The 72,089-nt window shown below is 32.9% G+C and overlaps 5 protein-coding genes across 6 annotated transcripts; 4 read left to right on the top strand and 1 right to left on the bottom strand.

Annotated features, from left to right (window-relative positions):
- Positions 1 to 6,704: 6,704 nt before the first annotated feature.
- LOC131615033 (uncharacterized) lies at positions 6,705 to 7,158 on the bottom strand. Its single transcript, XM_058886551.1, has 2 exons — positions 6,991 to 7,158; positions 6,705 to 6,914 (listed from the first exon to the last, which is right to left on the bottom strand). The coding sequence occupies exons 1-2, from the start codon at positions 7,156 to 7,158 to the stop codon at positions 6,705 to 6,707; spliced, it is 378 nt and encodes a 125-aa protein (XP_058742534.1).
- A 9,079-nt stretch (positions 7,159 to 16,237) lies between these two features.
- On the top strand, positions 16,238 to 21,280 carry LOC131610596 (probable linoleate 9S-lipoxygenase 5). The gene is made up of 7 exons (XM_058882584.1): positions 16,238 to 16,535; positions 17,933 to 18,228; positions 18,326 to 18,569; positions 18,660 to 18,998; positions 19,340 to 19,838; positions 19,918 to 20,181; positions 20,258 to 21,280. Exons 1-7 carry the CDS (start codon positions 16,343 to 16,345, stop codon positions 21,009 to 21,011), a joined length of 2,589 nt encoding a protein of 862 aa, XP_058738567.1. The 5' UTR covers positions 16,238 to 16,342; the 3' UTR covers positions 21,012 to 21,280.
- A 2,293-nt stretch (positions 21,281 to 23,573) lies between these two features.
- LOC131610595 (DNA polymerase zeta catalytic subunit) lies at positions 23,574 to 38,376 on the top strand. 2 transcript variants are annotated; one of them, XM_058882583.1, is made up of 25 exons: positions 23,574 to 23,798; positions 23,929 to 24,011; positions 24,440 to 24,497; positions 24,820 to 24,869; positions 24,985 to 25,097; positions 25,266 to 25,308; positions 25,389 to 25,457; positions 26,016 to 26,129; positions 26,257 to 26,377; positions 26,473 to 26,564; positions 26,652 to 26,830; positions 26,914 to 27,061; positions 27,614 to 29,111; positions 30,064 to 30,285; positions 30,778 to 31,139; positions 31,814 to 31,956; positions 32,117 to 32,708; positions 33,119 to 33,265; positions 34,025 to 34,300; positions 34,404 to 34,511; positions 34,877 to 35,082; positions 35,826 to 36,129; positions 37,034 to 37,276; positions 37,370 to 37,645; positions 37,882 to 38,376. In XM_058882583.1, exons 1-25 carry the CDS (start codon positions 23,687 to 23,689, stop codon positions 38,053 to 38,055), a joined length of 5,733 nt encoding a protein of 1,910 aa, XP_058738566.1. In that variant the 5' UTR covers positions 23,574 to 23,686; the 3' UTR covers positions 38,056 to 38,376. The 2 variants fall into 2 exon arrangements, with proteins under 2 accessions (XP_058738566.1, XP_058738565.1); XM_058882582.1 differs by having other exon boundaries at positions 23,575 to 23,798; positions 37,034 to 37,645.
- Positions 38,377 to 48,646: 10,270 nt separating this feature from the next.
- On the top strand, positions 48,647 to 53,079 carry LOC131610594 (uncharacterized). Its single transcript, XM_058882581.1, has 5 exons — positions 48,647 to 49,374; positions 49,562 to 49,679; positions 50,132 to 50,484; positions 50,822 to 50,920; positions 51,079 to 53,079. The coding sequence occupies exons 1-5, from the start codon at positions 48,803 to 48,805 to the stop codon at positions 52,589 to 52,591; spliced, it is 2,655 nt and encodes an 884-aa protein (XP_058738564.1). The 5' UTR covers positions 48,647 to 48,802; the 3' UTR covers positions 52,592 to 53,079.
- Positions 53,080 to 59,907: 6,828 nt separating this feature from the next.
- Positions 59,908 to 68,843, top strand: LOC131610593 (sucrose nonfermenting 4-like protein). Its single transcript, XM_058882580.1, has 13 exons — positions 59,908 to 60,459; positions 60,558 to 60,645; positions 64,131 to 64,313; positions 65,867 to 65,974; positions 66,082 to 66,141; positions 66,233 to 66,322; positions 66,777 to 66,911; positions 67,300 to 67,444; positions 67,516 to 67,689; positions 67,800 to 67,863; positions 67,964 to 68,033; positions 68,144 to 68,261; positions 68,359 to 68,843. The coding sequence occupies exons 1-13, from the start codon at positions 60,332 to 60,334 to the stop codon at positions 68,448 to 68,450; spliced, it is 1,455 nt and encodes a 484-aa protein (XP_058738563.1). The 5' UTR covers positions 59,908 to 60,331; the 3' UTR covers positions 68,451 to 68,843.
- The last annotated feature ends 3,246 nt before the right edge of the window (positions 68,844 to 72,089 follow it).

Here is a 72,089-nt window from a genome sequence, read left to right as displayed (position 1 = left end):
TTTTTCTTAACCTTAAAAAAGCTTGTCGGGGTTTTGAATAATAACACTTATGTTGCTCCTTCTAGATCAAACGAGCAAACTTGCGTTTTTGTTGTTTCTTCTAGATGAAACGAGCAAACTAACGACATAAATCTCCTGATTCATATGAAACAATTAATTCTGATGAACATAAATTTGATGCACAAAGTAAAGAAAATGATTTACAACTAAGAAAAGAAACCATTTAATAGAAAGAGAATGATTATATCTGCAAATAATTATATTTTGAATTGACTCATAGATGAAATGTATGATTATTACAATAGTTGCAAAGTTGTAAAATAGGTTTGGGAGACACTAAAAATGAAGAATGATACTAAAGAGATTGAAATTGTTAAGATATTAGATATATAATCCAAATTTAGTAATCAAAACTCAAGTCCAATTAGAGTTTGTTAGCCTAGTTAGTACGTACAAGTTAGTTTTATATAAATAGATTTAGTTTGTACAATATAATTCATAATTCAATAATATCAATTTTTGTTTTCCTTATTCTCTATCTTTTCTTCCCTTACAAAAAATGTGTCACATACTAACCTGTTGTATTTCGAGCATTCATTAGACATAGATATTTTTCGCGCCTCTATCTGGTTACGCATAACAATGCCAACATATACATGATTAAACAAGTGCCTGAACTGGTTAGGCATAACAATGCTAACATATACTAGTACATGATTAAACAAGTGCTTGAACTAGTAGAAAAAATTACTTTAAAACTATAAATATATTTTCAAAAAAATATTCTTACACATAATTAAGCTAATATTGATTTTAGCTAATTAACAAAAAACACAAATATACATACATGTGAATAATGGTCATATATTTTAGTAAAAACAAGGGTGGCTTTGGAAGGTACAATGGGAGAGAGAGGTGACATAAACATTGGCCAGCATAGGGACATCACATTGCTTATTAAGAGTAAGTAAATATCATGGTACTATAATCAACTGCAATATGGTTGCAGAGATGGGTGATGGAATTTAGGGTATCATTTTAAAACCTACAACAATGGGCGATTGAATGGACGGTATCATGTAGCAGCGGCTAACGCTAACAAATTGCAACAATGTTGATTGTAATTAATTTCTCAAAAAAAGGTGATATCTAATTATTCTTTTAAAAAATAAATATTTTGAATTTTATTAGAATTTAATTTAGATTTTTTAAAATATAATAATTTATCTTACTATTAAATAAGGGTGTTCAAATCCAAACCAATTCAAATAAAAATCGCAAACCGATTCAAAAAATTAAAAACCGCAAAAAACCAAAATTTATTGAATGTGTTTGGATGCCATTTTGTGAGAACCGCACGATTCGGATCGGATTTCAGATTGATATTTCAAAACCAATCCAAACCAAATCGAACCGCATGTATATATATATTTTTACTTGTTTATTTTATATTAGTATGAGATGTTACATAAATTTATTTATTATTATATGATAATTATTTTTTAATATTATCTATTAGCTTACTTTAATCTTTTTAATTTTATTATTTCATTTATTTCAAGATCATTTTCATTTTATAATATTAATTGTTAATATATTATATGATATATTATATCAAATCAATAATTTATTAATATTTTTATAATATTAATAAAAATATAATTTGTAATTTGGATATCCAAAAACCGATCCAAATTAGACCGCATTAAATTGGATTGAATCGGATTAAATTTTTTTAAACATATCATCCAAAACCGAATCGAACCGCGAGTAAATTTATCTTTGGATCAGATGAGTTTTTACCTTAAAACCGATTCAAACCGAACTGCAAACACCCCTACTATTAAATGTATTCATTTTCTACTCTTCATAATTTTCATAATAGGGTAGAAATATGTGTTTGTGTCAAAAAGACAAGCATGGTGTGGCTTTTGCGACGGCAAAAATCAAATGGGTAATAAAAAAGTAAATTGCATTTAAATTAAATAACGATTATAAATGTTTTAGAAACAGTATAATATGAACCAAAGATGAATTTTATTATTTTTAATACATTTTTATAAAATAATTTTTTCTTAACATTGAAAAAATTACTAAAATTTATAAATCAGATTATTTTTAATAGGTTCATATTAGATATATCCAATATTATAAATATCACTTGAAGTAATGAATTTTGATTAATTTAAAAAAATAGATACAAGCAATTCAATGGAGATCAAGCTGCTAAGAGTAAAATAAAAAGGCTTAATACTCAATTTGGTCCTCTACCTATACACTAGGGTCCAATTTGGTCCTTTACCTTTTAAAAATTCCAAAGTGGTCCCATACGTTTCTAAAAAGTATGCACGTTGGTCTTTTCCGTTTGAAACGTTAAATATATTCCAACGTGGCTGTTACGTGTCATGTGTAGGGTAATAATATTGATGACCTGTCATTTTCACTAGCAAATAGTGTACCCTCATTATCCATGTTCCATTTTCGTTCAGCAAGGTTAGAAGGTTTCTGAAGAGAAGTGTGCGAAGACGGAGACTTGTGCGAAGACGAAGACTTGTGCGAAGACGAAGAGGAGTGTGCGAAGACGAAGAAGACGACTTATCATCACATTGAAGCGTAATATACGAAGGTCAGATTTCTTATTTCTTCAATCTTTTCTTCTTGTGTATATGTTAGGGTTTCTTTATCGTATGAAAATTAGGGTTTTTTTTCCTTTTTCATTTTTTCTGTTTTACTGGATTTTCTGGTTTACGTTTTGTTAGAAGTCATGCTAAAAATACGTATTTTCATCTATTAGGTTGAAATGGATGAAATATTGACCTTTAATGTGCACCATAGTGGTAACTTTCTGGACTCAGAAAAAACGGTTTATGAGGGGGGTATGTGTGATAAATTAGTAGTAGATGCTGATAGGTGGTCTTATTTTGAATTGTTGGGTCTTTTGAAAGATTTTGGTTATACTGGAGTTAGTAGCATATACTACAATGACCCAACATTTGGGATGAACCTTCTCATAGATGATAAGAGTGCCTTGGAGATAGCTGACCTCTTTAGGGTACATCTTAAAGTGGTAATTTATATAGAACACCCCTTATCCCAACCAGAATTTGTTGATAGTCCTTTACCTGAAGTTTCTAATATTGTTGAAGAAGCCACTGTTGAAGAACATTTGAATGGGGTTGATTAAGAAAACTATGATACAATTCAGGATATTGTTAATGAAGTACTTAATGAGGGTGAGGGAGATGTAGGAGTGAGTGCAGGTCAAGAAAACATGGACAATGAGGGTGAGGTTGATGGAGGGGTGAGTGCTGGTCAAGGAAACATGGACAATGAGGGTGAGGTTGATGGAGGGGTGAGTGCAGGTCAAGGAAACATGGACAATGAGAGTGAGGTTGATGGAAGGGTGAGTGCAGGTCAAGGAAACATGGACAATGAGGGTGAGGTTGATGGAGGGGTGAGTGCAGGTCAAGGAAACATGGACAATGAGGGTGTTGAGGTCCTGAATGCAAACGAAGAAGCCCTGAACAATCTGATTGATGAGGTTATGATTGCAAGTGAGGAGTTGTTGAATAATGAGGAGACTGAAGCAGATAATGCAGGTGTGGATGATTCTAATGATAGTGAGGATGAGACATATAATTGTGATAGTGCTATGGAGGTTGATTTTAGTGACTCTGATGCTAGTATGGATTATTCTGATGAGGATCTTGCCAATCTTATGGAAGGAGCAACAAGCAAAAATAAGAAGCCTATGGAAGGAGCCAGTGGTGGTGATGACAAAGAGTTGAACAATGATAGTGAGGAATTAGATAGTGGGTGTGATAGTGATTCTAAGGAGTCTGGTTGTGAGGATAGTGGTAACATAAGAAAGAAGAAGTATCCTATTTTCTGGTTATTAAAAGACATGTCTCAATATAAATGGGAATTGGGAACTTTTTTTAACTCAAAAAATGATTTTAAAGAAGCTATTAGAACCTATTCTGTTCAAACTAGTAGAGCTCTTAAGTTTGTAAAAAGTGACAAGCTGAGAGTGAAGGTTGAATGTAAAGAAGGCTGCAAATGGGAGGCTTATTGTGGGAAGCTGCCTAATGAGGAGACTTGGCAAATTAGAAAACTTGTTGATACACACAATTGTTCTAGAGAATTCAATGTACCACTGATGTCTACTAAATGGCTCAGCACAAGGTTACAAAATTCATTGAAATCTAATCCTAAGTTGAAAGTTAAAGACATTAAGGAAAAGGCTATAAATAATTTGAATGTGGGGGTTTGTAAGACAAAGGCAATTAGGGCCAGAAGTTTAGCTAGGGACATGGTTGATGGTTCATTTATAGGAGATTACACAAGGTTATATGATTACTGTCATGAAATACTGAGGACAAATCCTGGTTCTACTGTCAAGCTAAGTGTCACACCAGTTCAAGAGGGTGCTGAAGATACAAGGCCTTTTTTCAAGAGGTTATATGTATGCTATGCTGCTTGTAAGCAAAGTTTCAAGTTATGTAGGCCTATTATTGGTCTTGATGGTTTCTTTCTAAAAGGATTATGTGGAGGTCAGATCTTAGCAGCTATTGGGACTGATCCAAATGATCAGATGTTACCTATTGCATTTGCTGTTGTAGAAGGGGAAACAAAGGACAGTTGGTTATGGTTCTTGCAACTACTCATTGATGACCTAGGTGGCAGAGAAGAATGTAGAACCTACACATTCATTTCTGACCAGCAAAAGGTACCATTCTATTATTGATATACTCTTTTAATTTATATTCACATTTTTTTCTGATCTACTATGTTCTTTATGTTACAGGATCTACTTCCTTCCATGGATGAGTTGCTTCCTAATGTGGAACAAAGGTTCTGTGTTAGGCACTTATACAACAACTTTAGAAAAAAGTTCCCAGGAAAATTGTTAAAGGAGATAATCTGGAGAGCAGCTAGGGCAACTTACCCACAAGCATGGGAAAAGGAGATGAGAGGTATGAGGCAGATAAATGAAGAGGAATACAAGCATATGATGTAGACTCCACCTAGATTTTGGAGTAAGTCTTATTTTAGGACTACTTCAAAGTCTGATACTGTGTTGAACAACATGTCTGAAGCCTTCAACAGTGTCATTGTGGAATCTAGAGGTAAGCCAATTGTGACAATGTTAGAAGAAATTAGGGGCTACATAATGGAGAAATGGGCAACAAATAGGGTAAAATTCCCTAACTTAAGTGATGAAGATGTATTGTCAAACATAAAGAAAAAAGTGGAGAGAACAAGTTCCTACACAAATTCATGGATTGTTAGGTAGCTTTTGTTATTCATGGATTCCCTATCTTAAGTTTCTAATTATGTATTTTCTGTTGTATTCTTTTGTTATTCATTTTCTGTTGTATTTTCTGTACATAGGATGTCAGCTGAATTCATTTATGAGGTTAGGCACATTGAGAACCCAGGTGACATTTTTACTGTCAACCTAAAGGATGTCAACTGCATATGTAGGAAGTGGCAACTAACAGGGCTTCCTTGTGTGCATGCTATTGCTGCATTGAAGAGCAGAGGTTTACATGTTGAAGACTTCATTTCTGACATTTATAAAAAGGCTAGGTATATGTCTGTTTATGAGCCTATAATTTATCCAGTAAATGGAACAAATTTATGGGTCAGAATAGAGTTCCCAGATGTCCACCCACCAAAGTACAAGAAAATGCCTGGTAGGCCTAAGAAGAGGAGGAATCCTGAGGCTGGTGAAATTGATGGGACAAATAGGAAAATGAGGAAGACAGGTATGATAATGAGGTGCACAAGGTGTAGGCAAACTGGGCACAACAAATCTACCTGCAAGATGGCTCAACCACCACAAACATCACAACCAACACAAGGATCTCAACCAATACAAGCTTCAAGGACACAAGGATCTCAACCAATACAAACTTCAAAGACACAAGGGTCTCAACCAACACAAGGGTCTCAACCAAGACAAGCTTCAAGGACACAAGGATCTCACCCAACACCAGGATCTCAACCAAGGGCACCACCTACACTAGGGACTCATAAAAAGATGCCAACAGCTAGGCCACACAAGATACCATTTAGGAAACCAGCATATGTGGGTCCAACAACAAGGCTTAGTGCATCTCAAAATGCAGTTGGTCCTACCACTAGGAGGACCACTCCTACAAAAAGAAACAATACTAAGAAGGGCATTTAGTTTGTTAGGGTCTGTTTACTATATTTTGGGTTGATTTAATGTAATGTTTGACTAGTATATTTTGGTTCTGTCTAGTATAATTTGAACATATTTTGGGTTGTTTTAATGTCATGTTTTAAGAAATTGTGTTCTAACATATTTTGGGTTGTTTTAATGTCATGTTCTAAGAAATTGTGTTCTAATATATTTTGGGTTGTTCTAGTATACCAGTTTTAAGTATATGTTTTCCTGGTATTTCTGTTTTGAGTACCTCATAAACATCTTGCAAAATACTTCAGTCTAATAACATATTGCAAAATACATGTCTCAAAATACTGTCTCAAAATACATTTCAAAACACTAATAACATGACAATCATTTCTAGCAAGATACTATGTTTACAAGCAGCACATCTTGCAAAATACATGTTTCAAAACAATTCCAGACAAAACAGTTCCAAAATACATGACAATCATTTCTAGACCATCTTAATTACAAGAGCTAAAAACATGAAACATACAAAACAATTTCAAATGCTCTTCCATTTCTTTGTCTTCTCAATTAGCTCCTCCAATTCCAATGTTTTCAACTTTAAATCTTCTGTCTCTTTCCTGACAACATCCATCTCTTGGCTTAGCACCTGAATCTTCCATTCATGCTTCATCAAGGTTTCTTCCTTCTCATCTCTACATTCTTCATGGAACCATTCGAAAAAACCACACCCAGAATTGGAATTCCCCTGTGACGATATTGGGAACGATGGTTATGGTTACAAAAAAAAAGATACTTCAGAACAATAATAGAACTCGTAGTACCTTAAAATGCTTGCATCCCCAGAATAACTTTCCATAGTTGTTTACGGTTTTCGCACTACGCAGTATTGCTTCGTCTCCACACGCGCATAGAAGCTTCGCAAATCCTGTGTAAACTTGCGAATCAATCACATTTCTGGATGTTGAGGATGAAATGCGCCCATAACTCATGCTATCTTGTGCAATTTTGATGTCAATTTGTAACAAGATTGAGTTACAGGATTTTAGGTTAGAGGATTTGGGATTTTTTGAAAAATGCAGTACGAACCCAAATCATAATAGAGATGATGAACAGTGATTGATCCATCTCATGTGCCATGTCATCAAATGTTAACATCGTTTGAAGCATTTTAACGGAAAAGACCAACGTGAATACTTTTTGGAAACGTATGGGACCACTTTGGAACTTTTAAAAGGTAAAGGACCAAATTGGACCCTAGTGTATAGGTAGAGGACCAAATTGAGTATTAAGCAAAAAAAAAAAAACTAGGAAAACTAAGAGAAAAATAATTTATCCTTCTATCATTAGGATAGTTATATATTTCCTCAATTTCTTATTATCCCAACCTCTATAAATAATATTGTCTATAATAATTTTTTCTAGATATCCTTCTCATTGCCAAAGACTTTGTTATTCATAAGATTCCAAACCTTATATACAACTGCCAATTTGAGGATAGCCACTTTAACGGCCTTGCCTTTCTTTAGCACACCGAATTAGCCAATTAACTTCCTTATTCCATTCATCTGGTTCATGTCAGATTTGGATCCACTTCAATATCTCAATTCAAATCTTCCTCGCCCGAACAGAAACAACAATCCATATTTTTTATCGTTCTGAATCTATGCCTTTTATCTTTTGTCGATAATCTATCATGACAAACAAACCAAAGTATAAAAACAGCGCGAGGGCGCGCGGTATTGCCCATCATCAAATTCTTTTGAAACATAACATATATAAAATAAAAATAAGGATGAATAAAAATAATAAAATTAAGTTATATTTTTTGAAAAATGAAATATAATTTTTCAAAATAAATTTTTTATTATTTACTGTTATTATTACTTAAAAAAATAATTTTATTTTGTCTTTTTCTTGATTTTAATCCTCTATTTTAAAAATTACTATTTTAATCCACCTATTTTGTTTTTTTTTTAAATTAGTCTCTATTTTTCAACTAAATACTCAAAAGAGATCAAAATCATAGTTTTAAAAATAAAGACTAAAATAAAAAAAGACCAGAGTTACAATGAAGTTTTTTTTCTTAAAAACATATGTATTTAATGTATTGACTTTTTTTCTATAAATATATTTTTTATTTGAAATCTTTTTAAAAATATACTTGGAAGACTCGATACGATTGCAAGACTTTATCTATAATTATCTATAACTATATATCTATAACTATATATCTATAATCTATAACTATATATAAAGGGGATATAGAGTTTTGGGCTGGCCTATTTTTATTCCAATTATACCCTCTAAGATCACTTTAATTACTTAAAACAAAAAAAATAGTTTTAATTTTGGGGTGGTTAATATAAAACATGTAAACCTCAACTTCCACTTCCTTTTTGAAATCCACTTCTTTATCTCTTACGGTTACTTAAATTCACACTAATGCATCAAACTATCATATCTATTTATTTTTTTCTTAACATCTCTTCCTCTCTTTTCTTTATCTTCTAATATGTATTTTCCTTTTCTTTTTAATTCTCAATTTTCTTTTACAGAAACCTGGTAAAACATGATGAAAAGGTCAGGTTGGAATCAAACATCCAATTAATATTTTTTTTCAATTTTTTCATTCACTCCCTCTCTGAGATCCTTCAAAATTAAGGTTTATATTCAAATTATTTTAATTGGTTTTTTACAAATATATTTCCATTCATTGATTTTGATTGATAAATTTTATTATTGTTAAATTTTGTTTTGTTTTGTTGTTTCCATCTTCCAGTGTTTGATTATGCGTGAATAGTGTTGCTGATATTTGTTTGGGGTAATTATAAAAACAAAGTATAATATGTAAATAGTTTAGGGGATAAACAATTTATGTGAGATTTCATTCTTAAAATGTAAACAATTAATCCCACAATATATGCATGTTATTTTACCGAATATGTGTTATAGTAGATTTCACATTGCAAGTTAAATAAAAATATAAACAATGAAAAACAATTATAACCTTTTAATCTTATGGATATCGATATCTTCTCAATCTTTATATGGTTTTATCACCAATTATTAATTTTGTGGTTTCTTTTTACTACTAAGTTATATTGTTAATACCATATTAATTAATTATACTTTTTAATCAAAATTTGATAGTTACAAAAATAAATAATATATCTCTCACCTATTTTCTCTTCTTATAGTCATGGCCTCACTATAATGGCAATTTTTTTTTCAAGTAAAAAAATACACATCAATAACAGTAAGTCACGCTCTCTAGATCAATTAGGCTTAAATAGTGTTTTAGTCCCTGTAAGTTGGTGAACTTTTGATTTTGTTTCTGTATTTTTTTTCTTGGATAAAATCCTTAAATGTTGAATTTCATTTGAATTTAGTCCCTAAAACTAAAATGCATAGGAAAATTGTAGGTTTCCTGCGGATTTTTCTTAGAATTTTCCTGGAGATTTTAACTTTATGGACTAAAACCAAAAGAATTTTAACATTAATGGATCATTTCCAAGAAAAATGAGATAGATAACGAAAATAAAAAACACGCCAACTTACAGGGACGAAAAGACTATTTAAGCCTTAAAATTATTTGTTTTAAGTTTCTATCTTTGACATTTATTTTATGTTTCACTTTTTTTCTTACAACCTATAGAAATATTTGAGACAATTTGTTAAAATCGTGCAAATGAAAATTTTGGTGGAAGTACTGTGTTTTTTAGAGAGAGAGGGAGAGAAGGAGGAGGGAGGGAGAGAGAGAGGGGGAAGATTGTTCGTGATGGTGCAAATGAAAATTTTGGTGCAAGTACTGTGTTTTTTAGAGAGAGAGAGAGAGGGGGGAAGAGGGAGAGAGGGAGGGGAGGGGGAGAGGGATAGGGAGGGAGAGAGAGACTTTGTTTAACATTTAATTTTTTAGAATTGTTAAATTGGTCTCAAGAACACTTTTTTAGTGATGATTACTCCGGCTTCATTAATAAATTATGAAAACATATTTAAATTGAATATTTTAGCATTTTATTTAATTTTTGAATAATTGTATTCAAATAATATTTTTTTTAAGGTGACATATGTGAAAAACACCATAAAAAATGTGTTCTCTCAATAGAACTTTATTAGTTTAATATCAAATAATAATAAAATTATTATATATAGGAAATTCACTAAAACACTTTTAAAATATATATATTTATCATCTTGATTTTAATTCTGCTAATTGAATCTAAAAAATACTCTCTCCGTCCCAAATTATAAGAGAGAAAAAGCAAAATCATGTTTATTAAAAAAAAGTAAAAACACAATCATTTAATTTATGGTTTTCTTGAAATAAAGTGTTTTGGAAAATGTAAAAAAAATGGTTGTTGGTTATAGAAATGATGAGAGAGAATGTAAGTTAAATGCAATTTGCATTTAATTTTACCTTCAAAAAAAATGAAAGATGATTTCTTCTCTTATATTTTGGGACAAGAAAAATGTTTTTTTTCTCTTATATTTTGGGACAAGAAAAATGCATTTTTTCGCTTATGGGACAGAGGGAGTATTATTTTTAAGGCGGCGTAAAATAAAAGTATATACACACATTTATTTTTCGCTGCTGTGCGCATTAAAAAAAGCGGACAAACGGGCACGGGAGTGCCCGTTTGAACGCTAGTTATATATAAAGAGGATACATCTTTTTGGGCTGACTCTTTTTTCATTCCTATTATACCCTCTATCATTCAATTAATTACAATAAATAAAAAATTGTTTAATTTATTTTTATATTGAAAAAAAAGTTGTACACTCGACCGAAATTTGATAACTGCACCTAAAAAACTGCTGCAAGTTACTGGGTAGTTTTTTCAATCACACTTTTTTATTTATGGAATCAGATTGGTATTGACTCCGGTCAAAAAAATTGATATTAATTAATCCAGAATATTGTATATGCTTCAAATTATACATATTTTTAACAAATCATCCATATATTCTTCCAATTATGTTTCTTTTACTAATCAAATGTTATGTATAGTTAACGCTCCATTATATAAACAAACTTTTATTTTTATGATACACTAACTCTCATTTTTGGTAGAGCATTTTTTTTCCGTTATTTCACTTCAAAATTAATCACAAGTTACTAAATTTAAAATTAACTTCACTCGATTTAAATTTTAGTAACCATTAGTAACCATAAACTTTTTAAATAAAAATTAACTTCTCCTCCACTTTTGTATTTTAGTAATCCTAAGCCTTTTTTTTTTGTGTGAAGGAGAAAAGTTGATGAAAAATAAATACACAATAAATAGATTGACAAATTTATGAACGTGCGTGAGTTCCTATTTTATATGGAACCGTTTTTCATATTTTTACTTTCCCTATCTTTTTTTTCACTCTTTTTTATATTAATTTGATCTATCATATTTTATTAGTGTTTTTAGATGTTATTTCTTTCTTCATTTTTTATATGATCTATTTTTTTTTTTTACTTTCACATGGTATGTTAAGATGTGGTGATATGCACACTTCTGCAATGTAGGAAGGAGCCTTACTTGCACTCAACCTTATGTTTTGTGGAAGACCATGCAGGTTTCGTTTTAATTGGATCTTATTTCTTCTTTAGCCTTTGACTTATTGCTAAGGTTTGTTCTCTCGGTATTGATCTATCTCCGGTTCTCCAATTTTGAATTTGTTTCATCGGATTTTGTTTTTAATCTTTTATTAATATTTTAATTATGAGAAATAGAATAAGAAATAGGAAATGAAAAACATATTGTTGAGAATCCATTTGTTCAGCATAATAGAACTACTTTTTCTCTCGACTGATAAGACATTATAACTACTACTAATTTAGAGAGAGATATTTCAACTATTATTTTAGTTTTTTTAATTGATTTTATTCAATTAGAAGTAAAGGTAAAGAATATGAAATATTTTAAAACAATTTAGTAATTAGTTTCTTAGAAGTGCAATATGCTTGCTAAATATAAATTAGCAATTATCTGTGCATTGATAAATTGGTAAGAAGATTACAATTTTTTAATTAATCAAAACTTTAATAACAAAATATGTAAACATTTGGAAGTTGTGTATTTATCATCTTATAAATTATAATAATTAGTTTCAAGTAATATTCTTATCAAAGAGATATTCTTATAAATCTTTATAGTTTTTTTTGTGCATTAAAAAAAAGCAGACAGACGGGCACGAGGGTTAAGTTTAGACGAGAGAGGGGTGAAAGAGAGGGGGAGAGAGAGGGAAAGCGAAATGGATTAGAAGTTAAGATATTATTTTATTTTTATTTTTTAATAACTATGTTCAAATATATTTTTTTTAAAGAGACGTATGGGAAAAACATAATAAAATACATACACGAATTTGTGAAATAAAAAAACGGGACATACAGACACGCGAGTTAAGTGAGTTTGGACTAATATATCTTAGTTTAAACACATTTGGTAATTAAAAATAAATACATATGATTAACTCCTATTTAATACCTATTTATTTAGTTCGTGACCTTGTTATACAATTCATCTATTTTATTTTTAATTTCTATCACAAAATTTATTTAATAAATATTTTAAATTAAGATCAATATGAGATAAAGAAATACGTTTGGATTTTGACCTTGTGCACATTAAAAAAAGCGGACAAACAAGTACGGGAGTGTCCGTTTGAACCCTATGGGCCAGTTTGTTTCAGCTTTAAAAAAATGGATTTTTTCTTTGTATTTTTTAAAATAGATTTTTTAAAACCGTTATTCAAAATATTACAAGTTTTTTATATTCGTTTTTTCTAAAATGAAACACTTAATTTGACATCCTATAACATAAACATACATAATTGAATACCAAAACTTAGTCAAAATCATAATTTTTTCAAAAAGTTGTATTTCAAAAGTGATTTTTATGAAAATCTATTTGAAATAGCTTCAAAATTAAGTGATTTTTTAAAATTTTGATAACCAATTTTTTTTCGACAAATAGATGAAATACCTAAAATCACATTTTAAGAATAACTATTCAAACAAAATTTTCATTTGAAGCTTTTATAAAAAATTTCTTTGTAAAAAAAATTTTCACAAAATTTAGTAACACTATAAAAATCATTTTTAAAAAAAGGCAAAACAAACGGGCCCATAATAATACCGGTAGGGGTGGGAATAGGCCAGGCCGGCCTACAGGGGCCTATAGCCTAGCCTACTTAAGGCCAGGCCAGGCCAGACCTATTTGATAAAAAGGTCAGGCTTAAGCTTTTTTAAAAGCCTATTTAATAAAATAGGCCAGACTTAGGCTATTAAAAAAGCCTATAAAGCCTTATAGGCCGGCCTATATTTTTATATATATTAAAATTAGTCTAAATAGGTTGGCCTATATATGCATATATATTAGAAAAAGTGTTAAATAGATTGGTCTATATATGCATATATATTAGAAAAAAATGCTAAATAGGTCGGTCTAAATGTTCATATATATGAGACCTATAAGGCTTCTTAAGTAATATGAATTAATTGAAAACATTAATAAGAAAGAGGCTTTTAAATAGGCTTTCAAGCCAGGCCAGACTTTTAAAAAGGTCAGGCCAGGCTGAAAAAAAGAGCCTATAGTAGGCCATAGGCCAGGCTCAGACCTTGTAAGTTTATCGCAGGTCAGACCCAGGCCTTATAAAGCCTAGCCTAGCTTAGCCTATTCCCAACCCTAAATACCGGTATATCAATCATGAGGAGATATGACAATCTCTTTATCCGACTCTTATCTTATACTAATGTCTCTAAATTTTAATCGTATTCTTCTACTCTATTATGATATGTATAATTATTTCATAAATAGTGAAAAGTATACGCGTACAAAAAATATCCACACAATGAGATTTCCGATAATGTTACACGCAAAAGAATTTTTAAAATATCTACACAATGAGATTAGATTAGACATTTATACAAATGCATAGTTCTCCAATTATTTCATATAAAACTAGTAACAAACCCGTGCATACGCACGGGTTCTGTTCGGTTACACGAATTTGAATACATTATTGATTTTAAAAAAAAAATGTTAAAAAAAATTAGATTTATAATTAATTATTTCATATATAAAAATATTTAGATCAATAATATATTTTTTCCCGTATACCATTTTTGGATTAAAAATATTTAATCATAAATACCATTTCTCGTATATAAAAATATTTAAATCAATAATAGATTTTTTTCTCGTACATAATTCATTTTTGTTTAGGTATCATTCACAAAAATATTTGGATCAATAGTAAATTTCGTATATAAGATTATTTAGATCAATAATAAATTTTTTCCCGTATACCATTTTAAAAAAAAATATATTTAGATCAATAATATATTTTTCGTATATTAAAATATTTACATCAATAATATATTTTTTCCCGTATACCATTTTTTATCAAAAATATTTGATCATAAATACAATTTCTCGTATATAAAAATATTTAGGTCAATAATAGATTTTTTCCCGTATACAGACTTCATTTTTGTTTAGGTATCATTCACAAAAATAAGGGTATTTTGGACTTTTCCACAACCATTAATTTTCTTATATTATAGATTGATAGATTTTTTTTGGAAGAAAGAAGTGAGAAAGTGATGAAAGAGAAAAAAATAGAGAATAGAGAGAGATTTGATAAATTTGATAAAATATAAGAGTTGTATTATTTTAATAATAAAATTAAGAACTTTATGGTACAAAGACCAAAAAACCACAATTTTAATGTGGTGGCAAAAAATCAAATAAGGGTATTTTGGATTTTTCCACAACCATTAATTTTCTTATATTATAGATTGATAGATTTTTTTTGGAAGAAAGAAGTGAGAAAGTGGTGAAAGAGAAAAGAATAGAGAATAGAGAGAGATTTGATAAGTTTGATCGAATATAAGAGTTTTATTATTTTAATAATAAAATTAATAACTTTATGGTACAAAGACAAAAAACCACAATTTTAATGTGGTGGCAAAAAATCAAATAAGGATATTTTAGACTTTTTCACAACCATTAATTTTCCTATACTATAGAATGATAGAATTTTTTTGGAATAAAGAAGTGAGAAAGTGATGAAAGAGAAAAAAAATAGAGAATAAAGAGATATTTGATAAGTTTGATAATATATAAGAGTTGTATTATTTTAATAATAAAATTAAGAACTTTATGGTACAAAGACCAAAAAACCACAATCTTAATGTGGTGGCAAATAATCAAATATGGGTATTTTGGACTTTTCCACAACCATTAATTTTCTTATATTATAGATTGATAGATTTTTTTGGGAAGAAAGAAGTGAGAAAGTGATGAAAGAGAAAAAAAATAGAGAATAGAGAGAGATTTGATAAGTTTGATAAAATATAAGAGCTGTATTATTTTAATAATAAAATTAAGAACTTTATGGTACAAAGACCAAAAAACCACAATTTTAATGTGGTGGCAAAAAATCAAATAAGGGTATTTTAGACTTTTCCACAACAATTAATTTTTTTATATTATAGATTAGAGATTGATAGTTTTTTTTTTTGGAAGAAAGAAGTGAGAAATTGATGAAAGAGAAAAAAATAGAGAATAGAGAGAGAATTGATAAGTTTGATAAAATATAATAGTTGTATTATTTTAATAATAAAATTAAGAACTTTATGGTACAAAGACCAAAAAAACCACAATTTTAATGTGGTGGCAAAAAATCAAATAAGGATATTTTACAGTTTTCCACAACCATTAATTTTCTTATATTATAGATGTAACTTCGGTCTAACTTTCTTTTCTTTTGGAAAGAAAAGTATATAGTTGCAAGTAATAACTAATAAATGTGAACATGGAATATAGTGATTCACCGCAATCTTAGTCTTGCAGCAATATTTTACGACCACACCTAAAATCAAAATTCAAAAATCAATCAAAATATATATAGGAGATATGTCTTTTCACAAAGTATTTATTACACATATGTGTCCAATTTACATGTGCAAGTTTCCTATACGTGTAACTAGTTCTTCTCAATTATTTTAATTGGTAAAATTTTAAGTCAATCTATTTTTCTTTTCTTCTATAAATACTCAAACTTCCTTCACATTTCATATATAGTAACTATATTTTGAAGCTTCTTTTTATTCTTTGCTAGAGAAAAACTTTTGAGAGAAAAAGTGCTAATTGTTCTGATTCTCAAATAGAAGAAAAGATGCTTCATAAGATTGTGAATGTTCTAAGTAGCCATGATGAGAACAAGAAGATGATGATAGGAAAAGTGGTTTTGATGAAGAAAAATATGTTGGATTTTAATGATTTTAGTGCTTCTATTATTGATAATATTCATGAACTTTTGGGGAAGAAGATTTCTCTCCAACTTGTAAGTGAAGCTAAACTTGATCCTGGTTAGTATTCTCATCCTCTCACACTTTCTTCTTCTTTTTTCTTTCTTTCTTACCATTAATCATGTTTAGAATTGTAGTAGTTGATTAGTGATTAATTCATAGTTAGTAATAGGCAAAAAGTGAGTTGAATCCAAGAGATATTTTCTATATGTTAGATCTTTTCCACATTTGTTCTTTCTTCTTTGTTTCTCTCACACTCTTTTTCAGTGGAATAAAGTGTAAGTAACTTTTTCTTAAGTGCATGTTTCGATTGATTGCAAGTTTCAATATCACTTCTAATCCACTTTAATATTTGAAACTTGAGTTTTTTGTCTGGATATGTCTCTAAAATTAATTTTTTTCTTCTAAAAACAATTCTCTTGAAATTATATTTTTACCTTTCGAATTTAGGAAAATTAATTCTATATTTATCATATTTTATTTGTTATAACTCATTTTAATTTTTTTATCCTCTTTAATTTTTATTAATTATTTTTTTCTTTTTAATTTATATTAAAATTTAATGGATAAAAATATATTAAAATTAATTCTACAAACTCAATTCCCTCAAAATCAATTTTATCAACCATCAATTCAAACCTAAATAAGGATAATCGTAAAGAAAGGAAAAAATATTTTACTTCTAAGTACTGTTTATATTTATTATTACTTTTGTTCTTTTTATAATTTTTAATTTAAAAAAGTTTTGTAAATAATTTTTTATTTTTTTTCAAAACATAGAAATATGATTACTGAAAATAATAACTCTAGAAATATAATTTCAAGAAATGCTAAACAAATTCTAGTCATGCATAAAAAAACAAATAAATCATTTAAATAAAATTTAAAAAATAATTTTAAATACATGAAATTAAATATGAACAAGTACTTACATGTGAAAATTCTGAGACATTGCTTGAAAGTAATAAATGCATGGGACAAACTAATTAAATATCCAAGGAGTACACTTTTCTATTCCCCACCTTCTTCATTATTCATTAATTCTTTCTTATATGAACTAGTATTTCTTTTTTCATCAAAATTTTGAACTTTTTAATTAATATTTATTTAAAATTTTGGTTGGTTTATCCAAATATAGGTACTAAATTTTGTTAAGAAGACTTTTATTTTTTCATTATTATAAATAAAAATAAGAAAATTTTGATTTTTTTTGGCTATTCGTCTGGTGACCGACATTTTTAAGTAATTAAATTTGTTAAGTGGGAGAGTGTGGTGATGGTATGAAAGGAAGATATTTTTAATATATTTTCATTTCATTTAAAAAAATATAATTAAAAAAATATATTTTAATAAATTTAACTTGTATTTTACATGAAATATTTAAAATTAATTATTATTATTAACTATTTTTTCAATCAATGCAAATATATTATGATGAAAAATCATGAATTTTGAAGGCAATGGCATGAAAGGAAAACTTGGGAAGCCTGCATATTTGGAAGACTGGATTACCACAAACACATCATTGACAGCAGGCGAATCGACATTCAAAGTTACATTCGATTCGGATGATGTCGATGATATTGGAACACCAGGAGCATTTCTAATCAAGAACAATCATCATAGTGAATTCTACTTGAAAAGCTTGACACTAGAAAATGTTCCGGGCCAAGGTGTTATCCATTTCATCTGCAACTCTTGGGTATACCCTGCACAAAAATATCAAAAGGATCGAGTTTTCTTCGCTAACAAGGTAACTATAAATTAATATTGTAGTTAACTTGTGCATTTGCTTGTTGCGTATAGATATGTTCGATATTGATTGCGCGAATGTTGTTGATGTTTTGCAGACGTATTTTCTGAGTGAAACGCCGAAGGGACTTGTTAAGTATAGAGAAGAAGAACTCGAAACTTTAAGAGGGAATGGAGATAATGTGCAGCTCGAAGAATGGGATAGAGTTTATGATTACGCGTACTATAATGATTTGGCTGATCCTGATAAAGGTTCAGAATATGTTCGTCCGGTTCTTGGAGGGTCTAGCGAATATCCTTACCCTCGGAGGGGAAGGACTAGTAGACCGCCTGCCAAGTCAGGTTCGTTTTTTTTGCATGCGCGTGCAATCACATTTCGTTATAGTTAAGTAAGATGCGATTGAAAGGCAATTTTGATGATGATGTTTTCAGATGCTAATAGCGAGAGTAGATTGAAGCTTGCGATGAGTTTAGACATCTATGTTCCGAGGGATGAAAGATTTGGACATATCAAATTGGCCGATTTTCTGGCTTATGCATTGAAAGCTATTGCGCAAGTTATCCAACCTGAACTGGAATCTCTATTTGACAAGACTCCTAATGAGTTTGATACCTTTGAAGACGTGCTTAAACTCTATGAGGGCGGGATTAAGGTGCCTGAGGGTGTTCTTAAGGCAATTAGAGATAAAATCCCTGCTGAGATGCTCAAAGAAATTCTTCGAACGGATGGTGATAGGTTGCTCAAATATCCTGTTCCTCAAGTGATTAAAGGTATTTTTTAACCCCGGATTCTTAAACAATTTACAATTACATGTACACGATCACATGTGTATCTTTAACACACACAGACATCAAATACAATATAACGTTGATAATTATATAAGAAATTAGAAGTGTTTAAATATAACCTCATGTGTCCGTGTCAGACACCAGATATACATTTTAAATGTAACAAGTGTGATGTGTCTGTGTTAGACGCCACACGTTCATTTTGAAGTGACCCTTCTACATATATAAGATCTTCACAAGTTAAATTGCATACAATAATCAAGAAAACTCATGCATTTTGTAAACAATTATTGTATTATAATGGAACTCTTCATGATATGCAGAGGATAAATCTGCATGGAGAACCGATGAGGAATTCGCTAGAGAGATGCTGGCCGGTGTAAATCCGGTCATAATCAGTTACCTGCAGAAATTTCCACCAACATCTAATCTAGATCCTAAAATCTACGGCGATCAAACTAGTACAATAAGGAAAGAACATATTGAAAGCAACCTGGATGGACTCACAATTGACGAGGCAATAGCACAAAAGAAACTGTTTATATTAGATCACCATGACGCACTTATGCCATACTTGAGAAGAATAAACTCGACTACTACAAAGACTTACGCTAGCAGGACGATCCTATTCTTACAAAACAATGGAACTTTGAAGCCAGTGGTTATTGAACTGAGTTTGCCACATCCTGAAGAAGATCAAAAGGGTGCCATTAGTGAAGTTTACATTCCTGCAGAAAATGGTATCGAAAATTCCATCTGGCAGTTGGCTAAAGCTTATGTAGCAGTAAACGACTCCGGCTATCACCAACTTATCAGCCACTGGTATAAGTACTTTTTTTTGACAAAACTACTTTCCCGCAGAATCTTAACTTGTTACTAAATTATTTTTCATGTATCACAGGTTGCATACTCATGCAGCGATTGAGCCATTCGTTATATCTGCAAACAGGCAACTTAGCGTGCTTCACCCGATTCATAAACTATTGTATCCTCACTTCCGCGACACAATGAATATAAACGCACTCGCGCGTCAAATCCTCATCAATGCAGGTGGCATTCTAGAGGCCACAGTTTTTCCAGCCAAGTATTCCATGGAGATGTCATCCGTGATCTACAAAGATTGGACTTTCCCCGAACAAGCACTACCCGTAGATCTTATCAAAAGGTAAACAAACCATACAATTTGCAAAATTCATACTATTTTTATATGGCAATGAACTCAAAACTTGTTGATTTTTCAGAGGAATGGCTGTTGAAGATTCATCGTCACCGCATGGTCTTCGACTATTGATCAAAGACTACCCTTATGCGGTGGACGGGCTAGAGATATGGTTTGCCATCAATACATGGGTTCAAGATTATTGTTCCTTCTACTACAAGACTGATGAAACAGTGCAAAAAGACGTAGAACTACAATCTTGGTGGAAGGAGTTAATCGAGAAAGGCCACGGAGACAAGAAAGACGAGGCGTGGTGGCCAAAGATGCAAACAGTTAAAGAGTTGATTGACACTTGCACAACCATTATATGGATTGCTTCGGCTCTACACGCAGCTGTAAACTTTGGACAATATCCTTATGCAGGTTACTTGCCAAACCGTCCAACAATAAGTCGAAAGTTCATGCCTGAGAAAGGAACTGAAGATTACGACGAACTGGTGGCCAATCCTGATAAGGCTTTCTTGAAAACAATCACAGCGCAGTTGCAGACACTCGTTGGCATTTCGCTTATAGAGATATTGTCTACACATTCTTCTGATGAGGTGTATCTTGGACAAAGAGATGCTGAGAATTGGACAAATGATGTAGAGGCATTGGAGGCATTTGAGAAATTTGGAAAGAAGTTGAAGGAGATTGAAGAGAGAATTGTAGCTATGAATGGTGATGTTAGTTTGAAAAATAGAGTTGGAGAAGTTAAAGTTCCATACACTTTGCTTTTTCCTACTGGGGAAAATGGATTAAGTGGCAAAGGCATTCCCAATAGTGTCTCCATATGATTATCTGGGTCTATATTTTGCGTATTTGGGGTATTATTTACCGTTCGATTAAGATCAGACGGTTCTGATTTAAGTCGTGAACTATAAATTATAATAAAAAATAAATTCTGTATTTTTCTGAATCATTATCGAACGATTCAGAATTTAATTTCGGTTTAATATGTATGTCAAATTTTAAATTTATAAATTTGTACTTGTAGTCAATTTAGAGTTTTGTTATTTAAAATTTTATAATTAATTAAATTTAAGTAATGTATATTTTTGTGTGATCTTAATTTATAATCTTCATGTGTTTTCCCTAAAATTTAATCTTACCAAGTTTCAATTTCTAAGAAATCTAGATCAAACAAAAGCATTGCAACTCACTTTGTCATCATTTTACGTTTCTTCGATTAGTAGGAGAAAAATCACTTTTCTATTAGGTATTTGGAGATTCTCTTAAAATATTCAATATACTTCATTTTGGTTTTTAAAAGTTATATAAAATCCTCATATTAATTTCTAACACTTTTAGTTATATAGATTTCATATATTGTATTTGATTGTAACTCATCAGAATAGATCGTCAAGTCCTGCAACTTGATAGACTTTTGAGAAATAATAGGGATTTATCTGTAAGATACTCTGATGCCAAAGTGAGAAAGAAAGCAAAGGAGCACAAGTACAAGAGAGTTAGAGTATGAATAATGGAAGGGTATTATACCCCAACGGTGGACCAAGGTCTCCGTATTGGACTGAGTGTGCAGGCCCAAAAGGAGACTGCCAGGTTCTACGTGTGTAGTGGAGGCCAGCACGTGGTCTCTAACCATGTTCAACTGTCCTGAAATACCTGAAAGTGGGAGACGCAGTCTTTCGGGGTAGGATGACTCTGTAGAGTTCAAAGAGACGTGATGCCAAACCCTACGAGGAAGGGTTGTCTTCGACACGCGCGAGGAAAGTAGCTGCTAGAGGGACACAAGGGGGTGTCCTCGTATGACAGATACCACCCGACCAATGTCATTGTCCTCGTCTGTCGGGCAACCCTAGATTGGGCCTTTCCCTTAGCAGCCCTGGACTGGGCCTAAGACTATGCACTGGGTCAAGAGTCGGTCTAGTCTAAAACAATATTTAAATTGAAAAATGAATAATATTTTAAAATAAAATACATGACTCGTATTTAAAAAAAATATAATTTATACCATGAAAAACATATAAATAAGTAAATAACTATTGAAAAGACAACATTTCAAAAACTTTATATTGAGAGTTTGGAAGAAATGGCATTGAGAGACTTTAGAAAGAGATGAATTGGGGAAGAATATAATTTATTTATTTTTTAAATATTTTAGAAAAATCATAAACGGATAGTTATTACTAATATATTTTTAATTTAAAAAAATATTATAACAGCTATTATAAATTAATATTTTCATCTAAATCCTCCAAAATTTCTAAATGTTTTATATACAATTTTTAAAATAATCCCAAAATAAAGAAAATTTAAAAGAGAAAAAATATGTACTTTACACAGTTAACCAATCACAGACAGATGTGTATCCTGAGTCCTGACAAATCACATTTTTAACTTTTAAATATTGATATAAATTTATTAAATGATATGTCAATCAATCACAAACATGTATCTTATCAAATCACATATTTAATTTTAAAATTTTATATAATATACTTAAATGTTATAAGGGTTTAATGGATATGCACTGACAGTGTAAAATAGTTTTAGGGTAGTTTTACACTGTCATCCAATAGAAAACGAGCAATTCTTGCATGGACACGACCATAAATCTATATTCTTAGGCACAACCAATAAGAAGAGAGTAATTTTTAATTTATTTTTATTTTAATTTTGTTTTTAATTGGATTCATGGGGTGGTTGAGATTATGAAGGAGAGAGAAAATTCTTAATTTATTTTTTAATTAATTAAAATTATGTGATTGGTTGTGTGTAAAACAATTTCTTAGGTCCGTGTCCACCTATGAATTTTCCATAGAAAACAACCAATTTGTCATTTCATTAAAAAAATTTAAGGATAAAAGTGTGATGGAATTGAATACATGATTGTGATTGGTTGAGGGTGTAAAATTATTTTACACTGTGAGTGCATCACCCCTTTTCTCATGTTATAATTCTAGCCGATAATGATATATTAGATAATGGTTAAAATTAGTTTAAATACTCTTATGACCTTTAATCTCAATTTAAAATTGTATTTTGAAAAAATGTCTAAGAAAATTTTAGAACTTCGATCAGAGTCGAAAGCGTATTTAAGAGCATCCACATCCATACCACCCAATTTGGTGGTATAAATGGACCCCACTTAATATAATATATTATTTCACACTTCTCAATTATTTAAACCACTAATTAAAATTTGTAAATATCCATACTACCCATCTAAAAACTTAAAATGGGTCCCACTAATCACACAATATACACTAAAAAATTGAAAAGCACCGTAACATTATTTGGATATGGTGGTTATGTAATACTACACCATTTGCATTCAATTATCCATACTATTATGACACAAGTGGCACATGGCAAATACCACCCCCTATATTTACGCTCTAAGAAGCTTTTGTAATTAGAAGCTCTAACTAACTAGCGCCAAAACTTCCACCATTTTCAATTCCATTAGCGCCTTCACAGTTCACAGTGATTCTACCAGATCAAAAATATGTCAGATTCACAGCCAAACTCAGAGGTTTTCACCGTTCGTATCGTCTCCATAGACCATTACATGGCACCGCCAATCCCCGCCATCGATATCTCTTACAGCACCTTCCAAGGTACAGTATCACACTAAACCCTAACCAATTTATGCTTCATTCCGCGTTTACAGTATTCCGATTCACCGTGCACTATTTTTTGTTTTTCTTTCTGATTTGGTGTTTTCTTTTTTATACTGAAAATAATCAGGTGGAAAAGTGAACGAAGTTCCGGTGATAAGAGTATACGGTTCTACTCCTGCTGGCCAGAAAACTTGCTTGCACATACATGGAGTAAGTTTCCATTTCAATTTTGTGAAGACGGCGCGACAAAATTGATTCTATACCGTTATTCACTGTTTATGATTAATTCACACTGCAACTAGTGTCGCTAACACCTCTACCGACCGAAATCACGAAAGCTTTTACGCAACCACGACAGTTTTGAAAAACTTCACTTATGTTTTTTGTTTACTTAAATTGTTGTCATTACCGCGTCTAAGTTTATTCTAGAAAGTTATAGTCTCGATGCTGTAGTGTATATATCAAAAACCTTGATGCTGCGTCGAGATTTTTGATTGTTGATGATTGTTTAAAACCTTGGTAATAAATGCGATAAGAGCGGTTAAGCTTTTTGAATGATACAAAATTGTTACTATTTTGTTACCTTTCGAGTTGTGTTAAGATTTTATTTAATATGTTCACTGTATTATTCCTTGTAGGCTTTGCCTTATTTATATGTGCCGTGTTCAGATATACCGCTTCAACTAGACCAAGAAGGTAATAGCTAGTCATATGTCATGGTCCACGCTTTTCCAGTAGCAAGTATTTGTTTAAATCTTTTTGTTTGAATTTGCTTGATTTGATTTTTATAATGATTCTGATAAGTGAGTTACTTCATTGTCAATTTCTTATTACTCTATTTGCAAAATAATTTCCTTTCTCTGCATTACTACTCAGACCAATTTTCATCATATTCACGATGTTTTTTGATTGATTTAAGTTTGGTTCAGTGTTCTGTATCTACGCTCAAAATATATGTCAAGTTTTGGTTTAACTACTTACTCATTGCTTAGAATATCTCTTCCTTGATGCTGTACAGGTGATGCATACACCTATGCTGTAGCTGCTTCTCTTGAGAAAGCTTTGAAGGTATTTTTGGATTAGTTTGAAAGGGTTTTGCTCCCTCTATTTATGATTGTCTTTATGCATTAATAGATAAACTTTCTTATATTAAAGATGTAAAGCCAATTTTGAACTTTTACAGCTTAAAGGCAGTGCTGGGTCATCGAGACAACATGTACATGGCTGCAGTCTTGTACGAGCAAGGAAATTTTATGGATATCGCTCATCCGAAGAGTTTTTTGTAAAGATTTACCTGTATCCAGATGTTGTATACAATTTTTATTCTCTTTTGCAATATGTTTTCACATGCACAATTGCACATCGTGCACATGCCACTTTTATGTATGAGCTACGATGATAGTATGCCTAAATTATGGGATTACTTCTTACCAAAAAAGGGTAGGCCTTGACTGATTCTTATAGATATTATCCTCAAGATGTCTCTCGTGCAGCAACTCTTCTCTTGGTAGTGCTCATGTTGTAACTCCTCATCATTTTGTTCTAAATACTACAAATTTTGTTGATACTAGTACATTTGTTTTTCAGGCTGGTGCTGTTCTTGATAAAAGTTTACAGCCTCACGAATCACATATTCCCTTTATTCTTCAGTTTCTGGTATGCACTTTCATATGATGGTTTGGTATAACTGAAACCTATTACAGTTTATGTGCAACTAAGCATCATGAAAATATTTTCTGTTTAAATAATTCATTGTTCTTTACATGGCACGGCATTATCGACACCCTGAATTTACTCTTGCTGCATTCAGCTACGAAATTTGTTCTATCTAATATTGATGGTTTCCTATTATTTCTATGATTGGGATTGGCTTGGAATAATGCGGGTATTGCTTTGAGCTAGGATGATATGTTATTTGTGAATTGTGAATTGTGATACATATAAGTTGCCACTGACTTTTAATCTTCTGCTCATTTTACTTGGCAACTGTTGTTAATTTAACTTTTTGTACATGGTGAGTGTCATTTCCCCTGGTAATGTTAAATAAATTTTGCACCGTTGTTGTTGTCTTCTTTATTTTTGAAAACACACTGTGTTTGTACACTGGTGTTCTCTCATTTGATTGCCTTATTGCCTGAATAAAACATTCTTTAGCACATGTTTGCTTAGTTTGGCCTAGCGTGCCGGTCGATAAACTTTGTTTTGTTATGTTAGGTTGATTACAACTTGTATGGCATGGGTCATTTACACCTATCAAAGATGAGGTTCCGCCATCCCATGCCAAATTCTATTCACAAGAAATTAGACTTCAATAGCCAGCACCAAAAGGTGAGTTGACTTGCATGTTTTCTGAGTTTGAAATCTCCATAACTTCGTTTTTATGTTTGACTACAGTTACATTACGGTTTGACAATATGTTCCTTATGTTTGTTTGATATCGTAATCTTTTCATTAGGCAGATATTGGCGCTGATGCATGTTTTGAGTCAAATGAATTTGGTACTTCGACAAGTGATAAGGCTCACTGTCCTAAGCGTCAAAGCATCTGTGAGCTTGAAGGAGATACTTCTGTGGACGGTTTGTCTAGTTTTATGGCCATAGTGACACAAAATACGAATAATGGTTTCTTCTGCTAATATTATTCTTCTGACAACAGCATATCTGTTCTGCAGATATTCTTAATCAGCAGTTTAAAATGTTTTCATCTCTCTCACAAACAAGGTCAAATGTAAACATGGTTCAGTCACTTGTACCAATATGGGAGGTAACCTATTAATCTACTTTTCTATGTTATGCTGTCCATGTCCGGGTTTTTCTAAATTAGCTGTCCACTTGTCCTGTAATGTTTTAGGAACAGCGGAAACGGACGGGGGTTCACGAGGCTACTGTGCCTTCTGATCCTGGTAAACCACTTCCAGAAGATGTCATGAAACTTCTCTCATCTGGTCTTGACTCTGAGAAAAAATTGATTCAATTGTGCAGTGAAGCTGAGACCACTTTATTTTGCACTCCTTTAGAGAAGGAACTCAGGTTCATGTTCATCCATTGCTGATGGAAAATTTATTATATCTTATCTTATATATGAAGGCCTAACAAGCCTCAAATTGTTGCAGAGAAATAGACATAATAGGCTCAGCATCGCCACCAGCATCGCTGTGTAAATATGCCAAACTTCTTAAGGAAGGGACTGACACAAGTCCAAAGTTGTTGAAAATTGGTGAAATGCAATCAGCTGGAAATATCGGAATGTTGGACATTAAGGCAATAGCTTTTTCTAGTACTCATCTTCTATATACAATAAGATACTTTTTTAGTTAAAATTCTTAACATTTTTTAAACTTGATAACCTTCTTCTGGAGTAGAGTAGGGTATTAATAATTAATGTATATCTTATAGATGGTGAGTATGTTTTCTTCCTATTTTCCATATATATATATATATATATATATATATATATATATATATATATATATATATATATATATATATAAATAATATTTTATTTTTGTTAACTACATTTATGGATGATATATAATTCAAGTTATTAAAAAAATATATAAATTTATCAATGAATAAGAACCTGTTAAGCCATTTCAAAAAAAGAAAAGGAAAAAAGGAAACTGTTAAAGAAATAGAAAACAACGTTCTCACTTATATATAAAGTTATTCTCCTTTTCCTAAACAATAATCCCGGAAATAGAGCCAAAGGGTTTAGAATTTAGATTAACCATGACACTGTTCAACCTTTGAATTCTTTTACATGATTTGGTCTATTGAAATTTTATGTCTAATTTTGTGTTTCTTGCTTTCTAGGATGCTGATATGGAAGCACAAAATCTTCTTAAGTGGCTTGCGACTTCTCAAGCGGCAGAGGATATAAACTCTGATGACGAACTTGCATGTGAAACAGCCTTGAGCCCCTTGCTTCCTGCTGCAACAGTTGATAAGATGCTAGAGAAAGCGAATATAGCTTTTGAGAATGAGTCCCAGCAGGAGTGTCAGGATATTCTAGATTCAATTGATGATATGCTTGAGTTAGACCAACCAAAGGAAAAGCCTTCTCGTGTTGGTCACATTTGTCCTGTTGAAGCTTCATCAGACATCATGATACCCCAAGTTGATGGTTCTAATGATGATGAGTTCCCAAGTCCACGTGCTAGTTTGGCTGGAATCTCTAATGCAGTTGAGTTAAATAGTGAATACAAAAGAGCTTCTGAGTACCATTTACTGCAGAATACCGACACAAGTACAGTTACTGCAGACAAAAGGAATAGAAAATGGGGATCTTTGCCTTTTTCCATGACCGGGAAGGTTAATAATGAGAGCAAAGATTCTGCTCTCTCCGATCACTTAATCAGAAACGCGTTTAAAAATAGTACTTGTATTAAGAGAAATGTTGCCGAAGGCGCTTCAGATTCAAAAGAAGTTCATAGTATGGTTAACTGTTCGTTACGGGACTTGATGAGACGAAAGCGATCCTATCGAGTTGAACATGATGACAGGGAACCTGGAAATGCAAAGAAGCTTATTTTGGACAGGCATGGGGGACCAAAAACATGCCTTTGGCCAAAACAAATTGAATTGGAAGCAATGCAAACCGATGAAGTAGAAACTGAACTCCAGAAAAATTCTGATCATGAAGTGAGAGGTCTTGATTATTTAGTGTGTGGGAAACAGTCGCTTCCATCTGCAAATCAAAGTTCTTCTCCAATGCATGAAGGGCAAGGCCTACTTGAAACTTCACATTTTATTTATTCCATGGACAAATCTGTGGCTTGGAGGGAGAAAAACCCTAAGGATGAAACAACTTATGCAAAACCTGTAGGTTCTGATGTTTATACCCCTAATCCCTCTCTAGGCACTCAGCTGAGAACTGATGTTGATTATATAGTCAGAGCTCCTGAGAGGTGTCAGCAAACTGATTATACTGCTTTAGGTAGTAGACAGAACGCATTAGTTGATGATGAAGTTCCGCGAAAAAGTAACTGCATGGATAAAATTTCTTGTGGTAACATATGTTTTGTGCCGCATGATCAGACGAAGTCTTATGAGCATGCCATGGGAAAAAGTGTTGCAAGTGACACAAGAGTATTGCTGAGTGAAAAGGCTGATAATCAAAAGCTGGATAAAAAATTGCCGTGTGAGACTGTTGGCTCAAAACCCATTGATGACCTGAAGAGTAATCACATGAAATTAACTGAAATAACCGTACGCAATAGCTCTTCGATTGACAAGAATCTTGAAAGTAATTTGTCCTTGCCAACCTTCTTTGATACCAGTTTACATTTGGATGAGGATGATGAAATGCCAGGTTTTAACTATATCCTCAACCCAACTCTGCACCCCTCCTTTTTGAAACTTTGTCTCTATGCTTGTTATACATTGAAATTTGAATGGGTTTTGGATATGTTTTTCATCACAGAAATTTTGCTGAATATATGATTCACTCATGCTTTTCTAAACAATAGAGCCTATTTCGTACTAGCTTGTGTATTAACTAGTTGTCAGTCAGCCTTCATTAATATTTTGTGGATACAAAACTTGCCATTCTGTGGAATAGCCAGTATACAAAAGTTCGGAGGAAACAAAGATGATTCTTTTATGTTGAGGTGTCTTACTCTAGAGGTCCAATCATTTAAGAAACGTTTACAGAAGATACCCTTTTCTCAGATTCAGGGCTGATTTAATTGGAATTACTATGTTGTTAATAATTTGATTTTAACATTTTAAAGAAAATTTGATAGAAATTTTTGGCATTATTTTTCCTGGAAATTTTTTTCTTTTCACTGCCGGGTGGCTGCCTTTGGTATTATTTTTCCTGGAAAACACATGGGTCTGGGCATGAAAGTGGCTATATAAAAGCAGCCACATTTTCTGTGGAAATGGTATAGTAAATGTGAAGAGATCTGGCTGAAAATCCTCAGGCAAGCAAAACTTTACAAACTGCTATTATTTTATTCATTGTCTCTCTCCTATTGGTCCCAGAGTCTTATATTTTTGAATGTTTGTCTCCATCATATACACACGTTTAGATGTGTTATAATCCAAATGGATTTTGGTGATTTGATTTAACCAGGAAGTAAGGCATTTTTTGAAATAGTGAAATTCCTTAACTAGATGTTATGTGATGTGTAATTGACCTCATCTAGTACGATAAGGCTTGATTGTTAATTTAGCTTGTTATGTCTTCGTCCATATCCTCTGGTCTGATCTTACTGGATGTTTAATGAAACTTCTCATAAGCTTGTGTTAATTTCTTGAAGGGAATGCTCTGGATGTTTTTCTTCCTATTTCCGCAAGGAATTCCCCGAAACAGGTTGAACCTAGGAACAACTGTGTTACTATCAAAACTCCCAGATCCTCTGGAACAAAGAGTATTTCTACTTACTATCAAAATGATGGCTCTCCCCTATACCTATTAACACCTACTATTTTGCCTCCTTCTGCTGGTTCTGTGCAGAGATGGCTAGTGTGTGATGAAAGAGGTATCTACTAACATGCATGCATTTCATAGCTGATCAATGATTTGTTTTTACCCATTTCACTTACTCTAGTAAATTCACTAAAGAAATAAAAAAAGTTGGCCTTCATATCCTAAGGGAAAGGTATTTTTAATTTTTAGTAAAGTGATTTGAAAATTTGAATTGCTATATGAGTGATTCATCGGCAAGTTTTAGCAAAACAATGATTATTATTGACAGAATGAGATAGACCCAAATGTGAAGAATGGTATTCATTTTTTGTTCGGACACTGCTCTGAATTTTGGTAATAAAAGTGAGCTTGTCTTGCCAGGTTTTATCTGTTCAAAATAACTTAATATGATAACACTTAAAGATGCATACATCATAGAACTAAAAGTCTGTAACAACAAGACAAACAGAAACATCCCTACATGTCTAATGATTATGACAAGGTGATACCTGAATCTGGTTATACTAATATTCTCTATCCCGGGTATGCCCGTGCTTAAACGCAGAGGATCAGGATGCACCTGCAGAGAATCAGGATGTACCTAAATGCACTTCTGAACCTCTTCTCATGCATACTCCTGATCAAATGCGTCAAGAACCTGGTGGAGAAGATAAGGATATGTCTAGATGCACTTCTGGATCTCCTCTTAGGCATGAGCTGTATCAAGATGCTGACACAGAAAAGAAGCTTACATGTATTAGCGAAGGGCAAACAGAAAGAATAAAAGCATGCCTGGATGGCTTGCAAGATATTTCTCAGATATCAGGCCCGGAGGAGAAATCAAGTTTTACCCCTCTAAGCCAAATTGGATTTCAAGACCCTGCAAGTGTTGGCCGTGGACAGCAATTGATATTAGTCAGTATAGAGGTATTGAGCATAGTATTGTCATAATTTAATTTAATTTAATTTACAGAAAATATGTGATATTGGCTTCTAGATTACTTTGATGCCTGAGATTTGAATTTCTGGTTCTGATTTAAAGACCTTATTTTAGGAATATAACTATTTTTTCCTCACATTTTCTTAAAATTTGATTCTTAATATTGGGTGACTGACAGTCTCTTTCTCTCTTTCACGCACACACAAAACATCAAATCATCAACCTCTAATTACCAGCTATGCTTCAAAAGCAATGATGTTGATAACTCGATAGCAAACTGTATTGTTGATTTCTATTCTGGTTAATGATTTCTTTAATTTTAGTTATTAGCTTTTTATATTGTTGTTAGATGCTTTGTGGTGATATTTAATTGAAATCAGTTTTCTGTAGTTATAGTTCTCCACTACCAAATTCTTATCACTGTTACCTTCTCAGACTTCTTGCAACAAGTGATCACTATTCAGCATCATTTTTGCTCATGAATTGGGGCATCTATTTTGCTTTTATGGCTTGTTATTGAATAGCACATTTTAAGCTTGTTTTACTGTTATGTTTTAACTACATCTAAAAGTTTTAAATAAGTTTAGCTTTTGTTGTTTTTAGTTAACATCTCTATAATCTCGGCACTCACACCGGTCTAACTTGATTGCAATACTGTTAGATTCTTGCAGAATCTAGAGGAGACCTTTTACCAGATCCTCAATTTGATGGGGTAAATATTGTAGCTCTTGGTTTTCAAAACGATTGTGATGCTACTATCGAAGTTGTAGTTCTTTTGCATAATAAATATGTACCTTTTCAGAGGTATGGTAATGTCTCCTTATTTCACCAGTTATTCATTTTCTTTCTTGATTGGTTTTTTATTAGGGGAAATGTTATTCATTGGTTTAGTATACATATTTCTTATATGCTCATCATATGTTTTCTGAATCACCATTCATGTTTATTCTTAATTGGTTTGCAGAAGTCTTGATGGTCTATCAGACTGCAAAATACTGAACTTCACTGATGAGAAGCACTTGTTTAAAGAATTTACGAAGATCGTGTCTTCATCAGATCCAGATATATTGATGGGCTGGGATATTCAAGGGGGTTCTCTTGGTTTTTTAGCAGAAAGGGCTTCACATCTTGGTTTGGGATTACTTAATGATTTGTCTCGCACTCCATCTAATTCTTGGATTAATTCTCAAGACATCAAAATATCTGAAAAAAGTATCTTGGAACCGGACATCCTGGATACTCCTAGTCAAGATTGTTGTGCACAAGAAAGTTCAATAATTGAGGATGAATGGGGAAGGACACATGCTAGTGGAGTTCATGTAGGTGGAAGAATTGTCCTTAACTTATGGAGATTGATTCGCGGAGAAGTCAAGCTGAATTTATATTCAGTTGAAGCTGTTGCTGAAGCTGTATTGAGGCGAAAAGTTCCTTCACTTAACAACAATGTGCTGACAAAATGGTTTTCAAGTGGTCCAGGACAAGCAAGATATCAGTGTATCAAATACGTCGTGGATAAAGCAAAGCTGAACCTTCAGATATTAAACCAACTTGATATGGTACTGTAGCATTACAAGTTTATTGCCAATGCACATAGATTGTTTGCTTGTTTTGGCTATATAATGGGTGCATTGAAATCTCAACATATTTTCATTTATTTACACTTTGATGTTTTCATGAGTTATTTTAAGCTTCTCTCTTTGAAGTTAATGGATGAAACGATAACATCAGTTTTGGTTTCCCACTAACTTTAGCTGTTGGACTGATTACTATTTGATCAAAACCTTCCTTACTAATACTTAGGTCATAGTGGTGATATGTTATTGTATTTTGTGAATCTATAACTCTGGATTCCTTAATTAAGCTTTATTGTAATGTTTTGGGTCCAAACGTAAGTAACATTTACATCTTGTTATTGTTCATTTAATTTTTAGGCTTTTGTCATTTCTTGTTTGTTTTTATTTTTCAGGTTAATCGAACATCAGAACTTGCTCGCGTCTTTGGAATAGACTTTTTTTCTGTTCTTTCTCGAGGCTCCCAATACCGTGTTGAATCCATGTTTTTGAGGTTGGCCCATACACAAAACTATGTTGCTATCTCACCGGGAAAACAACAGGTTCTCTCAATATTCTCACATCCTCTCCTTTAACTGTGGAAAACTACAATGTCTGTGATCATCATACCAAGCAGTAGCACAGTAAAGTTTCATTCCAAAATATTATTCCGGATGTCTAGACAACATTGAGTTTAGTACACTCAATACTCTTATCCGGTTTTTCACCCACCCTCCTAGGAAGATTTCATTTTGATTTGCACTTTTGCGGTTTTCACTTTTCACAGTATCAAATTATTTAATATTGTACATCATTGTATTTATTTTTTTTTTTTCAATTCTTTTCTTTGACTAATTTACATGATAAACTGGGGGGATATAAATTTTTAGTACGGCTGTAATATAATATCATGTCTACTGCTGCTGCTACTACTACTATTATCATAAACTACCGACTGTATTCAAGGGTTCTCGCATTTTCTCACCTTATTTTTATAATTCTTCTCTAGATGTGTTATTTTAGTTGAGATAGAAGATTGAGTGTGATAAATGGAAAACTCTATGGGCATTTTTTTTTGTTTCTATTAACCCATTGAAACTGGTATTATTATTATTATTATTATTATTATTATTATTATTATTATTATTATTATTATTATTATTATTATTATATTATTATTATTATTATTATTATTATTGTTATTTTTATTAATTATTTGGGCATCATTGTTTTTTTTTACATTCCGGGGCTTCTTAATCGTCTATTTACTGTCTGTTTTATTTACTTATTCCTGAAGGCTGAACAAATCATTCTTGTTGTAGGTTGCTTCTCAACCTGCCATGGAATGCCTGCCGCTAGTAATGGAACCAGAGTCGGGATTTTATTCAGATCCCGTTGTTGTACTAGACTTCCAATCTTTATATCCATCAATGATAATTGCATACAACCTTTGCTTTTGTACATGTCTTGGCAAAGTTGGGGCATCAAAGGCCCACACGCTTGGGGTAAGTCCATTTTCACCAGAGCAACATGTTCTGCAGGCTTTAAAAGATCAAATCTTGCTCACTCCAAATGGTGTTATGTTTGTTCCTTCCAAGGTGATTCAGTCAATATTTTTTTCTATTGAGCTGTGTTGACTCGTGGAGAGAATGAACTAACTTTAATCTGTATTGTACTGTACTATACTATACTGTCATACAGGTCCAAAGAGGTATACTTCCCCGTCTATTGGAAGAAATTTTATCAACTAGAATAATGGTAAAACAAGCGATGAAAAAGTTGTCTCCTTCAGAGCAAGTCCTTCAACGGGTACGCATGTGATTTAAAGTTGAATATCTTCAAGTCACCTATTATGTTTAATACTACTAGAATGATGGTAAAGAATTGGAAACCATGTCCATATGATAATAAATTTATGTAATCTATGTTGTTCTTAAAAGTATCATTTTTCTCTTATATAATATTTACTACTGCCCATACTTACATAAAATAAAACCAATTTTACGGTTCTTTTCAATCTGGAGGATTTTCTGAATTGAATACATGCTAAAGATTTTTACATTAATATGTTGCTGCATTTCATGGATTCAGTTGTGTCTGATATATGCAATGTAGGATACACTTTTTTGAATGCACGCAAATAGATTTACCAAATAGTGAAATTTTCTTTTCAGATATTTAATGCAAGACAGCTTGCTTTGAAGCTCATATCAAATGTAACATATGGTTACACAGCTGCTGGATTTAGTGGTCGCATGCCTTGTGCAGAACTTGCAGACAGCATCGTTCAATGTGGACGCTGTACCCTGGAAAAAGCTATATCATTTGTCAATCTAGAAGATAAGTGGAATGCTAAAGTTATTTATGGAGATACTGATAGGTAACACTAACATGTACAATATCTCTATCTAGGTTAAATTGCACGCTTATGAGATGTGCCTAACCACACTTACCTCACTTACATGGTTAGTATTTTTTTCTCTGCCACAGAAGTATGCATAGTAGGACTTAAGAAACATGATAGAAGTTATGATAAAGACCATCTGACAGGAACTCTTCCATAGCATTCTTAATTTATATATTGGTGTTCTAACCCTAGCACGTGGCATCCTTAGCATTTTTATGATTGTGGGTTTAGGGTGGCTCTAGGTCAAACTTGCCAAGGAATTAATTTGCTATTTTGACCTGACTCCCCCCTCCACTCTCTTTGTTTGCATTACTAAATTAGTTGTTGTTCTATCTAAACGAAGAAAAATACAACATGTTATCTTAAAATAGCTAAAATCATTAATAAATCCCCAAGGCATTCAATCACATGAAAATTACACGAAACCTCTTTTATCCTACATCATGACATCGTTACATGTGAAAGAGATCATTGTTAGTGATTGGCTGGTAGTTGCAAAATGCCAAAATCAAACTTTTACATAGATCACCGGCATATGCTTGTTTGCTTCTTTCCATTTAAGTGTTTACAAACTTAGCTGAATTGGATATTGTAACAATTGAATGATATCCATTGTTGTATGATCTTCTGTGCAATTGTTATTATTATATAAAGTAATGGTTACTAAGTGACAGAAATTAAAAGGACAGATTAGTAAGTGAGTGTATTTGTTGCAGTATGTTTGTCCTGCTTAAAGGACGCACTGTCAAAGAGGCCTTTCAAATTGGGAGCGAGATTGCTTCTGCTATTACTGCTATGAATCCTAGTCCTGTCACCTTGAAGATGGAGAAAGTTTATCACCGGTGTTTCCTCATTACTAAAAAGCGATATGTTGGCTACAGTTATGAAAGCCCTGATCAAACTGAACCAATTTTTGATGCCAAAGGTATTGAAACAGTACGCAGGGACACATGTGAAGCAGTTGCTAAGATAATGGAGCAATCTTTGAGACTCTTTTTTGAGCACCAGAGTTTATTGGAGGTATACATGCTTGCATCTTTCTGGTATAAGTACATCACATTGAATGTAATATTTTTAAAAAATGATTATGATATCTCTAATGGTATAAGCTAATGCATGTTTTGTTATTGTCGAGGTATGGCACTGGTTTATTTTCCTTTGTCTAGTGGATATATTTCTGATTGTAAATTTTTAGATAGTTATAGGTTCTTATTCTTATCCCTATAATTAAGGGATGTTGATTGTAATCCTATTATTATAAAATGGACAAAAGGACGAGGCTTGATCTCTCAAGCAATTCAGATATAAGCTTCCTCCACTTTCAAGTGTTCAATGAAAATGAGAAGATAAAAAGTTGAGGAGGGGTTTGATTGAAAGGTTTTGATGTTTCTATGGCATTGCTTGAAAGAGGATGGAAATTCGTTTTCACTTAATTGCATACAAGATTAGAAGTGGCAGAAGTTTGTTTTGTGAAGTTTGGATGAGTTGCATTTCATATGAAGTTGTTCCACATTCTTTTTCGCGTGCTTAGTGCAAATCTGGGGCATTTCATTACCAGAATTTGCGGTTTGGATGAGTAGCATTTCATATGAAATTGTTCCACATTCTTTTCATGTGCTTACTGCGAATATGGGGCAATTCCTCACCAGTATTTGTGCCTCCTACTACAGTTTCTGCATAATTGATCACTTGGATGTTGTTGTATTCCTGTATCCTCGTCTAGTGAAAAGCCCATTTAATGAATCGACTGATCCAATTTTCCCCTTTTAATATCCCTCCTCGTTCAAGCAATTTTTTTGCAAGGAAGGAAAAGTACAAAGAAATAACAGATTTCCAACTGTTTATTCTGGATACCTCATCTGATAAACTACATTATTCGTTTAATCTGAATTCATGTTTATCTGTTCTTATTTGCTGCATGTAGGTAAAGACTTATTTGCAACGTCAGTGGAAGAGAATTCTTTCAGGCAGAGTTTCCTTAAAGGATTTTATCTTCGCAAAGGAGGTTCGCTTAGGTACCTACAGTGCAAGGATCTCATCACTTCCTCCTGCTGCAATTGTGGCAACTAAGGCAATGAGGATTGATCGAAGGGCTGAACCACGTTATGCGGAGAGAATACCTTATGTTGTAATCCATGGAGAGCCTGGAGCCCGTCTGGCTGATATGGTTGTGGATCCTTTGGAAGTTTTGGCAATTGATTCTCCATTCAGAATAAATGATCTATATTATATTAATAAACAAATAATACCGGCTTTACAGCGATTATTTGGGCTTGTTGGTGCCGACCTGAACCTGTGGTTTGCAGAGATGCCTCGCCCTATAAGAGAAGCTTCTGTAAAGCATGCATTCACTTCAAACATCCATCGAACCAGAATTGATTCTTACTATCTCTCAAAACACTGTGTACTCTGTGGTGGGTTGGTCCAGGCATCAGCCCGTTTATGTAATCAATGTTCTGCGAATGAGGTGGCTGCGGCAACAGCAGTGATTGGTAAAACTTCGAAGTTGGAGCAAGAGATGCAACATCTTGTGTCTGTAAGTATATTTGTATGTTTTTCATCAATTGTAATCAATGCATCACAGGTAGGCAGCTGGTTTGCATAAGATTATCTATTTTGTAATTTTGCTGTCTCAGATAAGGTCAAATGATAGTTTCTGTTATTTCAATTATCTGCTTTGCTTGTCTCCCTTAAGACACCCTTAGATTTGTTACTTTATGGTGTTTTCTTTTTGTTCCGGTGATTGTTAATAGGGTTTTTCTTCACTTGCAGATATGTCACCACTGTGGAGGCGGTGATAGGCTTCTCGAAAGTGGTGTGAAGTGCACGTCGATTTCATGCTTGGTGTTTTATGAGAGGCGAAAAGTTCAGAAAGAACTACTTGCCGCTACCAATGTTGCTGCAGATAGAGGTTTCTATCCAAGATGCACGATTGAATGGTTCTGAAAGCATGTTTTCCTTGCTAGGAAAATATTTTGGGCATTGTTATGTGTACAGCTACAAATGGTCTTTTACCCCTTATTTTTCTGTTTGGAGAAAAATATCCCTCAAAGTTTACCTGTATGCAAAATATACAAGTAAACTTGAAGATTACTGTATAGAAAAATGTATAAGTTAAACTTGAAGTTTAGTTTATACTTTATACAATTTTAAAACCTGTGTACTGTAAATATGTACCATAAATTTGAATGTAAATTTAAACAAAAAAATTGTATAACAGTAATATAAATTTAAATGTTTTAGATGTAATGTGATACACTTTGGTAAGGGTGATTCTGAGTTTTTGTTACACTATTGCAATTGCAGTAACATCGCTAAGGTGTAACCGAATATTTTTTATTTCATAGTGTTAAACATCTTTAAAAGGGAAAGAAAATGACAACGATGTGCTCCAAACAATGATACTTTTATTAATTTATTTTTCTGATTTTCTATTCAATGGAACAAAACAATAAAATAAAAATATATTTTTTTAGTAATTATTTTGTTTTGTTTAATGAATTTTTTTAGTAATTATTTTGTTTTGCTTAATGAATTTATTTATCTCTAAATAATAAATATATAGGAAATCAACTCTAAGACAATATGATAATGCTTTTGTAAATATAAATTAATTCAAAATCTCTCTTTATGAATTAGTAATCTTTGGATAAGAATCTAGTATATAAGGTAAGTTTTTTATCTTTTAATCAAGTTTTCATTTTTTTGGAGAATTTATTTGGTACACAATAAACCCTCATTTGTTAGGGAGTGGCTTGAGTGACTTTATTGAGTGACTTTACTGTGCAGTGACTTTGCTAACTTTGCTTGGTATGATAGATGAAAGAATAAGTAGTGAATATTATATTGGTGTGAAAAAATAAATTTTGAACTAAAGTTATCAAAGTTATGATAACACAAAGTCACTGAAACTTAGTCTCATTTGTTAATCACGTTTTCTATACATAAGAGTTAAGTATTGAACTTCAAAAAGGTGTTCGGTAGAGTAACAAGAAATAGTAGGAGGTCTAAGAAGAATGAGTTTTTTTGGTGCGACGACAAGAGCTTCAAATGTAATGTAGAATGGGTTAAACATGCAAGGTTAGTACTGTAATGCCTAATTAGTTAAATCATAGATATATAGTTTTTTTAAGTAAAAATGAGATAATACTTATAAATAGTGCATGAAGTGCATGAAATGACTTATATATGATAAACAGGTAAAACTATCTCCATATAACCCTAGAGCCATATACCTAAGTTGGAATATGATTTCCCTCTACCTTGGTGCTATGTTGGTGAGTTCAACTTTATTTTTGAAGCTCATGAACATAAAGGAAGACATGGAGTAATAAAAGAAATAGTTCCAATCTAACTGAAAGAAGGCTAGATAGGATAGTTTGCAACCAAGCTTGGTTAGATTGTCGATCCTCTAATCTTTGTTGCTCCATAACTAAAACAACTTCAAATCATTTCCATATCCTATTTGATTTTAATAATCACAACACTACCTTTAGATCCTAGTTCAAAATTTAAAGATGTGGTCTTCTCGTCTTGACTATGTCAAGCTTATACCCCATTTGTTGTAAGCTTCAAGAGTTGGCTGACCCATACTTCTGCTATCCAAAAAGCTAAAACATCTCAAGGAGCAACTCAAGACTTGGAACAAAAGTAGCTTTGGAAACATAACCAAGAAGTTTAAATAAGGTAAATCCATCCTTGACCTAATCTAGTTCTTAATATACACCAATGGCAACACTTAACAACTTAGAAAACAGGAAAATGATGCTTAATTAAGTTTAGATCAAGCTCTACAGGCCGAGGAAAGTCTTTGGCATAAGAAGACCAATATCAAGTGGCATACAGAGGGAGACAAAAATAAATATTTCTTTCACAAATTGGCTAAAGTTAGATATGCCTTCAACAAGATAAATTGTATTAGAGATAGTGACCACATCATGACTGATCCAGATGATTTTCATGAATTTCTGGTTAAACATTTCAAGAATACTTTTTGCAATATACTGGTTTCAACGACAATGGTCTAATTAATGAAGTTATTTCATCTTTAATATTGCATAAGTTAACTCCATACCTACCATGATTCCTAGCTCTGAGGAAATTAAAAGTACAGTCTTCAACATGAACAAAGAAAGTGCTCCAGGTCCAGATGGATTTGGGACATTTTTCTTTCAAACTTACTAGGACATAGTGGCTCAAGATGTGATAGATGCTACTCTATAATTTTCAGCACTTGTTTAATTCTCCCTAAGTTCGACTCTAGCAATATTATTCTTATTCCTAATTCAAAAAATGAAGATTTTGTGGACCATTTTAGACCTATTGGATTAGCTAATTTCAAATTCTATATCATCATAAAGATTATATCAAATGCAATAGCTGAGGCGATGTCATCAATCATTTTTCAAAATGAAATGGCCTTTATTAAAGGGATGGCGGATCAAAGACTGAATTTGTATGACTTCTAAAGCCATTAATGTCTTACACATTAAGGCTTTTGGAGGCAACATGGCTCTGGAAGATAGATATCAAGAAGGAATTTGATACCATTGGGTGGAGTTTCCTATTAAATGGTCTAAAGAAGTTTGGTTTCAATGATATATTTTGTGGTTGGATTGAAGTCATTCTAAATTATGCAAAGTTATCTATCTTTGTAAATGGTAATCAGAGGGTTTCTTTGAATGTCGAAAAGGGGTTAGATAGGGTGATCCCCTCTCCCCTTTTCTATTTTCTCTGACTGAAGAAGTTCTTAGCCAGTCAATTGATAAACTGGTGACTAATGGCACTTTGAATCTTATCAAAGGACCTAGAGGCACCTATGTTCCTTCCCATATACTTTATGCAGATGATGTGATGATTTTTTTGTTGCAAAAGCAAGATATCTAACATTCAATCCTCGATGAAGTTTCTCTATAGATATGTAATTGCATAAGGTCAAGTAGTTAACCCTTCAAAATCAACCATTTATGCACGGGTTTTGTCTCAACAAAGACTAGCTTCAATTGCTCATATGCTTGATTTCTCAATCGTACCAGTGTCGTTCTTATACTTAGGCATCCTTATTTTCAAAGTAAAACCTAATGTTATCTTTCTCCAACCTATAGTTGACAAATCCAAAATTCTAGCTAGGAAGGCATCTCTTCTCTCCATGTTTAGTACAGTTCAGCTGGTTAAAAGTGTTATTCAAGATATAATGATTTATAAATTTATGGTTTATGCATGGCCAATTTCTATTTTAAAGAATATAGATCTTTGGTTAAGAAATTTCATATGGAGTGGTAATATTCAAACAAGGAAGATCATCAAAGTGGCTTAGCACAAGAGTTTGTAAACCCTATGAGAAAGGAAGGCTTGGAACAAGATTCATTAGATTCATCAATAAAGCTGCAAATCTTAAACTGACCTAGGATTTTTTCAATCTTGACTTGCAATGTGTTAGAAAGGTGACCTCAAGCACAAGATGGAGGACGGTGAATTGTGGTTTTTGAAATTCGTGATTAATTTTATACTTTTCTCGATTTAAATCATGTTAGTAGTTTCTTAAGAGTAAATCACAACAAAATAAAAACAAATAGAAAAAATTTAAAGAGAGTAAGAGTTTTAGAGATTAAACCAGAGAGTTATCCAGGTTTGACCGAACGTTGTCCTAGTCTTGTCCCCAAGATTCCTTCTTAAAATTTTGACTATAAACTTTTGAGCTTTTATAGGTTATGCCCATGAACCTTAATACAAGTTGATCTTGAGATTTTTATAGGCTTATCCCCAACCAAGAATAAATTTTACTCATGGATAAGTTAATGAACCTGCTTAGAGATTTTCATGTTGATTTCAATAACCAAAAGCATAACTTTTCCCGACAAAGCTCAATAAACCACAACAAATATTTTAAAACTGGTTTATCTCATAAACAAACTCAACCCCCTTAGAGTACCACACTTTTAAAAGTTAAACAAACAACACAACCTCTCAAAAAATTCTTCCTCATAAGCAAAGCTTCCCTTACAAGCACTAAGATAATATCAAGTGAAAGATAAATTTTCTAAAGAGAAAGAGAAATAATTTTAGAGAGATAAATTCTAAAGAAAATATAAAATGGTAGTAAGTGGTGTGAAATGAAGTGGAGACGAACCTCCTTTATATAGGAGTTGGAAAATCCAAAAGTGAAAATAATCTATGGGCCGAAATAATGAGCAAATTGATTGGCATTTCTCCAATCGATTGACAAGCTCATTTTTAATCGATTAGCAAGCCCAAAAAGGAAATATTGCATATGGAACCATTGCAAGTCATTAATCTGATTTCATAATTTTTTTATTAAATAATTAGCTCTTCTCCAATTGATTGGAACTTCTCTAATCAATTGGCTGGGTCAGAATTTTTTTCCAACTGATAGACACTGCTACCCATTTGACTGGTCATTTCAAAAATAGTTTATAAATGGTTTGGACAACTCTTTAATCAAATATCATGGCTTAGAAAATAATTTTTACGATAAAAACATTTGAAAGATATTTTTAGGTGTGTGTGAGTTTCCTAAGTATTTATAAGCTACTCCCTTACTTTTACAGTACTCGGGTCCCTCAGACAGACAAACAGGCATACTCCCTTTCGAGGATGCTTGAAAACATGCACACGTACATTAACGACCGTTACATGAGGATAAGATGAAATTAGATAGAGAAAAGAGCTTATCATGCTTTGATATGGAAGAACCAGTACAGGATCTAAGGTGACATGAGTTGATTTTTTGGTTTTCTTAGTTCTTATGTTATAGATTCTAAAAACTTTGCTCGAAGTGGAATATCCTATGAATATGCCTTCATCAGCTTTTGCGTAAAAATTTCCAATATTATCTTTCACGTTGTTAAGGATAAAAAATGTGTAACCAAATACGTGAATGTAAGAGATATTCGGCTCCATTCCTTTTATAGTTCATAGGAATTAGAATTGGTCTTATAAAGACATAATTCATAACGTAACAAGTTGTGTTTACAACATAAGCCAAGAGATATTTAGGAAGATTTGTCTCATCGAGCATTGTCCTTGCAAGATCAGATAGAGATCTATTTTCCTCTATATTACACTATTTTATTGGGGAGTTTGTGGAGAGGAAAAGGTGTGTTGAATATCATTCTCATTACAAAAAATTTCAAATTTCAAAAAATTACAAAAAAGTTTCCTCTATATTAATCTTATGGATGCAATGCTTACTCCTTTTTTGTTTTGGATAGCCTTGGCTTGTTTTCGAAAGGCAGCAAACACATCCCTTTTCCGAGATAATATAATGTCCATGTATAGCGAGAGTAGTCATCCATAATTATAAGGGTGCAGATGTTTGCACCTATACTTACGGTTCTAAATGGGTCAGAAAGGTCCATGTGAGGAAGTTGCAAGGACCTAACAATAGAAACTACATTTTTAGATTTAAAAGAGGTTCGCACTTGCTTCCCTTTTTGGCACACATCACATAATTTGTTCTTTTCAAAATGTAATTCGAGCACGCTGTCTATGAGATCCTTGCGGACCAATTTGTTTAGGGGATCCATGTGAATGTGAGTTACTCTTCTATGGCATAGCCAAGAATCATCCTTGTTAGTTAGGATACATACATCACGTGAAGGAATCTTATTTAAATGTAATGTGCAGATATTTCCATTTCTTGAACTACTAAACAGAGTTTTATTTAATTTTGATTTTATGATCCTGCAACCAGAAGAATCAAATGTTACACTATTACCTTTGTCTCATAGTTGACATATACTTAAAAAATTATGCGTAAGTCCTTTTATCAAGAGGACTTTCCCAATCGTTGGATTTGGGAACTTACCAATGGTGCCAAAACCTAGAACCTTTCCCTTATTATTATCCCCATAGAAGACAAATCCTCATTCTCTAGGAAAGAAGGTAAATAATAAGGTTTTGTCACCTATCATATTCTTTGAATAGTCTATATCAAGATACCATGTAGTGTTTAAGACTCTAAAGCATTCTTGCAGATAGAAAATTAGTTCTTAAATTTAGGTACCATATCATCTTGACTCCCTGTTTGTTAGTTTCATAAACATTTCCCCTCTTAATTATTGACATATATGCACTTTCAGGGGTATATTAACATTTTTTATTTGTGTTCATAATGTTTATTATAAAAGTATGAAGGAGGGATTCCTTCCTTACTTTCATGGCTTTTCTTAATGAAACAAAACACAGTGATATGACTGTCTTTATTATAGTAGTTGCATTTTAAAGTTTTACAATGAGATGTGTTTTTGGCCTTACATATATTCTTAAAGTTTTTACTATTATTCTTCAGTTCATAGCCTAAGTCAACCTTGTTGTAGTAGGCTCTTTAAATCTCTAATAAGACATATAAATTGTCTCTTCCTTTGGTGAACTTGACAAGTATTTTTTGAAGATCACAAATTTATTTTTCAAGTTGTCACAGTTATTGCACTTGTCAGGTTCATCATCTTTGTTTTAAGTGAAAGGATTTTAAAGAGAATCTTTTTGTTTCTCTCTAAGAAGTTATATTTCCATTTTAAGGTTTATGTTTCTAGATTCAAGAGATGAAATAATATCCTTAGATGCAGAAACTATTTGCTCTAGTTTGTTTGTTTCTTTTGTCTATTTTTTATATATTATAAATAAATCATGATAAGAGAAGTGTGAGGTTACCTTATTGTCTTTATGTTTTTCCATTAGACAGACGTTGACCTTTTCTTCTCCATTGTCTAAGGATTCCATATCGTTATCCTCCCATGCGACATAAGTTTTTTTTTGTAGAGTTTTAATGAATTTTTATTTGCCTTTTTGAATAGGAGACATTATGCTTGATATACCCTTTCTTTCCATAGCTGTATCATTTTGGAATGAATGGTGTTTTTTTCTTATCTTTTTCTTGTTATTTCTTTTGTATGTTCTCGTTGTTCATAAATCTATTGAAGTTCTTTTCTATGAGAGCCATGTCACCACCAAAGTCTGATTCTTCAGCTTTAAGTGCTAGACTTTTGTTTTTCTTTTCTTCTTCTTCTTCGTCTATGGCAAGTCTTTTGAATTTTGTTTTATGTTCCTGCAGTTTACCAAAAAGGGTGTGTGTGTGTCCATAGTTGCCAAATCCTTAGGTATCTAAGAATTTTTATGACTAATTCCTCATTTGATATTTTTCCCCAGAGTTCTCATATGTCTCACAAAATGGGCGAATTGTGTTTGCATTTGACTTATGTTCTCTTCAGGTTTCATTATAAAAAGGTCATACTCATGGGTTAATATGCCCAACCTTGGTCTCTTTACCTCAGTAGTTCCTTCATGGGTAATTTGGAGGATGTCCCATATTTCTTTAGCAGTTTCGCAGTGAGAAATGGACCAAAATTCATCAAGACCGAGAGCGGTATTGATGATGTTTTTTCTATCAAATTGTGTTGCACAATATCTTTGTCATCTTTAGACTAATCCTTTTCCAATTTTTCTACTACAACTTCATTAATATTATGTGTAAGGACAAATGGTTATGCTTTCATAGACTTCCAAATACCACGATCCTTCTCTTCTATGAAAAACTTTATTTTTCTCTTTCAACAAATTATACTATTCTCCATTAAAGGATAGACATTTGTTTAGTGAATAGCTTGAAGTTATTTTTCTTCATGAGACAATTAGTCCTTAACAAGAGTAAGGCTCTGATGCCACTTGTTGGACAAGTGACCTCAAACACAAGAGGGGGCAAGGGTGATTTATGGTTTTTTAAATTCCTGATTAATTTTATACTTTTCTCAATTTAGATCATGTTAGTAGTTTCTTAAGAGTAACTCGCAACAGAATAAAAATAAATAGTAGAAATTTCAAGAGAGTTAGGGTTTAAGAGATTGCACCAGAGAGTTATCCAGGTTTGGCCGAACCTTGGCCTAGTCATGTCCCCAAGAGATCTTCTTGAGATTTTAACTATAAACTTTTGAGATTTTATAGGTTATGTGCATGAACCTTAATACAAGCATATCTTGAGATTTTTATAGGTTTATCCCCAACCAATTATAGGTTTTACTCTTGGCTAAGCTAACAAACCTTCTTAGAGATTTTCAGCTGATCTCAATAACAAAACAAAGAACTTCTTCTGGTAAAGCTCAATAAACCACAACAAAGATTTTAAGACTGATTTATCTCACGAACCAAACTAAATCCTCTTAAGAGTATCACACTCTTAAAAGTTAAAAAACAATACGACCACTTACGAAATTCTTCCTCACAAGCAAAGCTTCACTTACAAGCAATAAGGCTATATTAAGTGAAATAAATATTTTCTAAAGAGAAAGAATTTTAGAGGAATAAATTCCAAAGAAATTATAAAACATTGGAAAGTGGTGTGAAATGAAGTGGAGGCGAGCCTCCTTTATATAGGACTTGGAAAACCCAAAAACAGAAATAATCCATGACCCGAAATAATGAGCCAATTGATTGACACTTCTCTAATTGATTGGACAACACAATTTTAATCGATTAGCAAGCCCAAAAAGAAAATATTGGATATAGAGTCATTGGAAATCATTAATATGTTGTCATAAGTTCTTGATTAATTGAATAACTCTTCTCTAATTGATTGACACTTCTCTAATCAATTGGCCAACTCAGAAAAGTTTCACCAATCGATTGTTTGGTTAGTCCAAAACTAGTTTAGAAAAGATTTGAATAGCTCTTTAATAACTTGTCTTGGCTTAAAAACTAATTTTTACGATAAAATTTTTTGAAAAGATATTCCCTTACTTTTACAATAATCGAGTCACTCGGACAGATAGACAGGCATGACCTGGCGATCTTTCACATGGCTTCAAGATTCTTTGCTAGATTACTTTTGATCATATAAGCACTTTAATATTGAGTCATATTTTATTGATGAGGTATGTGATGTTTCTTTTGGTTAGATCACCATCATCGAGGTTGGAAAGCTGTTTGCCACCAACTTTAATAGTTGTTGTCGTCATTAAATCTTTTGATAGATCTTTTGTGGGTTTTTCAGCTTTGTACCAGCAAGCACATATATTCACATAACGAGCTTTTTTTCTCATAAATCGAGTAGTTAGGAACAATGGCACAACCAAGTATCATATTTTCTCTAGTCTTTGGAGTGGTTTGAAGAACTATGTTGGTTTGATCATTTCCAACAGCAGTTGGCAGTTAAGTAATGGTGAAAGGATAAATTTCTAGAATGATAATTGGATTGGAACACAAATTGAATAAGTTCTTCAAATTCCTCCCCATATTAGTGATAACCAGCATTCTAAGGTATAAATTTTCATTAATAATTATTGGTCCTTTTCTACTGAACTCCTTGCTTTATTCCCATCTATCCCAACCATTGTCAGATATATTTCTATTCCTAAAGTCCCTGGGTCAGATATGCTTAAATGGAGCCACACCTCAACCGATGAACTGTCTATGAAAGATACAAATTCTTAGCCCATGCAGGCCAAATTGCTTATTGGGCAAAGGATTTATGGAACATGGCTATTCCTACTTCAAAGTCCATTCTTTTTTTGGAAAATTTGCATAATAAAGTGTCAACAAATGATGTTACTATGAAAAGGGGTATCACTATTGTAACTAGATGCACTATGTCCAAAGCCCATTATGAAATTATGAAGCACATTTTCTGTAACTATCGATATGCTCAACAAATATGGAATTGGCTTAGTCTTACTTTAAACACTCCGCTCAACATATCCAAGATCTCAAATATTCTCCAAATTATTCACAGATCTTGGTCAACTCAAGTCAAAGTGGTCATTCTAGCTTCAATTATCCTTGTTGTCAACTCCATTTGGCAAAGCAGAAACAAAGCCAGGTATGATAATAAATCAACTCATTGGAGGACCTCAATCAACAACATCATCTCTCTAGTTTCAATTTCTGAAAAACGCTTCTAAGGGTACAACTTTAGCTTCTATGGTAGAATTTAGAATCCTATAAGCTTTTAAAGTTCTGATACATCCTCCTAAAGCCCCCAGGATAATTGAAGTGTTTTAGTCTCCTCCCACTAATCCTTAAATTAAATGCAACTGTGATGGGATGAGACTGCTACAGGCACCCCCGGGCCTGCTGCGTGTGGTGGTTTTTTCAAATATCATAACTTTAAATTTCTTAGATGCTTTGCTATCAGCATTGATTCTTCCTTTACTTTTAATGCGGAGCTCATTGGTGCTATGAAAGTTATAGAAATTTTAGCTCAAAAAGAATGGTCACATCTTTAGCTAAAAACAAATTCCAAATTAATGTGTCAAGATTTTTTAAACCCTTGATAGTTCTTTGGAAACTTATAAACATGTATTTGAATTGTATTCATATAGTTTCCAACATAACTTTCACAATGTCTCATATCTTCAAGAAGGAAACCACACACACAAGATGGCCAACTATAGTTTCTCCATCCAAGGCTATCATTGGTGGAATTATTTTCCTCATAAAAAAAGTTAATTATTTTCACCATTAATTAATTTTGTAAAGAATAATTCCATTTGCATGAATTGTAAAAAATAAAATAAAAAAAATAGCATGAACTTCGACTTTAGACTAGTGAAGGTTTTGCATAACATAATAGGGTTTAAGCTTTTCCGCCACCGCGCTTCTCAAAAAAGCGCTTCCGCCACCGCGTAACCGACGGAGGTTCATAGCTTCCACCGATGCGATAACTCTTCCTCTCAAAACGACAATGGCGTACGGTCGTTTATCTCTTCTTCTCACCAAACGCCGCTTCTCTCTCTATTCCTTAAACCCTAAAACCCCATTCTTACACTCCCACTTTTTCTCAACTTCCCAAAACCCAAACCCTAAACCTTCCTCCCTATCCGCTCGTCTCAGCTTCGTTTTCGATCAAATCGACGCAATCGAAAAAGAACGTTCTCAGAAACACGAAACGCTTCAACGAATTCGAGCTTGGCGTGATTCCAAAAACTCTCAAAACGAAATTACCGAACCCGTTTCGGAACCAATAACAGCGTCTTCGTCGAATGAAGAGGCGAAAGTGAACAGTGAGCCTGTGGAATTGGTGAAGAAAGAGGTGGAGTTGGTGCATCCGTGGCCGGAGTGGATTCAGTTGATGGAGAGATTGGTGCATCAGAATTATTTTGATCATAGGAGGAAGGATGAGGATAAAATGGTGCAGGATTTAGGGTTTGATACTCCGGAGGATGTACATGAGGAAGGGTTTGATTTTACTAAGGATTTTAAGAGTGTTCATGCTGCGTGTCTCAATTTCGGGAAGGATCGTTTTGATTTGTTGAGGTTTGTGCATTTTATAAGGATTTCGACTAAATTGAGTTCATTTTAATGGTTGAATTGATTGGGTTTGTTCAGATTATAAGAAAAATGACATTTTGTTTTGTCTGTTAACCCTTGAGGGTTTATATGGTGATAAGTTTGATACTATGCAGTTTAATTGGAAATTATTGATTGAATGGTTGATTTTCAGGTCCCTTTCGAGGCAGGATATTCAAGTTTTGGTTGGTTTTGGATGTCCCAATGGGGACAGAAAGGTGGTTTTCTCTGGCAAACTTTTAAGGAAGCTTGTCCACCTTGACGAAGGAGATGTAAGTGTAATATGTACTGTTGGGTGTTCAACACAATTAAGTGACCATTCTTTAAGTGCTTATTGATTTATTGTTATTTTGGTTGTGAATATCTATTTGTATGAGTTCTTTAAATCCATTTGTGTGGATACATTACAAGGAATGAATAGGAATTTTGTTTTGCGATTATAGAGGCGGTAGGCTGTGAATCTCATCCTTGCTATAGTACTGAGAAGATATATAAATTTGTGGTGTATATTTTTTTCGCCTATGGGAAAGAACCTGAGATTGATTTGACTGTTCTGTTTTTTTCATTGTTAATTGTTATTCTCTCATTCACATTTGTCACCATTTTTTTGGGGTCTCCTTGTGATCGTTCTTTTATTTGGTTTCAGACTTTAGCCCAAAGCATATTTCTCTCGTTATTTGAATATACTTTATATATTTATGATACCGAAATTCATTGATATCAGGTCTGTAGTTCCTGCAGCTTGAGAAACAATTGTGACAACGCATATCTGCTTACAAACAAAGAGGATGAGGCACGAACTATTGATATCATGCGAATGCTACTGACGTTTGGGTTTGATCCTATTAATGGACCAGTCACCAATAAGCCACTTCTGAAGCAGAAGTCTGTCAAAGCAGTGGTTCGTAAGTTGCTTCATGAAGTTGTCAAATTGAGTTCAGTTCCTATTGATCCAAATCTCCCTCCTCCGGTGATAAAAAAACCTCCACCGAAGGTGAAACAACCTCCTCCTACCCCCAAGAGACGTGTTGGACGGGATGATGTTGAGATGAAAAGAGGGGACTGGCTATGTCCTAAGTATGTCCTTGGAATCTCTGATTTATTTGCAATATTAAATTTAAAAAGTTTGTTTTACCACCCAAGTGCATGTCAATTTCTAGTGATTTTTCTTATATTAAACTCTTTTTACCAATTTATTATGCTTGCTATGCCATGCGAACCAATTAAACTTTTATTTTTTGCTGACAAACCATTGATAAGCATCATTGTTAGATATTTTTGCTCTTTCTCCTTTTCGTAATTAGTGATATAATGTTAGACTGCGTGTCAAATTGGATATGAATAAGCTGCTTTGAATTACATGAGGTGTATGGTTTATTTTTCTTGTTAACTGAAGATGCTAAATATTTCTCAGGTGTGATTTCATGAATTTTGCAAAGAACAATGTTTGCTTACAGTGTGATGCCAAGCGTCCAAAGAGACAATTGCTTCCAGGAGAATGGGAATGTACCGAGTAAGTTTAGGTCCATTTAATGTTCTGACTTCTGAGGTTACATTTCACTGTTCAATTCCCTCCTCTCACACACATACAAAAAGAAATTGTGTTAACCAAAGATTGCTAGATTTTACAAAAATCTTGAGCTTAGGGTTGTTTTGTTTTTTATCTGGCAGGTGCAACTTTTTGAATTACAGGAGGAATGTGGTGTGTTTTCATTGTGAGTGTAAACGCCCACCTGAAGAATTCATGGAAAATAAAATTCAAGATAACAAGTACAGTTCCGGATCTAACTTTAATAAGACGGGCAGTCGACAAGAGGTTTCCAATGCCTGGAATTTTGACTTTGATGACAATGAATCAGATGGTGCAGAGGTTGCTGCTTTTGAGTATGCAGATTCTCGTGGTATAAACAAGGGTTTTCCTTCGGATAATAATGATCAGCGTGTGGGGTGGGAAGATAATTTTGAGAAGAATAACAGAGTGCCAGGGTCCCGTGATGAAGAATATGTTAATCCCGGTCCTTCCAGATCTAGAACTGGTTTTGATGATTTTGACGATGAGGATGATATAGATAGTTATGAGCTTGAAACTCAAACTGAAGCTAGTAGTGCAAGAACGGAAGCATCAAAAAATAATTTTTCAGAAACAGAAGACTCTTTGGACTGGGAAGATTCTGAAGATATTAATGACAAAATGCATGCTCCTCATAAAACTGCTTCAGGAAGAATTGAAAGAACCCGATCTGTTCGCAAGAATACATCTTTCTCTCGATCCAAGGATGATGAGCTTGATTATGATTCTGATGAACAGCGGTCTATTCTTTCCAATTTCAAATCTAGCCATGTTTTTGGTGTTGAACAGAAAAGGAAAGGCAGAGGCCCAACCAAGAAATTAAGCTTTGGTTCTGAATCTGACGAGGATGGTAGTGCTGGCTTATACTCTGATGAGGATGATGACTTAAATGATGCTTATTCATCCAGACAAAATAAAGGTATAAAACGTGATCCATCCAGGCAAAATAGAGGAAATAGACATGATTCTGGGAGAAGGAGCTTTACTGAAGACAGGAATTCTGGCGGTGGTTACAGAGCGAACACGTTCAGTGATAGTGATGATTTTGATGATTCATCCAGAAAGTCTTACCGAAATGAAAGAGGGTCTCAGGGTGGTAACCGTGATCGGAAGAGATTTGATGATTTTGATGGATCTTCCCGGAAATCTTATGGTAATGATAGAGGGTCTCATGGAAGTAACCGTGATCGAAAGAGATTTGACGATTTTGATGGATCATCCCGGAAGTCTTATGGTAATGACAGAGGGTCTCAGGAAAATAGGAAGAGATTCGATGATTTTGATGGATCATCTCGAAAATCTTATGGTAATGACAGAGGGTCTCAAGGAAGTAACCGTGATCGGAAGAGATTTGATGATTTTGATGGATCTTCCCGGAAATCTTATGGTAATGACAGAGGGTCTCAGGGAAGTAACCGTGATAGGAAGAAATTTGATGATTTTGATGGATCACCCCAGAAATCCTATGGGAATGATAGAGGGTCCCGAGGAAATGGCCGGAGCAGGCAGAAATTTGATGACAGGGAGCGTGGCAGAGGACAGCATAATAATTACAGTATGGATGAAAGGGGTGATGGTGAGTTTAGGAACCGAAGGCGTGTGATTGAAAGATAGCCCAATAGCTCCAAGAACACATTTTTGTCACTTGGTCTGTTGTTGATATAACTACTACCGATCACCAAAATTCAAATGTGGTACAATCCTCAAAAGGTCTTTTTTGTGGGATTTATTGTTTAAATATCACGGGATCGACTGAAACACTTCAACCTTGGTAAAATTTACATGTGCAACTTGTACACACCGAGTCCTTGATAGAAGAAAAAAAAGACATCTTGAGTTAAGTCTGTTATCCATCAGCAAAGATAAGTTGCCATATGAGCAGTTGTGCCCTGTGCAAATGGGATCATCCAATATATTGGCCGTGAATACTGAATAACCATATTTCTCTCTTAACCAAATAATAGTGTTGTAATCTGTGTCATGTTATATTCTTGCTTTTGATATTTTTTATTTAAATAAACGTATTTTTTTTTGTAAAATTATACAACCATAATTTGTAAAAGATATGTTTTGTTTCTACTTTGGATCAGAAAGTTATTAAATATGTAGTTAATTTGAATTATAACAAAAATGCAAAAAATATATAAAAGTTAAGTTGAATTATAACAAAAATGCAAAAAATATATAAAAGTTAAGGTGATTTTTGAAATGACGGATGGATTTGGAAGCACCGTAGGAGGGAAATTATGAATTATAGAAGCATCGTATGAGAGAAATTATGAATTACATTGAACACTGTGAGGTCAATTGTTTCCTTTGTTACTTGGTGACTTAAGGGACCTATCTAACCTTTCTTACTTGGTGACTTAGGGACCTATCTTAATTTTCATCAGATTCTCTATGTGAGTCTTTTGTTCTCCACACCTAATCTAGGATTTGAATTCGTCGCATCTATGTCATGCGTCTCAGGAGCATGGGCATTTTCATGGGTGGCATCTTTTTTCATTGACAAGCTTCATTGACATCTTTCCTGGGCGATTTCTTAGTCTCATCGAACCATTCTGACTCGCCCGTTAGGTAACAAGTATTTCAAGATTAGGTACAAGGTGAATAGAATCACCCTTAAATAATTGATGGACGGTCTTCCAAGGAAGACATTATAGGGTGATAAAGCGTCTACCACAAGATATACCACTAGTGAGCCCTGGAATGCTTTATTGCGAGTTGGAGCTTTTAAAGGTGCTTTAGAATATGATGTCTTTCAAGCTTCTAGGATATATCAAAATCTGTTTTACATCCCAGTTATCGTATTGTACAGTGATAACTATAAGATCGTTATTGTGAGGGTAGACATCAATGACGTCTCCTTTAGGGAAAATGATTCTGGACCCTTCCCCTCTCTGCGTGGCTTTGGAGAGGCTGGGTGCTTGCAACCAACACCCGTATAACATATTTTCTCCGGGAGGAGTTGGAATCTTCTCAGTTGGAAAAGCCTCCTGCAATGGTGTTGACCGTAACATCTAGATCTTTCTTGGACATTTTCGAGAGAAAATGGTAAATGTGGTGATTGTAATGGAAGGTGTGGCCCATGTTAGTTTTGCCGGAGCCCCAATGTGGACGTCGATTATACTTGCTAAAAAAGTACATATGCGTAACAACCCTTAGCTGATAAGCAATGCCAGAGACTTTAGAGTTTTCTGTAGTGTTTAGAGCAAGCTTACGAGGGTGAAAAACTATGTTTTGGGTTTTTTTTCCTGTCTGTTAGAGGCCTTTGGGTCTGAATTTAGGGTTCCTCGGAAGTAGCAACCACCCGCCCTAGTAACATGGGTGGACCATTGAATCCCTATTTTTTTAGGGAGACATCAATTATTCCCTTGACTCATTATTTGACCCACTTATGGACTAAGACGCGCCATTTCCAACGTTTTACTACTCAAATAAATTGTAGTTTCACTAAAGGAATTTCATCGAATCCTCTTGTATTTGGGTGCACCTCCCCCAATTTTTTAAAAATTTGGAGGATATTCTCTTATGAAATTGTCACAAAGTCAACAAATGGCTTAGGTATTTCTACTTTCCTTCTTCCTTTTTAACATGTGTATTCAAAGTCCCCCACGATTTCATCGAGGAGAGGATCTTCAGTCCAAGTATCTCAATTCACCAGTTCTTCATGATTTTCTTATAAGGATGGGCTCTCCTTTTGTGGATGTTGTTTGGCTTAGAGGGTCAGAAACATGTTTGAGAAGATGGTGAATTTGTCTCAACATATACGACATGGTCTGCCATAGTAAAAAAAAAACTTTTAGGTGAACGATTGATGATACAACTCCTAAAGTTGCCAACATCGGCCTCGCTAAGATACATTTATAGATAGAGTAACACTCGATGACTAGGAATCTTATATTAATGATTCTCTTTTTTTTCCATGCCCTAAAGACTGTTGTGAGTTCAATGTTTCCCAATGGTTTTGTGTTGGTTCATCAAAACTTTGGAGATTTCCCCACAATATGGTTATAGCGATGGATGTAAACCTAACTTGTCGTACATTTCAATGTACATAATGGTGCACTAACGAACACAATCTTTTTCTGCTTCTTCCCTTTTTCTTTTCAATGTCTTCCTCCACTTTTTGTTCTTGGTCTTCTTTTTCTTCAAGCTCACCCGAAATATGGTTTGGGAAAATTGGTAAAACCTCATTATCATCGTAACTCCACTGATTCAATTTCATCTCCCACTCAAACTTGTCTTTTAAAAATTTGTAAAAGACTGTTTGATCATTATGCATTTGCAGCAACACCTTCCATAGCACCTGGTCTGTCTGAAAACTTGCCTCAGCCCCTATCGACTCCTGCCTTGCCTCAGGTTGCCTCCTTCTCCCTTTAGGTTTCATTACAGTTTGGATTGCAACCTTATCAAAGGTAGCTTAAGGATGGCATGTCTCACCAGTGACCCTTGGAGGCACACCATGCCTTTTGTAGCAGTGATCAAACAAGGGAAATATATCATACCTTCTTTCTTTTTGGAGCAAGCTTGGATCTCTTGAACAATGATTTTACCCTCATTAATGCCATTTTCAACAGCGATGCAGTGAAGCAATACCAACATGGCTTTATTCACAATTTTATTGTAGGCCGTAGGCCGCAGGGAATGCTTGATAAAGTGATACATCACTTTGGACTCTAAGCGCATATCCATTTTCTTCACTGTATTCTCTCCACCAGTCTCTACCCACTCGGTGTCAGGGTTGCATAAGGACTCCATATATACATCATAGCCACCATCATCAAAGTTGACCAAGAGGTTTTGGTATATGTCTTTAGAATCTCCCAATTTAAACATCATGTTGACAATTCCTTTAGAATAGGATACCTTCACCCCCCTCACCGCCACTTCATCCTTTTTGTTGGTGGTATCAACCAAATTTGCATATAATTCATTCACTATCTGAGTGTTGTATGGTTGTGGTTGCTGGAAAAACTTGGTCCACTTTATTGCTTTGAACAACTTCCCAATATCTCCAGGAAGTCCTAGGTTTTTATCTTGCATGTCCAAGATGAAGCCTCTTTCAGAGTGTATGCTAATCCCTGAGAAGTAATCAGTGAACCTTTGGCTGACATCACTGTTGATGAAAGCTTCACCATCAGACACATCTTCATCTGAGTAGTTGACCACATGCGTGACATTTTTGTAGGCACAAGTTTTATAGCAGCTAGAAGTGTATTATGGCTTCATGATAAAATTAGGGTTTGAATGTTTGGGATAAATGGGATGTTTCTGAGAAACAATGAGATGGAAAGTTCGAGAAATTTTCTTGGTGAACGATTTTAGGAAGAAGAAGAGGTTGAGAGTTTATGATTTTTTTGGGAGTTGAGAGAATATGATGATGGAAGTTGGTGAGTGGCACATTTTAAAAAAATTTGAGAGAGAGAGAGAGGGGGGGGGGGATAAATGGTAAAGTGTAAATTTGAAATTGCCAAGAGAAAAAAGCGCAACCGATTAGGGTTATGGGTGGTTACTTGTGGTAGCACCCATAATTATAAAGCGTGGAGACAACACAATTAACGGGTTTGTCCAAAGATGACGTCACACGTAGGGCACAATAGCCTTTTTGCGCATGTGGCAATGCCCTCTCTCATGCATTCAATTTTTTTCTTATTTGCATGTTTCCTTTTTAAGCATAAATGCCACTTTTCCTTGTTTTCACTGAATTTTAAAGAGACAAAAATTGCTTCATTCCTCCTGTTTAACTCCTAGCTCACAGACGCGACATCACTTGACAATGACTCATCACAACCTTTTCCTTTAATCAAGATCATCTAAAAACTAAATAAACTAAAGAAAATGAAAGTTAACCCAGGTTGCCTCACAGTAGCGCTATTTTATAGTCTTATAGCCTGACTACAACAAAATCAAGAGAAGTCATGTAAATCGAAAGTGACCCTTGTGTTGTGCAACAATTCACCAAGATAAGACTTCATTCTTTGTCCATTAACCTTGAACTCTTCACTTGTCCTCTCATTCAATACGTCTACTGTAATGTCGATAAAAGCATTTTTTAGAGAACGAAGAAGACGAACGAACAATTTGAGAAAGAAGAAGATGAAGAAGACGATCGGAGAAGACAATTGGAAGAAGAAAACATTGTCGAAAATGCAATGAATAATTAGTCTTTCTTATGCAAAGTCAATAAAAGTATGTACGTATTTAAAAAATAGTACACGGTAACAATGAGACAAAAAATGGGCATGTGGACCAGAGATATTTAAAAAATAAAGGGTTAAATAAGTTTCCGGTCTCTCTAAATATCACAAACTTTGTTTTTAGTTCCTCAAAAAACTTCTTTCAAAAAATGGTCTTCATAAAATTTTCCGTCCACACTTTAGGTGCTGAATTACCGATCAGAGTGTGGTGCACTATATGTTTGAGCATTGAGGAGGAAGGGATTGTGTGGAAGGAAAACTTGTATGTTTGAGCATTGAAGAGGGATTGTATGCTTGGGCATTGAGGAAGAGGAGGTAATTCGGCGTTAGACATGACAAACCAAAAGTGTGGACGAAAAACTTTATGAGGGCCATTCTTTGAAGGAAATTTTTTGAGGGACTAAAAATGAAGTTTGAGTTATTTAGAAGGATCATAAACTTATTTAACCCAAAAATAAATAGGGGAACTAATTCCGTGAGTTGACGAAAATAAGAGGACCCAAACTGTAATTAAGGCTCTGTTTGGCAAGCCCTATTTTGAGCTTATAACTTATAGCTTATAAGCTCGTGTGATAATAAAAGACTTGTTTGATAACAATCTTTTCATCACAAGGTTGTAGCTTATTTTACTTACTTATAACTTATTTTCTAGATGTTACTTTAAATAGCGTTTTAACTTATAACTTATAGTTTGTCATTTTTCCTTCCATTATTACCCTTATAAATTTTAATTGTTTTAAATATATATTTAATTATTAATGAATAAATATATTTTTATGTCGTTTTACATTTATCAGTTATTTAAACAGTTAATTTTACCAAACATTTTTATTAGTTTATCAGCTATCAGTCATCAGCCATCAGGTATAAGTTATAAGCTATCAATCATCAGCTATAAACTATCTTATCACCCAACCGCTAATTTGACCAAACATAACCTAATCCTTTAGTTTTTCTATAAAAAAAAAGAAGAAAAGAGATTTCTGACAAAACAATTGAACGAGATAACCACATCATTAATCATTTCAATTGCATGTAGAGGATACTCTATTTCTATAAATATATTTTGTATTTTTACAAAAATATAAATGATATTTTTCATTTAAAAAAAAATATTTTTAGATTTTATAAAATAATTTTGCAATCAATTGAAGTCTTTTCAATTAGGTTTAGGGATGGCAATGGGCAGGGTTTGGACAGGGTACGATAGTACCCTTCCCCATATTTGCGGTTTGAAAAAAATTCCCATATCCAAACCCAAACCCGCGTGGGCATCAATGTTCATATTCGTACCCGTAGCTTATGGGTACCGCAATAGTCAATACCCATATCCATGTCCGTTTACCTGCGTTTGTAGAAAAATTAAATCAATTAATTTTAAAATATCATTTAAGTTTTTCTAACAATATTAAAAAAAATTATGGATGTTATTGTTGAGTTAAGAAATGAATAAATACTTTTATTAAAATGTATATTAGTTTAATGGCGATATATTTTTTAAAAGTTGATAAACATTCATTTTTATATAATAATACAAATGTCATTATATAAATATACAGTGCGAGTATGCGGCGTGATGAGTAGTAAAGTACCCGTGCCCGCACTCATACCCCGCTTATTTTAATAGATAATTACATGTGTCCGTACCCGTATTCATTTTATGGATTTTTATCCTATCCGTTATGAGCGTTTTTTGCAGGTACCCATACGATATGAGCCAAATTTTCATTCCTATTTAAGTTAACATATATTTTTATATAATATTTAAAAATAATTTATCATTTAAAAATAAATCAGTGGGATGTGGTGGGTTCTTATCCGCCCATTGGCTTAAATGCAACTCTAATCCTCCTATTTTGTCTTTTTCTTGATTTTGATCCCTCTATTTTAAAAATCACTATTTTAGTCCCTTTTGTAAGTTTTCTGTGCATTTTTCGTCCCTCTATTTTGTTTTTTTCTACAAAATTAGTCCCTATTCCTGTCTCTTTTTATTAGAAAACTCAAAAAGAGGACCAAAATCGTGGTTTTAAAAATGGGGGACTAAAATCGAGAAAAAGACAAAATAGGGGGACCAAAGTTGCAATTAAGCCAACATCTATGTCATCAGATGTTTCTAACTATCAATTGAATTGGCTTAACGAGACTAAATTTTATTTAAATTATTTGTTTATTATAATAATCCTTAATATAATCAGAAACTTTTATAATCCTTAATATAATCCTTAAGATAATCACATTTTGACATTAAACAATATAGATATATTTGTAATCCTTAATATAATCACAAACTTTTAAATTTATTTTCTCAAAAAAATTATAGAGTAGTTTTCATAAGAAAAAAACCATGAGTTTAATGGTAATATGTTTAATAATTTGTTCACTTAGGCTTTGTTTGGATTGATGGAATCGGATGGAGCGGAGCGGAATGGAATGGAATAAAATGATATTCCGTTGTTTGGATAATTTAAAAACGGATGGAGCGGAGCGGAAAGGAGTGGTATGGATTCCATTCCATTCCATCACTTACCACCATATTCCTTCCCCTCCGATTTGGGCGGAATGAATAATTTGTCTTATTCCGTTCTAAAATTTCCAAACAATGGAATGGTACATTCGTTCCGCTCCGTTCCACTCCGCTCCATCCCACTCCGCTCCATTCCATTCCGCTCCGTTCATTTCGTGATATCCAAACATACCCTTAGTTTAGATGTTTTGTCCAAATCGGAGCAAGCATAATTACCATTACAACCCTAATTTTTTCCTTTCTTTCTCTTCTCCGTTCGTTTTGTATCAGATTCACTGCTTTCTTACCTTACCTGCCATTTTTAATTCCTTCAATTTTCTCACTCTATCATCTTTTTCTTCTTACTTTTTCCCCTTTTCTCTTCAATTTCACCTAAATCAATTCCATTTTTTCCGTGATCGATTCCACCCTAATTCACCGTACTCTTATTTTATTTATTTTTTGCTTCAGTTACTCCGATTCGTTCATTTTACGTGCTGAATTACCGATCAGAGTGTGGTCCACTGTATGTTTCAGCATTGAGGAGGAGGGGATTGCGTTCTCTCCTCTGTTCCGCCGTTGAACATTCCGGTGGCAGAGGCTTTGTGGTTGAAATTTGTGGTTGTTGAATTTATTGTGTGTGAGGGGAAAATGTATGCTTCGGTAACAGATAGCGGGTATGAAGGGAGTGGTGTTGCTTTAGGACCTATTTTGATTCCGAAGCGGTTTGTGTGGCCTTATGGAGGAAGAAGAGTGTTCCTAAGTGGTTCTTTCACCAGGTATTCTATTTGTTTTTACTACTGTGGCTGTTGCTGTTTTCAACTGTAACTAGATTTGATTTACTAATGTTGGTTTTTTTTTTTTTGTGTGTGGATAGATGGGCAGAACATATACCGATGTCTCCGATGGAAGGGTGCCCTTCTGTGTTTCAGGTTGTTTGCAGCTTGATGCCGGGATATCATCAGGTTGTTTTTTTTTTTTTTTTTATGGTTTTTATGAGTTTGACAACATGGGAAGAAAAAAAATCTCTATAGTTACTATGATTAGTTTTTTTGTTTTTCTAGGTTCTTTTACTTGTGTTCTTTTTGGCTGATTACTGCCTTAGGATGGGATTGGTGTTATGTTTAGTTTGAACTTTGGGTTGTGAGAGTGAGAGTGGTATTAAGATTAAGATTTTACTTTAGAATTTTGAGAAACAGTAATGGAACTTTTATGATAACTTCCAACTTCCATTAAGAGTTTGTATTGGTAATTGATTGGTAAAATTGGGGTGGCCTTTGTGGATTGCACGAGTGCTGTCTTACTCTTTTTGGAGTTATGGAAAGGAGTGAGCAAGTAAATGTTAATGGTTGGATTTGAAATGTGAAAATAGTTGGGTGATTGTGTTCATTTATTTTTGATTATGGAGAAATCATGTCATGTAATGTAAGCGATCATGTTTCTTTAAAAACCGCATATTTTGCTTGATAGGTAGGCTAGGGTTTTTGCGTTCATGATATATTTGATGGTATCATTTATTTTATTAGGTATATTATAACCTAGATCGGTATTCAGACTATCCTAACCCAGAGCCTGAGCAGTAGATTTGCTTGTGCTAGTAGTGTGAAGTCGGTTTCAACAACATGCCTGTGCTTACGCTCTACTGAGCGTTTTTGGTGATGTATGTGAGAGCAGACCAGCCTGGGAGCTATGCCTTTTGTATTGAACTGAGAGACTAGTACTTTGAACTCACCTCCTCCATTAGTTTGAACAACCCTGGCTTTAGTACCTAATTGGACTTCAATAGCAGTGAGCAAGTGTGTGGAGATGACACACACATCAAATTTCAACTCAACAGGGAACACCCAAACCCAAGTATACTTTGTAGAAGCATCAACACAAGTATGTATTTGTAACCACAGCGAGAAATCATTGAAGCACGGCCCATATATCAGCAAAATGTGCAGTGTAGTGTGATTCTGATGCATAGTTAAGGAGCCTGTGTACCCAAGTAACAAGAACTACAAAAATCCAAATTTGATTTATATGGTAAAGGAACATTGCAAAAAGACAGCAGCTTTCAAAGCCTCATGATGAGGGCGCCTTAATATATAATGCCACATGGTATATAGAGAAAAACCTATAGCTGTTGCAGTATTATTTGCATTAAACTGAAATGATCTAGGACTGTTACAAATGATTGAGTTAAGAGCATTTGAAGACAGACTCGTGGCAGCAGTGGAGTGAATGGAGCCGATGAATAAAGTCCACCTTTGCTTAAGAAGTGGCAGCAGTTGAATGGACTCGTGGCAGCAGTTGAGTGGACTGATACCAATCTTGAACAACTTGACTCGTGGAATTTTGACCATGAGCGGGGAGGAAGCCCTGTGGCATCCTTTGCTGAGTCATAATTAGGTTGTGAGGGTGAATTTGCCACTGGAGGCATGACTTGAGCAATACTCACAACAAGAGATTCGATTAACACAACTTTTTTCATTTTCTCAGTTTCGATTCATTTGAGAGAAGCATGAACTCAACTTCAGTATTTGGACAGAGAACAACATGATATTGAATTATTGAAGCAAGAGCACTATAATCATCAGGTATAGACCATCTAGAATTGCTTCAAGTTGATTATTATGCAAAATCAGATCATTAATCAAATCAAGAATATCAACAATTTTCTGAAAGCGGGCAAGATAATCAGCAAAAAATTTTCATCTTTGGAGATCAATTTGAGTTCAAATCTCTACTGATGCGACTTTGCCTTTGTGTGCGCATAAATATACTTGTGAATTTCATCCCAGATCTGATGCGATTGAACGCACTTAACTACTCAAGGAAGAACAGAATCAAATCGAGCGATGACGAGCCAAGTGAGTAGGAGTGAATCTAGTTGTTAGGAAGAACAAAATCACTTATATATAAGTGATTTTGTGGTATTCATATATATATTTGTTCCCATGCCAAATACGCAGGATTCTCAACATCATTTCTGCAATTTGCTTCAGAGAGATAGTGTGGAGGAATCATAGGATTCACACGGTAGTGATAAAGCTTATGCGTGCGCATGATACCTTCGATATGTTGCTTCCATGAGCGGAAAGTGTTCTCATCCAATTTGAGTATGATTGTTGAACCAGAGTTTTGAAGATATTCTTCAAACTAGAAATTGCAGAAGCAGGAACAGAGTTTCTGATAGTTTGGTTGGAATCACCATTTGAAAGTCATGGTTGGGAAACAATTTTAGGCTTGTGATACCATATTAGAAACTTGAAGATTGCAGAAAACTGAAAGAGAAAGAGAAAGAGAAAGAGAAAGAGAAAGAGAATGAGAATGAGAATGAGAAAGAGATAGTAGGTTCCATTTCTGTTTTGATATTTCTCAAATGAATTAGTTAGTTACATTACTCAACTTAACGAGTATTTATACCCAACTAGGATTGTACTAGCTCAGCACAGTCAGTTACTAACAAGGTTAAGGCCTTGTCTGGCCAGACTACTTTCTACATGTATAAGACAGTTTAGCAACTACTCTATCAATCATGTATTTTATTAGGTATATTATAACCTAGAGTAGCAACCCGACTATCTGCTATCAGCACTTTTTTATTTGAACTTGAAAAACGCCATATTGCTGGAGCTGCCACCTGATAAAATTTTACATAATCTCATTTTGGCTTGTATTTTGTTCCTTTTTATAAAATTTAAAACTTAAAGCCCTCATAATTCATCCATCCATCAAAACAATATACAAGTTGCAACACATATAATCCAGCCTTACTCCTATTCCTGCATTTGGAGGAGCAATTTTGTTATACTGATTTTTGTAAAACCTTGTATTGGTTGTATTGACTTTAATATATGAAAACAAGGTTATTAATTTTTAGGCGATAATTACTGTTGAGTAAAGCCCATGTGGAAGGATGGGGTTAGATAGGTGAATAAAACCATTCAATACCGGAAAGAAGAAAAACAAAAGACGATAAGAGTTGTTCTGAAATGATTCAAACATATGAGTAAATATGCTATGTGATACTTATAAGAAGTTCTATATTATAGTGTTATACACACATTTGTTTGGTTGTGCCCCATCTTTTCTTGGGAACTGATCTCCTTATTGCATAAGATCTATTTTTTTGCTTAATATATTTATAGGACATTTGGCAGGTTGGGTTTTATATTGATTATTATGTAACAAACAACATTAATGAGGACCGAACTTATGTGCTTACATTTTGGCATGTATAGAAATAATTATGTTAACTTTTGATAAGATGTTCCATCATTTCTTCTGCATTAATAAGTAGACAGTCTTTTTGACATTTTATTTATTTTTGTAGTATTTTACTTTCCCATGCTTTCACTTATGTCATGTTGTTATGTATAATACCATCCACCTGTTGGCATAGTATCTGATAATCAGGGAAGCCATACTGACAAGGACAATATTGTTTGCCAATTATGTGCAGTACAAATTTAATGTGGATGGTGAATGGCGGCATGATGAGCAGCAGCCATTTGCAAGTGGGAACTATGGAGTAGTAAATACTATTTACTTAGTGAGAGAACCTGATGTCTTACCTGCCATGTTAAGTGCTGAAACACCCAGTAGGTCCCACATGGAGGTTGATAATGATGTCTTTGGGCATGCAGTAAGTCTCTTCTTCCTTCCCTTCTCAGCCTCATCCTTTTCTTGTTCCATATACTTTAGTGCTCTCACCTCTACTTGAAATTGATAATGATGTCTGGTATGTTGTTCTCTCCTCTCCTCCCTTTGGATGGACTGTTCATTCCAACACAACATGATTGGCTTAGTATCACAAGTTCTACATTGGCTTTGTGGAAGAAACTGAACTCTCATTTAATGTATTGACTTTCCTCTTTAAATAGACTGACTTTTCGGATGGTGGTTCTCCTTTTGCATTACTAATGCTACGCCATCATTGTCTTCAAAATAGGGCTGCATTTATTCAAAAACCATGCACGCCTTTGTGGTCCTATTTATACGCATTGATATCTTGAAAACTGCTTTTAAAGTTTGCGTTGAACTTTAGGGAAGTTATGGTAAGAGACTAGGAGTTTCTGAGTCTGATTGAAGGGAGGGGGCTATGTAACATTTTAAAGTTGTAAACTGCTGAAGATCTACCTACACTAACACCCCCCAAAAATGAAGCTTTTTTCTTCCTGAAAAATTGTAGGAATTGCCAAGCAATGCGTGGCTGCAAATCTTATATTAGTAAATACCAATGTCAGAGTTTGTTGTAAATCTGAGATTTGTAATCTATTTAGAAGAAATAATAACAATACGCATATTTTGGGTTTAAGACCCTTGGTCTCTGAAATTCATTTTGGCTCCATCAGTGTTTGAGTCAAAGTGATACACCTGTTTAGGATGATAAAAAGGTCTCCCACCACCTGTTTTCTCCGTTTACAAAACTTAAACTTAAGACCATGTCTAAGAAGAATCAAACTCCTTGCCACTCATACCAATAGGTGTTAGTAGAAATAATGATGGTGTATTTTGTATTTACTTTTGAAGTGATATTCTGCCTTATTCCTTGTACTATAGTGGCTTATCCGGAAAAATTCACAAGTGGCAAATGTGATTCTCATTGGATATTTGTCCTGCTTGCAAGACCTTTTATGTATGCCCGATCCCATGAAGGATTTTGATCATATTACCGCATTGGATCTGGGAATGTTTTTTTTTCTTTCTTATTATGAGAACATTTTTATGGAAAATCCCATCTTCCCATTATTTTTAAAACAATTTCTTTTATTGGCTTCATATGCCTGAGAATGACTAAAAATAGAAAGGCTCTATAATGGTGTATTTTCTCAATTTTGTTGATCAATCTTTATTCTAGTTAGAATCACTCTCTTCTCTTGTTTACTCAATTCTTGTTAGAGATACTATCAGTTAAGGCATGACAGCTGGCACCTGTGCCAGCTGACATGCTGTTAGTTTCTGTTATATCAGCATGCTGTTGGTTTTTTTTTTAACAGTTCCTGAAAAACAAATTGATGCTGGGGAGTGACGAATCTTATTTATTTTTGCTTTGAAAATTTAGACCTCTTATTTTTTTTTCTCTATATCCTCATCTCATTTTGAATGGTGTCAGGTTTCATGTCATAACCCTTGATTCCTTATAGTCTTAAACTATGTGCTACACAATAGAGTTGCTTAACTTGAGATCTTTACCAGGAAGCTAATCCAAGGATGTCAGAGTCTGATCTGGAGGTCTCTCGCCACCGTATATCTGTATTCTTGTCTACTCATACTGCATATGAACTGCTTCCTGAATCTGGGAAGGTTTGAATGATTTTTCATCATCAATTTTTGTCACTTCCTCAGTCAATAGTAGTTTAAGACTTATTTCATGTTGGATCATTTATTGTTATGTATTATGATAATTGCAGGTCATTGCCTTGGATATAAATTTACCAGTTAAGCAAGCATTCCATGTTCTGTATGAGCAGGTATTTCCCCCCTTTTTAAGATATTTTTTTCCCCTTTGCATCAGGATACACACCCATGCTCGTATGTGTATATAATGTTGCCTTCTTTCAGGATGTACCTATGGCCCCTCTATGGGATTATTGCAAGAGTCAGTTTGTTGGGGTGCTTAGTGCAATGGACTTCATTCTCATATTGAAAGAGGTTTGTGGGTAATAAAACAATTATGCAACCCTTCTGTGCTAGTTTTAGGCAAAATTCATACTCTGCAAACTATAATTTTCACAGGGTCAATGTTTTAAGCTATTTAACAGCTGGTTACAAAATGGTAAAAACATAAAAACTTAGTGGATAAGAAATAGTATTAGATTTTTAAAGAGAATCATGTTATCCTTATATTAGCCTATTAGGCTAATAATAGATCATTTGTGGAGCTCACATGAAGATTATTTCAGATCGTACAATAATATTGTAAATATTGTTGTTTAGGGAGTGGGCTAAATATCTTCTAGTTCTTCCATTGTAGATAAGTGTGGTGGGTCTATATTCTTGTGAACATAACTGCTAGATTGTTCATTGCTTTAGTATCTATGATTCATAGCCCCCTCTTCTAGTTGAATTGAGTGCATGATTTTTTTTGTAACATCTGCAATTTCAGTTGGGGAATCATGGGTCAAATTTGACTGAAGAACAACTTGAGACTCATACTATAGCAGCCTGGAAAGAGGGAAAATTAAAGCAACGCAGGGCACTTGATAATAACGAGGGATCAAATCCTCATTGTTTTGTTCATGTAAGTGCTCCTGACGGCTGTGATAAAGTTTTCATGTATCTAAGTTCTCCCAATTTCATAGTTTGTAAGTTGTTCTACCAATGTCCTGTTATGTATTTGTCCATAGTTTTTTACCAGCAGCTTTCCATATGATTTTGTCCCATTAGTTATGTCGTACCTCTGCTTCATTCATTCTCTCAAATATTTACCATTCCTTTTCCCTCCACAGTATTCATCATTTTGTATCATATAAATTTTGATAGCTTATTTTGCGTTTAATGAGAGTTTAACATTAAATGTTGATGAAAATGCATTTTTGCGTGTACTTAACTCCGTTCTGTTGTTGTTTGATTTCCCCTCTATCAAAAAGAACTGGAGTTTATACTTTTTATTTGTCTTTGATCTTCAGGCTGGGCCCCATGAATGCCTAAAAGACGTGGCTTTGAAGGTTTTGCAAAACAATGTGTCAACGGTTCCTATCATTCATTCTTCTTCAGAGGATGGTTCATTTCCCCAACTGCTGCATCTTGCTTCCCTATCAGGAATTCTAAAATGTAAGCTTCTAGGCGTGTTGTCTATAGATAAATGGGTTGGAAGTTGGAACTGATGTTTGGAATACGTTCAGGTATATGCAGGTATTTTAAGCACTCTGCTGGTTCTTTGCCCATTCTCCAACTTCCTATTGGTTCAATACCTTTGGGTACATGGGTGCCTAAAGTTGGGGATTCAAATGGACAGCCACTCGCAATGCTAAGGCCAAATGCTTCTCTTGGTGCTGCTCTAACCATGTTTGTTCAAGGTGATTATTCTTACGTTTTAATGTTATCTATTTTGTTAAAATCACGGTACTTTTAACCTTTTTCTGGTCTAGCGTTTGATATCCTGCATGAATATGCTTTTACTTCGCAGCTAACGTTAGCACAATACCGATAGTGGATGAGAATGACTCATTGCTTGACATATACTCAAGAAGGTACTGTTTTCTTCCTCCCCCTTTTTGTATGATTCTCATATTTATTATTTGAAAGATTTTCTTCATCATATATGATTCGTGCCTATTATTTTCTTTGCAGTGATATTACTGCATTGGCTAAAGATAAAGCATATGCTCGAATATCTCTAGATGAAATTAGTATTCATCAGGTACCTTCTATGTGCTGACTTTTGAGACAAAATAGGAGTACATTTGTTTGGCTGTGTTGTTTGTCAGCGAAAAATAAGTGAAACTAAATATCTACACTTCATGGTTGTAGGCATTACTCTTGGGTCAAGATGCAAATTCTTCTCACGGGCCTAACAATGGACACAGATGTCATATGTGTTTGAGGTCTGATTCGTTGCACAAAGTGATGGAGCGTTTGTCTGATCCCGGTATTACTTTGTTTACTCATAAAACTTTGTTTACTAATAAATAAACAAAGGCTCGCTGGTGTAGTTCGTATGTTGACTGGTTTTCTGCTCGTTGCAGGGGTTAGGAGACTTGTGATCGTGGAGGCTGGTAGCAAGCGCGTGGAAGGGATTATTTCATTACGTGACGTTTTCAGATTCTTATTGGGCTAGTTGGGATATATTGGCAGTGTTAGTAGGGGCATTGGAAGGGAACTTTTCTGTTGGCATTTGTTTTCTATTTATCATAGTCTTTGGTTGGGCGAACATCTTTTGCTGTTTGCCCACATCCTTAGGATAGAAATTGGAGAGAAAATTCTGTAAATTGAGGATCAGTTTTCTCCTTTGTGCCGGCACATCTGCAATGTCTGTGTCCAGTGCTAACAGAATTCAAGGAGAAACTTCAACAACAAAAAAAATAAAAATAAAAATAAGGACTAGGAAAAGATGAAATATTTAGCCATATGCAGGCATGCAGCATGCATGCCGGTGGCTGATTGTATCGTTGTAATTTAAGGTGTATTTTTTCAGATAATTATGACCTTATTTTTCTCTTTGCAGCTAAAATTTCATGACTTGATTTGGCCGACCTGTCCTTTGGATTCTGAGGAACAGTAATATTATGTCTTAATTAGTTTCTTTTGATGAGCTAAGAGGGGGCAAATCCCAATAACAAAGAACTAGCTAATACCTTTGGGCTCCAGCAGAGAATGAAGGTTTTTGGAGGGATAGTATTAGAGTGAAAATTAGACAAATTTTTAAATTCTTTTGAATTTTTTTTTTTATATAGAATGATCAATGAGTGTTTTTTTTAATATATAGTATTTAAAAAATTATTTATGTATTTTTAATTCTCCTATTTTTGTAATTTTTTCTGCTTCAAGGTTGTAGAAGTTTTCTTCAATAACATTGTCAAGCTACATGGTTTTCCAAATGAGAATTTCTCATTGCATCCTTGCTATTTCTTTTAGGCTCTGCACGAATTTTTCAAAAATGCATATTCAAACGTACCACAAAATTTGGAGATGGACAATCGAAGTTATTTTAAGGGTGTGTTAGGCGATGCATCTATGAACAAACTTTTTTTAAAAAAAAAATAGTTTGGAAATGCATTTATGAGAGGATGTTATGATTTTATTCGAAGATGCATCTCAAAATTAGAGACTCAAAATAAACTGACCTCGGTCAATATTTAATTTAATTACTAATTTAAATACGATTTATATTACTTTACATTCAATTTATTTTTAGTTAAAATTAATTTAATTAAAAAGTATTTCACCGCAAAGATATTAATAGAAAATAAATATTTAATAATGATAGTTTGTCATATTAGACTTAAAATAAATTCAAATATAATTGAAAAAAAAAGGTTTTGGCATGTAACGAGTCACGCAATTTAATCTTAAATTTTGTATTAATACAAATAAGTTTAAACGAAGTGTACATCAACTCGACATAATAATTCCATTGATAATGTCCAAAAAAAAGAATTATTTTTCTTCAAATATCTACTTTATTGATATTTTTATATATGAATCTAACAATGAGATTTTACAAATAATTCATAAATATATTTTAAAATTAAAGTTTAGTTTTTTTTTATAGTTTTCACACAAATAATAAAAAAATACTTTTAAATATGTTTGATCAAATGTATTTTTTAAGATCTGACTAGATTTGATTAAAAAAGATTTGATAAGATTTAGAAAAATTATGTGTTTCATATTTGTAAGGAAAGGTTAATTAAAAATCTCATTTTTTATACCTTATCTTTCTTTGTTCTTCTTTCATTTAATCAAAATATAGAAGAAGAAAATATTTTAGTTATATCTTTTACTAAAAATTAATGTATCTCTATAAAATATAATACCTAATTTTTTTATTTGATCAAGCTAATGCGTTATTTAAATTATTTATACTCATCTTATAATGGTTATTTGAGTAAAAAACAACAAAAAGACAAATATTATTTAGAAAAATAAAAAATTTTACTATACAATTTTGAAACGAGAACTATTGTGAAAAACGAGAACTAACGATATCAATCGTCTGATTTAATTAACGCTTAGAATTTACTTATTCTAGAGATCACCTTATTGAATTTTTCTACTATGTTTAAGATTTACAAATTCTATAATAAGACAATCTTACCATAAATAATTTTCTATTTGTTATTCTAATATTTAGAATAAATTAAAGACTATTATTTTTCTGTTTTTTTATTTGATAAAATTAAATAAATAAAAGGATTTAAATTTCTAATTTTCCAACATCCAATATGCACCACAACTATTATAATAATGTTAAAATGGTAGAATTTATTTAAAATTGTCTGAATTATAGAATTTTTAAAAATAAATAATATCCTAACTTTCAAATAAATAAATGAATCGAACTAAAAAGTTGATAATAATAATTTCACATTATCGCATGTTTTAATCAAATTAAAACACAATTAATAAATAATTAATGTATTTTTATTTAAAATGGTCACAATAATATAGCTTGTAAAAATAAAAAATCTCCTAACTTGCTTATAAATAAATCAAGCAAATTGAAATAAAATAATTTCACATTCTCTAATATTTTTAACCAAATGAAAATATATTGGTAATAAATCAATAATGTGTTTTTATTTAAAATGGTCACAATGGTAAAATATTTAAAATAAAAATTTGATTTGATTTATAATATTTTTTATACTTTAAAATTAATATATTTTTTTAATTTATACTTTATAATTCATATAATTTTATTCATTAGATAATTATAACTATATTGATCTATAATTTATTTTGATGGAAAAAAGTTGAATGTTCTAAGATATTGATCTATATTTTATGGTTTAAACAAATATATGATAAATAAAATCAACTTTTTATTTATGAATGTTCTACTATTATGACTATTTTAAAATAAAAACACATTATTGATTTATCACCAATATATTCATTTGAATAAAAATATCAAACCATTATACATGATTAACTATTTTTTAACTTGTTTTATTTTTTTACTTTTGAAAGTTCTACTATTTTGACTATTTTAAATAAAATCATATTATTGATTTATTGCCTATATTTTATTTTGATTAAAAATATTAGAGAATGTGAAATTATTATCTATTTTTTAATCTGATTAAAAATATTAGATAATATGAAATTATTATCTATATTTTAATTTGATTTATTTGTTTATTTATTAGAAAGTTAGAATATTATTTATTTTTATAAATCAACAATTCTGACCATTTTAACAATATTTTACTAATTGTGGCGGCTATTTGATGTTGGAAAATTGAAAAATGTAAATTCTATTATTTATTTAATTTTGTCAAATAAAAAAATAGAAAAATATTAGTCTTAAATTTAAATTAAATATTAGAATAACAAATAAAAAATATTTATGGTAAGATTTTTTTATTATAGAATTTGTAAATCTTAGAAAAAAAATTCAATAAAGAGATCTCTATATAAAATAAATAAATCATATTCGTTAATTAAATTTGTTCATTAGTTCACGTTTCTTATAATAAATATCATCAGATACGTTCCATATATATATATATATATATATATATATATATATATATATATATATATATATATATATATATATATATATATATCACTACAAGAAAAATCAATATTTGCCAGGGGTATAGGCTAGGAGTTAAGCCCCTCACAAAATTAATTACATTGTTTGGGGTTTAACCCCTCGCAATGCAGAAATAAAAATAGTACATTTTAAAAGTAAATTATTTGAAACTCCCCGTCGCAAAATTTATGAGGGAGTTTTGAATTTTGAAAA

The sequence above is a fragment of the Vicia villosa genome, linkage group LG6, assembly GCF_029867415.1.
Source record: "Vicia villosa cultivar HV-30 ecotype Madison, WI linkage group LG6, Vvil1.0, whole genome shotgun sequence".
Classification (NCBI taxonomy): domain Eukaryota; kingdom Viridiplantae; phylum Streptophyta; class Magnoliopsida; order Fabales; family Fabaceae; genus Vicia; species Vicia villosa.
This window is presented reverse-complemented; position numbering and strand designations above follow the sequence as displayed.

Coding starts and splice junctions, on each gene's coding strand:
- LOC131615033 (XM_058886551.1), bottom strand. CDS start 7,158: ATGAGTTATGGGCGCATTTCATCCTCAACATCCAGAAATGTGATTGAT. Junction 6,915..6,990: donor GGGGATGCAAGCATTTTAAG/GTACTACGAGTT, acceptor ATATCGTCACAG/GGGAATTCCAATTCTGGGTG.
- LOC131610596 (XM_058882584.1), top strand. CDS start 16,343: ATGCTTCATAAGATTGTGAATGTTCTAAGTAGCCATGATGAGAACAAG. Junction 16,536..17,932: donor TGAAGCTAAACTTGATCCTG/GTTAGTATTCTC, acceptor TGAATTTTGAAG/GCAATGGCATGAAAGGAAAA. Junction 18,570..18,659: donor TAGACCGCCTGCCAAGTCAG/GTTCGTTTTTTT, acceptor TGATGTTTTCAG/ATGCTAATAGCGAGAGTAGA.
- LOC131610595 (XM_058882582.1), top strand. CDS start 23,687: ATGTCAGATTCACAGCCAAACTCAGAGGTTTTCACCGTTCGTATCGTC. Junction 34,301..34,403: donor TTATGTTTGTTCCTTCCAAG/GTGATTCAGTCA, acceptor ACTGTCATACAG/GTCCAAAGAGGTATACTTCC. Junction 36,130..37,033: donor AGCACCAGAGTTTATTGGAG/GTATACATGCTT, acceptor TGCTGCATGTAG/GTAAAGACTTATTTGCAACG.
- LOC131610594 (XM_058882581.1), top strand. CDS start 48,803: ATGGCGTACGGTCGTTTATCTCTTCTTCTCACCAAACGCCGCTTCTCT. Junction 49,680..50,131: donor TCCACCTTGACGAAGGAGAT/GTAAGTGTAATA, acceptor CATTGATATCAG/GTCTGTAGTTCCTGCAGCTT. Junction 50,485..50,821: donor GGGGACTGGCTATGTCCTAA/GTATGTCCTTGG, acceptor AATATTTCTCAG/GTGTGATTTCATGAATTTTG.
- LOC131610593 (XM_058882580.1), top strand. CDS start 60,332: ATGTATGCTTCGGTAACAGATAGCGGGTATGAAGGGAGTGGTGTTGCT. Junction 64,314..65,866: donor ATGATGTCTTTGGGCATGCA/GTAAGTCTCTTC, acceptor GATCTTTACCAG/GAAGCTAATCCAAGGATGTC. Junction 67,864..67,963: donor CTTGACATATACTCAAGAAG/GTACTGTTTTCT, acceptor TTTTCTTTGCAG/TGATATTACTGCATTGGCTA.